This window comes from Anopheles marshallii, chromosome 2 (assembly GCF_943734725.1).
Source record: "Anopheles marshallii chromosome 2, idAnoMarsDA_429_01, whole genome shotgun sequence".
NCBI lineage: Eukaryota > Metazoa > Arthropoda > Insecta > Diptera > Culicidae > Anopheles > Anopheles marshallii.
Window position 1 is genome coordinate 92,237,953 of NC_071326.1, and position 72,089 is coordinate 92,310,041.

At 37.9% G+C, this 72,089-nt stretch overlaps 1 protein-coding gene across 1 annotated transcript; it reads left to right on the forward strand.

The window, feature by feature from the left end:
* Positions 1-3,976: 3,976 nt before the first annotated feature.
* Positions 3,977-59,873, forward strand: LOC128719567 (fat-like cadherin-related tumor suppressor homolog). Its single transcript, XM_053813193.1, has 21 exons — positions 3,977-4,867; positions 5,886-8,487; positions 21,062-21,168; positions 21,327-21,534; positions 22,702-22,763; positions 24,200-24,355; positions 31,133-31,279; positions 34,123-34,492; positions 34,585-36,020; positions 36,196-37,179; positions 38,742-38,925; positions 41,602-41,625; positions 46,908-47,144; positions 48,543-48,743; positions 49,402-49,802; positions 52,476-52,929; positions 53,117-58,723; positions 58,803-58,988; positions 59,077-59,097; positions 59,232-59,459; positions 59,542-59,873. Exons 1-21 carry the CDS (start codon positions 3,977-3,979, stop codon positions 59,871-59,873), a joined length of 14,838 nt encoding a protein of 4,945 aa, XP_053669168.1.
* The last annotated feature ends 12,216 nt before the right edge of the window (positions 59,874-72,089 follow it).

Below are 72,089 nucleotides of genomic sequence, written 5' to 3' on the forward strand. Positions count from 1 at the left end.
ATACAAATCTATGATAATCTCGCACTTTTGGCTTAAAGTGAGAATATGTATCGAAATTCCTCGAATTGTTTCAATCCGTATTCTCACCCACTTTAGTAGGGTTTATTTTTGCGAGCTGGAGTTCAGAAAGAATGTACATGTAATCAGTCAGAAAAATATATGTTAAAACGGTATCCAAATAGATGAAATAGATGAGTAACGGGGCGGAGGAGAGAACAGGGCGGAAGTAGATACGCGAGATGAATTCACGGATGCAATGATAGAAAATGCATTAGCATGTTTCCGGTTGCTGGTGACTGCTTTTCTCCTTCACTTAAAAATATCTTTGTACATACAAAGCTATTCTGTTGATTTTTGATTATTTTAGTTTCAATGTTGCAAAAGACTCCATTGTTTTATTCCGTTACTCGCGTCACTGTCACTGGCTATAAAAGATTTTTCAATCCCTTTTTATCCTGGTGATCAGTTGCGAATCCCCGGTTTCTATGGATGAAGTGTATGTCAGCACATTTTAGAAAGGCGCGTGCGATCAAAGCATGTAGAATGGAAATGTTTTATTTAAAATGTGCATGTGATTTGCAACGATTATGGTTTTGGTTTCGGTGCTGGAATTGAATTCATGTTCGAAGAGCATTCGATGGATGGTTAAGGCGATCACAGACAGAAGACACTTAGAGTTTCATAGATAAGCGGTTAGAACAATGTTAGCCAGCTATCCAATGCTTCAAAATCTAATCACCGTTCAGTTAAATCAAAATATATCTTAATTGTTTGGTTTTGTATAAAGAACGAAACATGAAATTGGTGTCCTGTCAGGATTATCGTTTTACTGATTTATGTATATATTAAAATATGTGTTGTAGAATGTACAGTTTTCGTCAGTGTACTACAATAGTTAATTTTTTTTAAACGTTAAGAAAAGGCAGTCGTACGATATAAACGAGCACTGGAAATGAGTAAAGACAGATTTTCTGATCAGTACATACTAAGGTTAATCCCTTTGTACAAATCCCTACCATACCTACCCAATCCCCAATAGTTCCCAATCAAGTTTTTTTTGTCTAAAGTGCCTAATACAGAAAAACAATACCTTAAGACCTTTACCTCCTTGCCTCCTCCTCTTTACCTTCTTTCGAGATAAAGTTACTCATTAACCTTATGTTTTCGTTTACTTTTCAATTAGGCTTATTCTTGAACGGTCTGTGATGAATCTGTATGAAAATATCCGACGTTACTTCTACGTATAGGAACATCGAAAGCATCGTAGCTTATCTTATCTTATTCTTGAACGGTCTGTGATGAATCTGTATGAAAATATCCGACGTTACTTCTACGTATAGGAACATCGAAAGCATCGTAGCTTATCTTATCTTATGGAAGGGCACTACAGCGTGTTTTTTGTTCGTTCATTTTCCTTTATAACCCAAAGTTATTGATGATGTTCTATACAAATTGTTGACCGGGCCGATATGAGAAGTTTCCATTATTTTCATTTATTTAAGCAAACGCAAGAAAAATAATGTTAGATGTACCTAATATGCCCATGAACAAAATATTAGGAAATTCCCTACGCCCTATTTCTCCTAATTCCCTTCTATAGAAGCTATCATCGTACAATAGTAGTGCTATGATTTCGCCTGTCCTTCCAAACGTTATTTAAATCAATAAAAGTGTGTGCGAGAAAAATGAGTGCAGTTAAGACATAGGGCCTGGTCGCTCGAACGTGAATATCAGAAAGTAAAAATACTTCAAGAAAAAAAGAAACAAAACAGAAACAAAGTGAAACATATTGCCTATGTTACCATTCATAAAGAAACTACTCACTCATACAAACCACCTCTATACCATGTATACACACACACAACAATGAAACTGTTCTTTAAAAGCCCCGCTCACCAACACTATCAAAACGGCGCACGGGGCTCTGTGCGTGTCCCGTTCCTGCACGTAACATTAGTTTGCTGCTCGCGGTCGCTTATGACGAGAGTTTTTGCGGTGCTATCGCATTCTTCTATTGTTTCCCCTCGCGATATTGGGCTGGTGGGTTAGTTTTTTTTGTTGCTGTTGCTGTTTTAAATATGTTTTTCCTGAAGATTATGGAAGATCTTTTTAAGGATAAATTTGTTACAGTTGCTTTCATGTGAATGATGCTTACAGAAGAGGCAAGTTATTAGAAGTGTGAAAAAAAGAACAGTGTTAATACAAAGGCAGAGCGTGAAGCCGTGTGTATTTGCTTACAACAGATTGTTTTTGAAGGGGTATGCAACCTGCCGGCGCATCCATAGCGCATTCAGTTAAGATGTTCATATATTTGTTAACGTAGAATTACTCTGTGCTTGATGTGTCTCTTTTTGGAATTCAACCAAGAACAGCAGTCAGCAGCAGCAGCTGCATTGCTGGCAAAATTGATGCTGTTCATCGCCCTCACCCTCTGATCGTTCAGCTTCCATCAAGCGTGTGTTTATTACCCCCAAATTGAAGACTTGAAGATCGAAAGGGTGTATCGCTTGTATGTGTGTGTTTGTGAATGGTCGGCACAGCCGCATTCAGAGTGTTGGTGTAACGCGTGCCCATGCATTTTACTTTAAAAGCCAAACCGAAATATGCTGCACAGCACCAGTGTTTTTTGTGTTGATGTGTTAGTAACGTGGACTGCATTTATGGATTTGTCGCTCATGGGGTGGGTTTTTGTTTACCGAAATTTAATCATGCAGCGAAACAGATGTTCAAGACTGTCCGTCTTAACGAAACCCATTTAAAGTTGAGATGAGATGTTGAATGTATGTAAAGAAGTGTTTTAGTGTTCATAGGTGCTCATGAAATGCAGTCACGTTTTGTTTTTTTACAGCCTAACGGAAGAAAAGTGAGAAAAAGTAATATAAATTATACCCCTGAATACCCTTCTATGATTGTGTTTTTGTGTATTTCATTTTTAGTCAGATTTAACAACAAAAAAACCATTCACAGCCCGTTTTCCAATCACACAAATGTGTATACAAGTTTGATGTGTATGCATGTGAGCATATGAATGCATCTGCCTCTCTAAATAGTTTTGGTTTATGTTGTTTTTATCCTGTGTATCTGACAGCGTTGGGCTATTGAATTAGTCCGTCTATTTCCGGGAGCTTAGGAGGTAACGTATGAAAACAAGGACGGGAAGTATATGTATATTTCTTTAAGCGACTTGGATGTTTATGAATTGTTCATACTCTGAGGCTTTCTGGAAATCTTCAATAGCATAGTACACAGCATCTGTAAAATCCCTCTTTGTCGCGTGTAAGGAAAGTTAGACATGCGCTTGTTTTCTCGTGAGTGGCGGAACAAGCCCCTTGGAGGTTTTGGACGGAATGGCACTCCTAAGTTCAAAATTGTTGATCTGTGCTCGATGAGAGGAGGAGGTGCTTTCAGAACAAATTTCTTAAGGGTTGAATCGAAAGGTGGGGGGGGGGGGGGGGGGGTGAGTTAAAGGTTAATGAAAGAATTGTACAAACTTAATAGTCAATTGGGTTATTTATTAAAATTTACATCATTATTCACACAAAAATCATGGAATGAAAGGATACTCGATGGAATTTCTAAAAATGAAGCATAAAAAAGATACATGAAGCGTGTAAAAGTTTAAAAAAAAATTAATAACGTTCGAAAACTTTAACACAAACTTGATCCATGAATACGCCGTTCAGAGTAGTGAGAAAAAATAATCCGTCATATGTAAGAACACTTCATTCAAAAGTTGAGTTCTTCCATGGTAGTGTCTAATGGTCCAATATGTCTAATTAAATGTTTTTTTTTGGTACTTAAACTCACCAGTTCCTCAAGTTTAGCTTTTATAGTAAAAATGAAATAATTCTTTTTTATCGTTCGTTTTTGGTGTCGATGCGTCATGCCTTACTAATAGTTCCGTATCTTCCTCTTTTTTGTTTCTCCTCATAGATGTTCTTCTGATGTTTGACGATGAGTTAACAGCTAGCTAAACATGATCCCAGGTTTGGGCCGATTGCCGCGGGCGCGTTTATTTGCACTTCTCCTCCTGGCGTTGGTGGAAGTAATAGCGCGTGCTCCAGGCAATCACGCTTCCTGCAGCAGCAGTGGTGGCGATGTTTATGGTACTAGTGCTAGCAATGACATTAAAAGGATACCTCCTGAACTGGTTCGCTACGAGCGTTCTATTTTTCCTCCCACACCATCGTACAGTTTTCGCTTTATCCACCCGGTTTACAATGTGTCAATACCAGAAAATAGCGTCATCAAAACGTACGCTGTTCAGCCACCAAATGAATCGCGTATGGGATTGCACGTGATGCCTGATATAGAGGTCCGATACAAGATCGTGGCAGGCGATAAGGATCGGTTTTTCAAGGCCGAAGAGCGCCTAGTTGGTGATTTCGTCTTCCTCGCAATCCGGCTGCGAACAAACAACATCGTGTTAAATCGAGAAAAAGGGGATAGTTATCGGTTGGAGGTAAAAGCGACAGGTGTGCGCCGTGAGGGTAAGAGTCGTACAACATTGGAAGCAGACACAGTAATCGATGTACGAGTTCTGGATGCGAACGATCTCAGCCCACTGTTCTATCCGACCGAATATTCGGCAGCGATTACGGAGGATACTCCACTGCACAAGAGCATTTTGCATGTAGTGGCGGAGGATGCAGATCTTGGGCTGAATGGTGAGATATACTATAGCATCCAGGATGAGACAGAACAGTTTGCAATACATCCAACGACAGGTGTGATTACGTTAACCCGTCCACTAAGATTCGCCGAACGGGCGTTACACGAGCTGACGGTAGTTGCAAATGATCGTGGCATTGGATCTACCAGTCGCAATCAAGCGAGCAAAGCACGCGTCAAAATAAAAGTTCTACAGGTAAGTCTGCCAGCTGCTATGTATATAGTGTTCACGCTACTAGCGTTAAAAACAACAAAAAAAATGAAAACGGATCAAGACGGGTAGTAGAATACAGCTCGCTTGAGCACCAAAAAATTGTATAAAATGACCAAAATATTTAAATTTAAGATCAGAAGGTTTTGGCAAGTCTAGCGGTACGAATCTCCAAACCGAACACAATAAAAGAAGTAACCCCCCTTAAATTAAAAACAAAGGTAGCGTTAACATGTTAACACCCCATCCGGACCAATCCCCCGTATGCAGGACGGGTAAATAAAGTCTCAGAAAGCCTGAAATGGCAGGCTTGGACCTCTTGAGGTTGTTGTGCCGATAAAGAAAAAGAAGAAAGCCAGAAATGGCAGGCCTAATTCTCTTGAGGTTGTTGTGACGATAAAGAAAAAGAAGACGTCAACATGTTCGGCAGAAATATTGAAGAATCGTCTATTATATTAAGTAGAATATTGAGCAATGGATATTGCTGGCAATATTGCTTTGCGACACTGCTGTTAACGGCAGTATTTGACATTGCCGAATGGAAGCATTTTTTAAGGTTCACTTCGCTAGGCTTTTCAAGTATCGTGTTTTGCGAGGCGTGCAAAGAACGTTGTTCATTTTCTTTCTTGTAAAAAGTGTAGTTTTTGAGGCTGAATAGTTGTTGAAAATAAAAAAAAATTGTTGTTTATTTTAGAGAAACAAGTCATATTTTTTGTCTTAAGATAAATTATTCTAAAATTTTCATTATCATTGTAAGATACTTAAGCAACTGCTTAACAATGCATCGAAATTAAAAAATCACAATTTTTGTCTTGTTTTTCCTGTACTTTATTGAATGAATCTAAATCGGTTCGGTTAATAATCATAATCATACATAATCAGCAGCCCTCGATGTCCCTGAACATGTATAAGTTAAATTATTATGTTTTCCACTCCCAACAGCAAGTTGAGTTAGAATAATGTTATGTGTTAAAACGTAATTTTTCGTTTTCCCATGTTTTAGGTGAACCTCTTCGCACCGGATATTTATGTTCAAGCATTACCAGATATATTGGAGAATTCCAACACAAATATTTTTGGTATTGTGCGAGTAACAGACAAGGATAAGGGTTTACATGGGCAGGTCAAGAGTCTGGACATCGTCGACGGTGATCCCGATGGACACTTCCGTATCAAACCAACTGATCGTCCAGGAGAATTCGTGATCGAGGTACACAGACTACTGGACCGCGAAACAGCGCCTTCGGGTTACAATTTAACGCTTCGTGCTATTGATCGTGGTGTACCACCGAAACAGAGCTACATCGTAACACCGGTCAGGTTGGCAGATATCAACGACAATGCGCCCGTATTTAACAGAGAAATATATGAGGTATCCGTTCCGGAAACGTCGCCTCCGAATACGCCCGTCATACGATTGAAAGTGACAGATCGTGACGAAGGAAAGAACGCGAAGGTGTTTCTTGAGATCGTTGGTGGTAATGAGGGTGGTGAGTTTCGAGTAAACCCTGAAACGGGTATGCTTTACACTGCTGTTCATCTAGATGCGGAATTGAAAGCATTTTATACGCTTACTGTGTCTGCAATCGATCAGGGAAATCCAGGCACCCGTAAACAATCATCAGCAAAGGTGAAAATCAATGTACAGGACACAAACGATAACGATCCCATCTTCGAAACAACAAACCTGACTATCTATGTTGATGAAAACGAACCGGCAGGCACGTCAGTAACGAAGGTCACTGCAAGAGATAAGGACCTTGGCGAGAATGCATATATTTCGTATAGTATAGCGAACCTGAATGATGTCCCATTTGATATAGATCATTTCTCCGGTACAGTGCGAACAGCTAAATTGCTCGACTTTGAAAGTATGCGCCGAGAGTACGTGCTTCGAGTGAGAGCATCGGACTGGGGATTACCTTACCGAAGACAGACTGAGATGCAGCTAGTAATCAAACTGCGGGATGTGAACGACAATAGACCACAGTTCGAAAAAATCGATTGTCTAGGAAGGATACCACGGTACACGCCAATCGGAACAGAGATCTTCACGTTATCAGCGCTTGACTTTGACTATGGTAGTGTGGTCACGTACCGGTTACTGTCTGGGTTTGAGGATGGTTGCTTCAACCTTGACTCAGTAACTGGCACTATTTCAGTCGGATGCGATCTTAACGATGTGGGCATGGAGCAGCGGGAGCTAAACGTTACCGCAACGGATGGGACTCACTTCGCGGACACTTCCCGCATTCAGATCAGTTTGGTGCGGAATAGGAAAAACCTGGGTGCAAATCTGAAAGCAGAAGATGGTGCTACATTTGAGTGTCGGGAAACAGGAGTAGCCCAACGGTTGACTGAAATAATGGCAGCGGCCGAACGTAACAATATGCCCGGTCGGGAAGCAGGTGTAAGTGGCGCTATGGATGATTTCGCCATGATGCCAAGTAGATACGGCGAGAACGTACATGCACCCGAGTTCGTTGATTTGCCGCTCGAGGCGAAGATTAACGAATCGGTTCCACTCGGCACAACTATCACTTGGATCAAGGCACGTGATCGGGATCTAGGGTACAATGGCAAGCTTGTATTTGGTATATCTGGAGGAGATGATGATTCCGTATTTCGACTTGATCCGGACAACGGCGAGTTGAAGATCATCGGTTATCTAGATCGTGAACGACAAGATGAGTATTTCCTAAATATCACTGTGTATGATTTAGGAAAACCACAAAAATCCATTTCTAAAATTCTTCCTATCACAATTATGGACGAAAACGATAATGTACCCAGGTTTGAGAAGTCATTGGCGAGTTTCCGTGTAACGGAAAACGCAATCAACGGTACGATTATCTTTCGCGTTAATGCAACGGATGCTGATCTCGGTCGGAATGCAAAAATAACGTATAGTCTTGTGACGGACACGAAAGATTTCCTGGTAGATTCGGAGACTGGAATACTAATCGTCATTGCTCCACTCGATCGTGAACGTCAAGAGGTGTACGAGTTAAAGCTCCGTGCTACCGATGGTGGTGGTGATCAAAACACTCCCGCTCTATACTCTGATGCACTAGTGCGCGTTACCGTAGATGACATCAATGATAATGCACCGGAATTTTCGGTGCCTGACCTTACCGTGCGCATTCGAGAAGATGTTCCACGTGGTACTTTAGTAACAGTAGTGTCCGCTGTTGATCTTGACAGCGGCATGAACAGCGAAATAGTATATACTTTCGGTGAGAATGGTGACGGTGAGGGTACGTTCCGTATTGATAAGCAATCGGGAACGATACGAACGGCACGGACGCTTGACTTCGAGGAACGGCAGGTGCACAGCTTGATCGTGAAGGCGATTGATCGCGGAACCCCGTCCTTGTCGTCAGAAACGTCGGTAATTATAGAGGTGATTGATGTAAATGAGAATAGGTTCGCACCACAGTTTGAGGATTATGTGTTGTTGGGTGCAGTTGCGGAAAACAAACCTCCCGGTGCACATGTGATGCAGGTGCTGGCAAAAGATGCTGATCTGCCTGGCCCGGATTCTCGTGTTACGTACTCTATCAAAGGCGGCGATGGACTCGGTATCTTTACAATCGATAACGAAGGTAAGTAAATTTAGTTTATGTTCGAAGAGTAAATTTAATTTTAAATGTTTTTATTATTTGTTTTTTTTTTATATTAGCTCAAACATTTGTTACCATATTACCTTTTATCTACACGTTAGGTCGACAGTCGACTAAAATGATTCAATAAGAGTTTATATTAATGGGTTTTCGTTGAAAGTTTACCGGACAATTAATAAGAAAAACATAGTTACTCCTTTTTCATTTCATTCCGTATGATATAAACATCAAGCTACCTGGTATATATATGCTGGTAGTAGATACATTTTCACCAAAATTCTATCAAAAGTTTTGTTTTATTCTCTCTAAAAGTTAAATTTTGTTAGCCGAGAAAGCTGATGAAAATAATTAAAACAATCCTAATGTATCTACGTTTTTCCGAACATTGAGACACATAAATAACGCACTTGAATCATTAAGTGCATTTTTCAGTGATAAATTTGTCTGTTTCTGTTCGTTTTTACTTTGCTCCAATGCGGAAAAAGAATCGAAACAAAAGGGTAAACCAGATTTGCAATAGCGATTGTTTCATCGCTATTATTTTCGTTCATTATTTATGGTGCAGGATCGACGTAGCATTAGACAGTCAAAACTATGAAGAGACATTCCTGAACCAAACTCTCGCTTTCATCGCCATCTCCATATCGCTCCATCGCTCGCTATCATATAATATCTGGAAAAAAGAAAAGAAGGAGCATTTATTTACTAATTTTTATTATTTATTTACTCCATAATTACGGCATTTGCCATATTATCAATATAGTGTTGAGTTAAAGGAGCATTTCATAAGATATTTTTTCCGAATTTATTACTATTCTCATTTATTTGTTGTTTTAATAGCTCATGCTATGATATTGCTAATATTTTGCCTGTTCGCGTCATTATGTTCATCAGGTATTGTTGATGCATGTTTTCCGGTGTTTAAACACGCATGACTTAGAACCTTAGTTATTTACGAAACTAGGGGTGATAAATCACTACCCGGGGGCCATAGGCGATTCATTTCTATCATGGTCCCACGCGTTTGGTGTCATGGTGAATTACTATACCCCACTTGCCCAGATATCTTCAAATGTGGAATAAATTTCCTATCGTATGCACGAATATGCGGTATTTCAAAGCCTTAACTGCCAGACTTCATCAAACTATTCGTCTTGTTTGTCAATTTTGAAGACTGGTTTTACATTACAGCCTTACCCTAGGAGTCGATTACAACACCGAGTAAGCGATTGTTTTGCTTGTTTCCGGTACAATTTATTGCTTCATTCACAAGGGCGTACATAGTGTATGTTGTAGGTCATTGCAATGAAAGTTTCGATTCGACATTTCACGCCGGTTTGTGAATCCGCATCAATCCCAACAGCTGTTCATAACTGGTGTTGACATTAATTATTGCTCATAACTTACAACGCTATAGAGATATACAAATTTGGTGGTTTAGGGTACCCTACAATTTACATATGTTTCAAACTATTGGTTGAACTACATTTATGACCATTATTTTCGCATATTGTAAATGACTAACTACAGTCAGACAAGCGTATTTTTACTGAGGTACTTTTTTTATTTCGTTCTTTTGAGATTATTCAGCAGTGTTGTATGGATGTACATTGTTGTATTGTTTTGAAAAGATGTCGGAAATGCTGCACGAATCATTCTGTCATGTGCGTGGATATCAGTATGACCTTTTTTTACTATTCCTATTTAATTTATTACTATTTAATTAATCTAGAATATGTTTCACGTTGGATGACATACATTTTATTTTGTGAACCGTGAAACAGTACCTTTCGCTAGGTATACTTCCGCTTCGGCTGGATAAAATTAAATGGCGGTCCAGATTTTCCTCCAGTCGATCCTTGCTCTCAAGTGTTTCTGGTTATAGACCAATATTTAGTTCTGAAACAATAACGCGTTCTTCATCTGCAATCGCCAGTTCTATACTTATCTTCTTTTCTATCTACGAATTATTGCTCTTTCTAATCGTTTACGATCCAAGGAATTCCAGTTTTTATTCTTGAAATAAAAAGGTAAAACATGATTCTTCTTTAGTATTTGTTTTTACACAAATTACAACAACACTTTTATCAATAGTACTATTTTTATATATAGTAACATGAGAAAAACATGACCTGCCTTTATTGAATCGATTACATCTCTATAAAATAGTCCATATTCGATATCGATTTTTAAAGGCACTCGCTTAGGTTGCAAAGGTGCTCGAATGTTGGTCCCTAATGGTTACAAATTTCAATATTTCTCACCAATACAGTCATTCTTTCTTCAAGCGTATGCATAAAATGCAAATTTTTATTGCTTGCTACTTCGTCCCGAGGCAACTACGTACGTAGTCTGAATGAATAATTTATTTTCCTTCACATTTACCACTCCGAAATTGGTCAAGGTATTGCAAGTTTGTAAAGAAAAGAAAGTTTTTGTACATGTTTCTGAATTGATGACTTTGCTTTTATTTAAGGTAGCATTTTGATTTTAGCGACTACCGCAAACAATATAGGATTAGTATTTTGATCAACATTTTAATTAAAGAAATAACAACTTATACAGCATACAAAATGTACCTGAGTAATGATTGTTATGAACGGTTAATATAATAGGGTATCAACAAAATTGCATTATTATCTTAATAATCATGGAAATCTTAAGCTTCTAAAAATTCGTAACTTTATCGCATATCAAATGCGTAACATCATCAAATACACCATTCTAATTAATGTGATGGAATTTTATGACGTTGACTGTTCTGTTTAGTGAGAGTTGTTGTTGTTCTTGATTGTTTATAGAGGTTTTGGACCTCCTAGGTCACTTTCACCTCTAATTTAGTGAGGGTTGGTATTTTAATCCCAACTAGCACCAACAGTTTATTGTTCGAACAAAAGAAAATTCCTCATACAATAATTAGCCGTACAGTACAAATTCCATTTTTCTTTTCGTTGCATAAATATTTATATTTTTTTAAGTACAAAAGTTCCAATAATACTTACAGAGGAGGAAGATGATGCCACTTTATTTATTTTACTTTAATGCAAAATAAATATAATAATAAAAAATTTAGGCGCAGAAAGTGTAGGTTTAGTTTAGTTTACCGGATTCCACCACTGATACACATGGATACAAATTGATAAAATATGCTGTAGTCGTTCGAAAACAGTTTTGTGGACTGCTAATGACTTACTAAGAAAGTGGTATCTCGAATGAAATGTTAAGAAATGATTACAAAAAAATGTCTTTCGTTATAACAAAAACATATTTTTTTATTTTGTATCCGTGTGTGCTAGTGGTTGAATCCCGTAAACTAAGCTTTTGATGCCACGATATCTTTTATCTTTTATTGCTTTATAGTGATTACTGTAATTATATTGTTGTTTATTTACTTTTTACACAATTTTTCGCCTTCGTATTCTCCTTCTAATTGGTGTAAATTTAACGGTTAGCAATGTGTTGGTTCCATTGCTAACCGTTAAATTTACACCAATGAGAAGGAGAATACGAAGGCGTAAGCTACGAGACCGTATAAAAACGGACGACAACATATTTATAGAAAAGCCTGGTTAGCCTGTGCATACTTTCCAGTTCCTTGTATTCTTCATGCTTTTGGTGGTATTGGTGGTTGTATAGATTGCACTTTTCCAAAATCTTTTGTTTTTTTTGGCTCATATATTCCCCGAGTTTTTGCCACGTTTTTAATATATGAGTGTGAGAACAATGACGAATATACCAGATGTAACAGAACAATGATTAGTTGTACAATCACTGACTTACAGTTATGTTTTTTTTTACTTAACGCAGAAATGACTAAATAGGTCGTTGACTGCTTCCGGTCGTTGCCAATGATTGGTATCACTAAAATAATTGTAACGTTACTAGGAGAACGAAATTTTAGCACAGCAATTTAAACTTGTGTTTTCCGTTCATAAGCTTTCAGTATCCGTTGCCTCAAACTACCAATAAAACAAAAGGGATGGCACCTTCATGCCATTCAAGCCAAGTTTGAGCAATAGGCCACCTGATAAAGGTAAATCAAAGCTATCTTGTTACATTTTAGGCTGCGGAGGATTATTTCTACAAATAACTTGTACAAAGCAAAACGTCGCCGTTACTTGCGACACCTGTTTTCGTTTCGGCGTTCAGCGTACGAGCGACTAGACTGGTGTTGCGTGCTTGATATTGTTACCGAAGAGTTTATTCCATGACCAACACACCTTACCGGTACGGTATTAATATAAATGTGATCGAATCAAATTACAACAACAGGTAAAAGCCCCTTAATTCTACTGCTAATACTACGGCTAACGACGTACCTTCTATCGTTCGAAGGATATCGTTTGTTGTTTTGCTTATGCTGCTGCGTGCACAGGATTCCTTTTTACTTTCCTATTGCCAGAGATATATCTCCGACGGAAATAATCGTAATTTGTTTGTGGATTGGACAAATAAGCCTGCTAGTACAATTCCACGTAGTCGGTTGACCTCGACTTGTTGTGTCGGTGTGGGCAATAAGGAGACAAAACTGAGGGTAATGTTGATGTGCATTCAGCACGAAAAGAAATAGATGTTTATTTTCTGTATTTCTGCACACCCGCTGGAAATCGTCGAATTGTTGGTCCATTGGTGGAATCGGATTGGAAGATGTGATGGCATATTTACAGTTGTTTGAGATAGAACTTATTTGTACATCTAGTAGTTTGAACATAACTTTCTAAAGAATTGAGGCATAGAATTTACTATACATTGGCTATAAGAGACGTTTGTACGTACACAAACGTACGTCAAATCAATTCTGTGTGCGGTAACAGTAATTAATTCTTTTAAATAACTTCATGGTGCTTTTTATCAGCATTCTTGAATGAAGGTAACGTGCAAAGCAATTATTTCTTATAATTGCTAATATTATTGTAACTATGGCATTTAATTAAGCTTCCTTATGAGCATATGCATATCTTTGGCGCTTGATGAACTGGCGCATATACCGAAGACAACAAGTTGTTCAATCGTTCAAGATGATGATTATGTTATTTGCAATTTATAATCAAATGTGGGTTTTTTGATGTTGAGACTGTGCAGCTTAGCTTAAAGTGAAAAAATAAATTCCGTTCACAGAATCGAATACTTCCGCTGAACATGTCAACGGCGTCTTTTTTACAAATCAATAATTTACTGAACGAGTCAATTATATGCCCGAACAAAACACATCATGTCGCTGAATATTTTAAAATAATACTCGAAAACCCTGTAAATACAATGTTGATTCAACTCGTCAAATGTAGCGTGAGGCGAGACATTTACTGCCTGATTTACAATCACACAGTGTGTGATTCGCATTACACAACTGCCTTGTTCGTAGAGACCGTTTCGTCTGATTTATGATGTGCACCGATCATTGTGATCTAGCAGTTCAGTAGAACGAATTTACCAACGTGATTTGATTGTAAACGAAGTTCATCACCGAATTGAATATGTCTATTACGCTCTATACTCTACTGAATAGTTACCAGCATTTGAGTGACAATCATTATTATTTAGCGCGCGGGACTCACCGATCAGTCCTACTCTAGGAGAGTGATTTGTGTTGCGCCCTCGGTTTGACCAAAGGCTTCAACCGACTAATGTCACAACTGGCGCAATGAAAACAAAGTAGATAATACTAGTTAAGTGATATGGTTAAATTACATATCTGAGGGTTAATCTGATTTTTGAAGTGGAGAGAAATGGTATTTCATAAAGCAAGGATACCATACACTATTTTCTTTCAAGTAGTATTATAAATATGTGTTTATATTTTTAAGTTCATATAAGGTTAGTAATTTTAAAGTAAAAACATACTATTCTGTTTGGATTTATGTTCTCTAGGTTGTTTCTTTGGAAATATGTCTATCTTAAAGTTATTGCTAGAGATCTGTAAAAACTAGTTGATTCTATAATCTGACCTATTGCAGATTGCAGAGTACACGTGCAGAAAACTTTTAAAAATATATATTTTTTTTAATCAAAGTTCTTTTTAGAATAAATTAAATTTATTCTCTTAATCACTCTTATTTCACTTAGCATTAATCGCTCGTATGTTGTGGAGGCAGTGTGATGTCGTCTAAAAATGCATTAAATAAATCATCAATAAATCAATAAACTTTTTATCCTATTCATGCATTCTAGTCACAAAATACCATAGCAAAATAGTGCCCTGAAGTTTGGGGCGAGAAAATGCAATAAAGACAGGTGCAGTTTTACGTCGGGCGAACCGCAACGCCTGTGAAAAAATACTAGTAAATACATGTTTTTTGTGATACTGTTGCAGTTTCAGCTGGCATCTTTGCAACATTAAATTATGTTATCTTTCTTGGTTTTGTATAAGACGACAAATTGTTCCTCTTGATGATATTGTGACCTGAGCATTTTTGACACTTTTTCTTTATTTTCTGCGAATGGGCAGATAATCTTCTTCTTTATAGGCACAACAACCACAAGAACCTGCCATTCCTGGCTTTCTGTGACTTAATTTTCCCGTAACTGGATAGTCAGTCCTGCGTACGGGAGATTAGTTCGGATTTTGGTACGGTTCATACGTGTGAAGATCGGCGCCGCTACCGTCATACCACCAGCGCGCTTCTATTATAACTTTTATTATCTGAAAACTAATAATAATAATAATAATAATAATAATAACTAAAATAAATGTTTACAGTAGCGTTCTTGTGCATTACATGTTTCGTGTTGGTACATCTCCTGCACGTTTTTGTATCCTATAAAATGATTCAATAATAAGTCTATATGGCCTGACTGTTCTAATGGAAACAAAAATTAATCATGAAGGTTTTTTTTTGTTGGAAAATGGCCTAGCCGACCGTAAAGATGTATGAACGATCCCATCCTGAATGAAACAAAAGTGTCTATTTACTAATAAACTTACCCATGATGTTGTGGGTATAATGTGTACGATGGTAGAATCGGTAAAATCTAAAACTTCATAGGATAAATAATTACTCAACATCTAAAATATACATCACAACAATCGTCTCTTAAATTTCATTATAAATTACCTCTCGTCTTGATGGAAACCTAAATTTCAATTAGCATTTCGTTCGTTGCGTAAGCCTACGGTAAGCTAACTTTTATTAAAATTTTGAATCACCCTGAGTTACAATTTGGAAATTTGTGCTTCTTGTCTGACACCCGGAACAACATCTTCAACAAATAACAGAGTCTGTGTTATCAACCTCACGGAAGTGACTTGAATGATAAGAAAAATGCGGATTGCGGTACAACCGGAATGAGGCGATTTTAACCAGTTCCTCTGGTTAATGCCTTCATATTTGGGTTGAAAAATTATTGCAAAGGTTTAATCTGTAATATCACGTATTACATTGGCGTCGTAATACTTTGTGTGATGTAGCATAATGACAGCTTAGCTTGGCTACGGCCTTCACTTTAAACAGTCTTCCTCTTACACATATTCACATTTTCATTTTCGGTGGCTAAGTTCGGGAGATACATCGTATTGATAGACGACACGTGTTATCGTTCGAGGCTTGACAAGGGCGCACATGCCTTGTCGTGCATATTTATCTTTGTTTAATGAAATAAGCTTCGTATGTGTCCGTGTTATCTAGCGAACGTAGTGAATGATCGCACCGTGTCTGGTTTTCCAGAACGCATTCAAACGAACGTATGAATGCTATGACCTATGCGTAAGCGTAGTGCAGCTACTTCAGTCTAATACACACCGCGACGATAACGAAATGTATGCAAATCCACCTGAGGAAGGATTATTCCCTTATGATGAAGACACTAACTCTGTTGGAAGCTTAGAGGTTGGAGAGATGGCAACACCATTAGCTCTCACCAATCCATCACACCCACTCTTAGTGGCACCATCCTGTACAAATGGCTGAACATGGGTTTTTGGACCCCATTTACAAATTTGGCGAAATATTATTCCATATACATCCGGATAAGGAAAGAAAGCTTTGTTTCACACCCGCTAGGAGATTTACACAATAAATAATATTGTTAGCTGTCCATCCGTTTAAAAAATCGCCTTTTCGCCCGATTCTGAAATTCGCCGTTGGGGATAAAATTGGTCAAAAGTGGCTAAAGTAGAATCGTGTAGTATGAAGAAACCCGTCTGGTCATAAACCACAAACGAATCGAAAATAATTGCTGAGTGAAAATTTGCTACGGTGTTGATTTAAAAACTGAAGACTTAAACAGCTGATTAAGTCTTGAAGTGACTGTGTAATGGGAATTAGCTACATGTTTTATAATCCTATTTCTAATTAATAGTGTAGAGGGAAAATGTAAAGTAGGGAAAACCCGGAATAAATTTTGAATGAATATGATCCACTTTAAAAGAGTCAATCATAACTACCATTTCATGATGGTTAGGAAGGATTCATAATGATCCTTTCTTTCTAGTTTTGGCGAAAATTTGGCGAAATATTATTCCATATACATCCGGATAAGGAAAGAAAGCTTTGTTTCACACCCGCTAGGAGATTTACACAATAAATAATATTGTTAGCTGTCCATCCGTTTAAAAAATCGCCTTTTCGCCCGATTCTGAAATTCGCCGTTGGGGATAAAATTGGTCAAAAGTGGCTAAAGTAGAATCGTGTAGTATGAAGAAACCCGTCTGGTCATAAACCACAAACGAATCGAAAATAATTGCTGAGTGAAAATTTGCTACGGTGTTGATTTAAAAACTGAAGACTTAAACAGCTGATTAAGTCTTGAAGTGACTGTGTAATGGGAATTAGCTACATGTTTTATAATCCTATTTCTAATTAATAGTGTAGAGGGAAAATGTAAAGTAGGGAAAACCCGGAATAAATTTTGAATGAATATGATCCACTTTAAAAGAGTCAATCATAACTACCATTTCATGATGGTTAGGAAGGATTCATAATGATCCTTTCTTTCTAGTTTTGTTTAGTTCTAGGTATAAAGTTAGTTTTGTTAAATCCTGTGGGTGAACAGATAACAATGATAATAATTTCGGAGTGTATTACTATTCCAGATAATTAATTTCGCTTTACGAATACATTTAGGTTTACTTACACGACAAAATTTGCGACTAGAGCAGATGTATATGACAATCAAAATATGCTCACATTCCCACAGTCACATTCATTCTTAGAGGCAACGAGCTTGAAATCCACTACAGCGTTTCCCTCATTATGCAAAAAAAACTCGTTTAAACAATGTATATTTATTGTAAAAAATTGTTAAAAAACCCAAAAATGCTCATTTAGAATAATTCAGCCTAGTAATTTGTATGCTAATTTGCTTCTATTTTCTGGCAAATATATTACAAATATTGTATACATGTAAGAATATTATGAAGTTTAAAAATAAGGGTCACTCTGTGCGAACAAGTAAGATTATTATAGAGACGTCACGAAGACGAGAGAGGTAGTGATTCGCCAACCGACAAGAAGTGAAGATCGAATAAACTAACTAAACTAAAGGGATTTTTATTATATTAATACATTACCACGGCGTTTGTCGTATTTAAAACACCGCTTTTGACTGACTTCCCAAACAATCGCTTCCTTGCCACAGATGCGCTTGTGAATAAAAGGAATAAAAGTACTAAACCTAAGATATTGAAGGAATGCTTGAAATTTCATCTAATTTCTGCATGACAAGCATAGCATCACATCATCATCCAATCTAACTGCTAAATGGGTAAACATTGTTGCATATATGTTCCCAGTATATTTGCTTACGGCATTCGCTGTTCCGCATGACAAAGTTACATTTGCATTCGGGAATGGGTTTTCTTAACATTCAAACTACTGCTGGAGCCACCATGTATTACCAACTGGAAGTAAAACCATTCGTATCTTAATGTCGTACGATACACAAGACAAGTCAATTGACCTAAGGCCATTTACATTCGAGTTCTGTACAATAAGATGCTCGATGAGCAGTAAAGTGTAAATAATATTGACTACATTGCACTCTAAATCTGCTGATGCTAGGTAAAATTTGACTGATGGTCACTGGTGTTCGCAGCAAATGATAATATCAAATGATAATGATATTCAGGCAAAAGTTAAATAAAATTTACCACATTCTACTCACTTGAGTTTGGTGGTTTGGATTTCTTTGACATTGTCTTGAAAATGTTATGTTTTCCAGCTTTAGCTGAACATGCTGTCGATCGCAAGACAGGCATAATAAGTTAATGGTCGCTGTCCACGGAAACCAAATGCCAAACACCAAATAAAGTTCCAGCGCGTTTTCATCCGTCTGTACGTGCACAAGAGAAGGATTATAAATTGTTCAGAACCAGGAAACGAAATCCGGCATCTTGCATACGGACGGAAATCTTCCAGTCAATCCATGGAAAACATCCTTACACACATTGTGGTCGACCGACTTGCTTCCGGTTTGCCAACGGGAAATCCTTTTGCTTGCTGTTTGGCCTTTGGGGAATTTGTTGGCCAAGGAAATGTGCTCAAGCATGAGAATATAGCAACGTTCGATAGTGGCTTAATTTAGTCATTGGAATGATTAAGTTAATTCACGTTCACTTTTGTGTTGTCTTGAAAAGGTTACTTCTTGTGATATATTTTTCAGTCATTTTTTATCTGAAATGTATGTTCTTTTCATATCGAGTTCTAAATACACATACCATTGCAAACGGTTGCAGATTACACCAAGATTATGCACCATAATAATCATTATAGGGTAGCTATCATAATTGATTTTGACATTAGCGTGAAATCTTTCGGTAGAAAATCACGTGTAATCGCTGGTTAGACAGAAAAAGTACGCATAATTGCTAAGATTATACAGCGTCTGAATACACGGTAAAATAATCGGTCCCTTTAGTTTGCATGTTAGAGGTACTTCACTGTATTCTATTAGTTTAAATGCAACATATTGGCAAAAGCAATGCATAAAACAGTTATATAGAACTTCAGTACCAAAACTTAGAACGATCATAGGTTTCTCCGGTCTATTTTTACTCCCGTTTTACATTTACCCTTAACAATAAATTTAACGGTTGATAGCAGTTCATGTTGTTGAGTGTTTTTTTCTGTTCTGATTTATCAAACATCGGGAGTCAAACTGATGAAAAAGTTATTATCGGGAGTATCAAATTTTTATCATCGTAAAGATTTCGAAGGAGCTTCTCATTACTATGGATCTCCCGTGCTGTTAGACTGTTTTTTTTCTTAATGATTCGTACCGAACTCACGACCCGGTAGTTTATTTGCTAGCGGCACCGGTCGCACACGACAGGACCGAGACAAAATCCCACCAAAATCGTTACCTCATAGCAAGGACTATTCCTATTCGGTAACGTGGTAAAATTAGTCGCTACCTGTCCTTGTCGTTCTAATGAAAAAAATAAGAAAACGAACCAATTGTACCGCATTTTTGGCTATTTTTTGTTCCATATCGGCAAGATGTCCAGTGAAACGTCACATTATTCACCGTACTCTCGTCATTCTACGAAACCGTCACCGACTTTTATGTATTATCATTTTCTTTGTTGTCTTGCTGGCTCAGTCGATTCTTTGCATGTCTGATCCAGCCTGGGGCTTTTCCCAGGCAATGGAAAAGTTGTCGCATGCTTGGCGTAGTGTTATAATACTAATCCATATAAATACTATTCTGGCCAGTAAAGACGATGGTTGTACGCTCATTCGTCACGCTATCCAAACGTTCCTTGTTCCGGCGGGGGATCATTGTCAACAGAATGACATTCATCTAAGAAGCGAAGTGTGTTCCGATGATAAACGTGTTCTGCTTGGCCTGATTGTTAAGGCAATCAATAACCGGCAAATAGACTCAACTATTTTAGCTAGTCAGATGGGCAAAAGCAAAAATGTAAGCGTTTGTGTCTTTTGTATTTGTATTATGTTTATATTCAACGCTTCAATTGCGGCCAATGCGTATCTCAAAATATAAAATTTCAAAATTTCAGGTGGTGTGGTATTTTTGATTTGAAGAAGCCCCATCCCGTGGACACCGGGGGAACAGCGAAGAGTACAAGGTGTCATATGAAATAGTTAGGACGTATTACAAAAAGTGCAACAAATTTTTTGCACTCTCATCGGATATGGAACCGATGGAAAGACGCAACAAAACGACCTTAAATGACAAAGGAGATGAATTTCCATCCATGCGCCGTTTTGTTTTTTCCCAGCATACATAGCATAGCATAGCATAGCAACAAGACATTTAATAAGCATTTAACAACTTCATTTGAAAGCTTTGATCACACAAAAGTGGTCGATAGGGGCGGTAGCCGTAAAGCAGACGTTTTCGCAACGACACGTCGCAAAGTTTCAGAAGTCGTTTATACAACATTCGTGAAGTTCACGTTAATTACAACATTCTTACATTGCGTTATTTTAAATAAATTATGTCAGTCTTAGCGTTTAAAACATTGTTTTTCGGTCCTGTTAGAAAGGGAAACAGATTTATATACAAATCGGAGTAATCAATTAGATATGGTGATGTACTGTAAGTTTTACTGATGTATTGCTCATTAAGGTTTCCTTTCTCACTATTTTCATTTCATTAGGAATAATTCGCACTCTTGCTTTATTGGATTTGGAAACGAAGCCGAACTACTGGTTAACAGTATGCGCACAGGACCAGGCAGTCGTTCCACTGCATTCCTGCGTACAGGTAAGTTGTACATTATCGTACTCTGGTTAAAATCCTAATTGCGTGACTATTCCCTGGTGGAAACCTTCTCTATGCCATTAAAAATTGTTTTCTGTACCAAAGATTTTAAAAATCCGTCCCTTATATACACTACTATACTACTATACCACTTTTTTCAGGTGTACATCGAGGTACAGAACGAAAACGATAATGTGCCACTCACCGAGGATGCCGTATACTATCCTTCGGTACCAGAAAGCAGTCCTCCGAACGTGAAGGTCCTACAACTAGTGGCTGAAGATCGAGACATAGATTCAATGCAGCAGATTTCTTATCGTATTACTTCCGGGAATCCGGAGGGTTACTTCGCCATCAACAGCACCAGCGGTAAGCAATTAGCTAACGAGCACACACATCTATAGGGTGTTATGTATCGATTTATGACTGTATATTTAAATTCATTCATATTTTCGCCGAAGGGTTAGGACCAAAACAGAAAGATGTTGTAAGAAAATGCTTTTTTTTAATCAATTTTATTTTCCCATGTATAGTTTAATTGACACCAGCCCCTAAGTGCATGCATATCTATAAAATACGAAGCATAAATATATAATATCTCCTGCCAGTTTTTCTGAATGCATTTTGAAGTTCTGTGCTTAGCTGCCCAGAGCTTTCCAAACAAATTGTAAATTCAATTTAATATTTCAATTGGATTGTTACATCCAAACTGGAAGAAATATCTCAAAAAATTGAGCTGTCACGAAAATTAACTGATGAAAAAGTTTTTCTTAACTCATGTTGTCTCGATGGCGCTGCGAAGTATAATTAAAAACTACGATTGCGAAAGTATGATAAATACAGGTGAAACAGGAAGCATTTCAAATACTTGAACTAGAACATGCATTCAAGAGCATTTCTATCAAGAAGCAGTTCGAGTCATGTGATGGTCGGATCGTCGATCCTCGTATCATTAATTTTGTATATTTTGTATATACTGTTCAATTCCTGTTAAACTAAAGATTCAAACAAACTATTTAATTATGTTGGTTATAATAGCAAAAGAAACAAAAGTATATCTTCGGTTACGGTTTAGCTGTAAACATATATCAAAGATAGGGTGAAAAAAGAACTAAAATTCAAAGGAAAAACTCCAACGATTCGTTGGCGTACATTGCATCGTCTTCAAAAAGGGATTACATTTCAAACTTTGATAGAAACAAATATCAGTACACCTTGCATTGCCAATCGGAAGGATAAAACGGTGCTGAAATAATTATTTGCCATTTGGCGTTTAAGATAGTTTTAAAGGTGATCCAGGTGATTAAGGTGATTAAGTTTAAGATTAAAGGTGTGTTGTCTTCTTCTAGCTACAAATGGTCTTTGCAAGGTTTTTCTCAAAATACTTGTGATTAAACCATTCTATTGCGTTTGTTTGGCATATTAAATAGATGTAACCATAGACTTAGGACAGGTTATTTTCATATCTTTGTTGGTTGTATGAAGTTATGAACCGTTTTTGTCAATTAATTTTCATAATGCATATCTTTTGTTCAGGGCTTATAACTACTACGGCTCGAAAGTTGGATCGCGAAAATCAACCGGAACACATACTAGAGGTAAGTTTAAGGACATGAACTGCATATAAGAGATAAAGTAAATTTGTGTTTAGTTTCTAAAATCGATAGCATTGAATTGCATGACTGTTAGGGAGAAGAAAACACAACAAGACGTGTCATTAATTCGATGTAATGTATTTAACAAGTTGCAATAATATAAAATTACTATCTAAAACAAGGCTATTCACTCTTCTTAATCTTGCGCGTTGTGATTGGAGTTTGTACCGGTCCTGTCGTATGGAACCTGTGCCTAATATCAGCCTAATACACTTATATTTATCACATTGAAGGATAAAAAAAACTCTTAATAAAAAATAAATAATAAAAATAAAAAAAAACCCTTTGCACATGCTTCAAAATATGCTAATTTTTTTAGTTTTCTCCGAATCTAATATACGTTACCTGTATGTTCAAACATGTGTTTACCTTACAACATACCTATAGTGCAATTTGAATTATACAATCGTTATAAAATTTAGGACTAAAATGGCTTTTCAACACACTGACACTGATTAGGTCACTTCTCTTAGATTATTTTTCAAACCCACTGTTGATGGTAAAACTCCGGCCAGGCCACGCGAAGGAATGTCCTTCAAGTCCTTAGCTTTACCGCAAACAGATAGGATTTGGATTCCTGCCTGAAAGGGGTTATTGTGCCAAATTGATAAAACTTCCCGGTATTGTTTTTGGTACGTGGGAACCCATGCCGCAAAAGTGTATCCATGGGAAACTCTAACAGTTCGAATGAGGGCAGAAGACCCGGATGAGATTTCAAGCAAATTCTAAGAGAGGCCAAGTAAAATCAAACGAAAGACGTGACGTTCTCCGTTAAAGTTCTGAATTAAATCTAACTTAATTAAATAAAATGTCGCTATTTATATACTAACAATGTTTCGATGTGTTGGTTAGAATCACGACACGACGACGAGTTTACATGAGTTGGGTAATATGCTATGCGTGGGATAAATTGATTATTTGTGCTTTGGTCCTTACCAAACAAAAAAATCCGTTTCCTGCAGTGTCGGCTTGTGGTCTCATCAGCCCTATGCTTAATGCATTTTTGTGCACGCATGTGCATCCTAGATGCCAACACCGTGTAAATAAGTTGGACTTCGTGCGCAGATCAGTGTTACTCGCTTATGTCCCTCAAAGAGTGCCGCTTACACTTGCCTCACATGTGAAGACTAACGTTTGTCTCGATCGTGCTGTGGGTCTGTTTATTTTCAGAATTTTATGATCTACGCTTATCTCTGGTTTCAAGCATCGGGCCTTTCTCAAATACTTTCTTTATTTCAGCCAGCGAAGTCGATTCTAGATAATAAGTTACAATTTGACACAAACTTAACCGTTATGTACCCAAGATGTTTGTTGTCTTTCTGTTGTTAGCTCGCACCATAGCTAATGTTAAATTTTCCTTTATATTATTTTAATTATAGGTTCTGGTTATGGACAACGGAGATCCGCAGTTATCGTCGACTACACGCGTAGTCGTGCAGGTTGAGGACGTTAACGACCATGCGCCAGAGTTTGATCAAAAAATGTACAAAGTGCAAATACCAGCGAATGCCAAAATCGATCAGCCATTGTTTCAGGTAGGTTCGGTTTCGACTTCTTTGTAATGTTTCGTAATTTTGTTAAATTGTTGTTTTACGATCCATCCCTTTACCATCCATGACAACATGTGACGCACACATACAATCACACCGAAATATTTTATATTATAAAAGGGATGCGTGTGATTGTGAACCGATTGTCGTCGATAAAGTGCATCTTTTATTCTAGGTGTTTTTTCTGCTTTCACTGTACATTAACCCACTACATATATACCACTTTCAAAGCAGTGGGAACATGAAACTCTACATCACTGGATCAATTTAACACCCCTTAATTCACATTCTCATAGCTCATTTGTTTTTTGCATGCCCTAGTTCTCTCGCTTAATCGGGACGACCTCTATCTATTAATCATTCCTGACATTCTGACACGGATGCGCATTTTCGAATCGTCTTTTTCATCCATCGATCGTAGCTTATCGATAGAGAATTCTTGTTGCAACGTTAATAAATGGTGGTATCGCTATCTGTTACCGTTAGTGGTTAAGCGTTAAGCGGTGCGAGTATTGTTATCGTAGGCACAATATATTTGGTTCTTTGTTTTTGCTTCTTCACGATTCAACAATATTTTCCCTCTTGATGCTGTTCATAACGATTTCGGAATGTGTGGGATACAGTCCACACCTCTAAAATGTGCAGAGTAAAACAGTTTCTCACTTGATAATTTACCCAGATATCTAGATCCAGATTTATCCTGATTATAGAGAATTTCCAGCACCGCGTTTCGGAGCACTTATTCAGTTTTACTGTCACTGGTGGTAGAAGATATGACGCGTCGAGTTGGATCGTAAAAATTTATCCATGGCCATATGTATACGGTGTGCACTATCCATTTCCACCGTTTACATCCAGCCAATAACAAGCTCCGGCACAAAAGCGGTTTTTTGCCATGCGAATGTGGGATTAGTTTCATGAAGCATGAATCCTTTTTGAAGAGCATAGGCAAAAAGTTTCAAAAATCCACACCTGTTATGCGGTAAAAATTGTGTACAGCTCCTGTTGTTTTCTCGAAATCAAATAATAAATTTCAAAAGATTTTTTTGGTTGTTTTTTTTTCTAATCGCTGTGCCATTACTATCACTCCTATGCTCTAAGAAAATCTTCAGAAGAGCATATTCTTCTTGTTAAATAAGCTAATTTCGTGGAATTTTTAGCACATTAGTCCGGAACAACTTCGTGTCATTTTTAGTGGTTTTATTCAATTGATATCACATTCCCATTTGTGATTTGATATTTAATTTGTTCATAGGTTTGTATGGCTGTAAGACCTCTTCCACCATTTAGTTTGAGGTAAAAGTTACCTAACGAATGCCATCGTCTGACTTGAAAACCAGCTAGACGGGAATCGTCCCTTGTCAGCTAGACGGGTATCGTTGCTTCACTCATTAAAATCTCATTTAGCAGAATATAATAACATCCGAGTCTAATGAGCGACGATCATCGCAAGAGTTCCTGTTCTAGCGGAACTCGGAACACTAGATGCACTGATCGAGGCAAATAAACAGAAGCCAATCCGTATCATGATATCTGTGGTGCTGTGCAGTGCACAGTGTGCACGCACACATCTCACTCATAACCTGTGTCATTGAAAATTCCAAGCATCCAGTTTTAGCTCGTTGCAAAAGTTTCATCATCTAATTTGTTTAGCGATAAGGTATCATACGATGCTCCGGTTTGTGTCATTTCCGATTCTGCTTGGTTCGTTCGAGTAATCGTATACATTCTTAGGTTATTCTCTGCCAGCTGTAACGCCGTTTTTGATGTGAATGAATTGTGATGTTTACGATACGGATACTTACGATACGGATACTTAGATACGGAAAAATCAGTATAACTAACCATTAGTGTAGGATAATATTTGTTGATATAATTAAAAGTAGATTTTTTGGGCTCGCGGTTCGCGATCTGCGAGATAATCTCTGGTACAACTTTCCTGGGTATTCTTTTCTTACTCCGCGGGTGTGAATACTCAGGTACTAGGAGTGCTCAATTACTTCTATTTATTGTAAGGCCGGTAGCTAGGAATAATTTGTCCTAGAGTCTTGGTTATCTAAGATAGCGAAAGATTCTGTAAATAATACCTTATGCTATAATATTGAAATTTGTTAATTATATTAGTTGTAAAAAAAGTCTCAAAAACAGCATTGAATTATAATTTTTAATCAGAGCAAAAATATAACACACGTTGTATGATTTCAGTGTTTTCGTGAAAAAGGCCCTGACGAAATGCCAATTACATGAATATGTAAAATTGTTAATACATGTGTTCTTCCGTTCAAAATTTAAATGCAAAATACTTCACTGGTGTATACTTCCATGTATCAGTGATGAATAATTCAATCAACTTCAGGTAATTAATTCCTTTACCACAAAAGCCCACTCATTAACGTTACCTACGAAGGCATGCTCGACACGCATTAAGTAATGAGCTAAATAAAACGATGTGTAACAAACAAACGACACAAGAAAAAATGGGGAAACACGGGATAAACATCCGTTCCTACACAGCAAATGATTTATCGTTTGATGTTATTGATGTTCCTCCACTCGGAAAAATTTGCTTGTTTTCTTCGTCCATTTTCCATCCAATACGGTGCTTCTATTTTCGCATACACTATCTCCGTGTTGACATTTTTATTCATTTTCCGTCCGGTTTTTACTGTCGATGAAGGCCTAGTTTAGCCTCTATCACACCGATAATAACGTTGCCATTTCAACAAAGTGTGAAGAAGATTAAATGATCGAGAAGGGGCCGTACGAATAGAACTCCTTTGGTTTGATTAATTGGATGATAAATTGCAGCATCTTTCCTCATGGACTACATCCGTTGAATTTGAATTAGAAGCAAGGAAAAAACTTTTCAAACCAGACTACAAAAAACACAATAATCTACCTCATAATTTAGCTGGGACGTATGGTTTTAATCACTCGGATCATGTTGTTCCTATTTCATTTTTATTTGTTTATAAGATCTACTAGGCGCCTCCATTATGCATAATCAAATCGAAGATTGATGCGTTCGGGTATGGGTTGTGCATCTCGTGATGATTGTAATTATGATAAGAAAAGTTATTTTCCGGATCGCCGCATTGTGAGACTTCTGAGGATTGATACCACACTCATACTCACACTGTTAAACTGTTTTTTTGCAAAATCTAGCAAAACAATCTAGCAAAAGCAACGCACGCTCGTACTAAACATCAATAATGCATGTTTAACGGTACTTTCGCAGCTTCCAAAATCTGTTCGCTCTTTAAAAGCGGTGAAGCATAATGTTATCATAAATCCAAACAAATTAAATAAACGCTTGGATCTTTTCTTCTTTCCTGCCATCTCTTGGCAAAACTTTTTGCCGTGTCCGTAGCGTACTCTGATTACTTGACGTTTCTGCACCCGCGAGTTATTCCAGAGTTGTTTCTAGGTGCGGTGGCCTTTTTTTGTTTTACCGTCTGAGCTGTGTGTATTCCTCTGCTCATGCCCGTGTTCTATGCTGCTGCTACATTGCTCGGTATACACAGTTCTTTCGTTCGGTCACTTGTCTACTTTCTTCGTCGAACCAGCCAGATCTGGTGTTGCTCCGATGTGGTGGGGTAGTGGCATTGATACATTTGATAATATTCATTTTTATAGCGTTCCACCTTTCGCTTGTAGTTGTGTGTTCATTTTCTGACAGTAGATCGTCACCTTTGACGGTTGCGAATGCCTGTTACACCCTGTTAGATTCGCCACTGACGGCAGGGTACTTGAGGCAGGGTGACTGGCCTATGCGCAAACCTCCAAGTACCTCTGTGGGCCCTCGTTACAGCATAGTATATCGTGCCCCCCACGTAAAGGTAGCCCAGAGACACGAATTGCCCGAATTACGTAAAGGTAGCCCAGAGACCCGGGAGAAAGGTTTTGCATCCACCCAAGGGGTAGCCTGTGTACCCAAGTTTGGATACGCGATGACACATGTTATTACTCTACACAGCGAGAATGGGACGCAATGGCAGCTGAGTAGGAGAGCCTGTAGAACCTTCAAGAGGCTTCGGATCCTACCCCATTACCAAAACCAGAAATATATTTCGAATATAATATAGAAATGTATTCCCTCGTTATGAACAGCATTCGTTGGAGTAAATATTTTCTTTATTTCTTACGGTTTATTAAAAGTTTATTAAAATGGCAATGATAAATCTGCCGATTACAATATGCTTTATCTCTCACTCAAGTTGCCAACCTTCAGCATTTTCCCCAATTTTTCGGTGTACACTGGTTGTTAATTACGAAATGGTGCTAAATTATGCAAAATGGCTACACAAGCGTATGTAGGTTTGTTACATTCTCCGTGGACAATATTTGTTTCTGCTGCTGCTGCTATGTTGCTGATTGCCTGCTTTGTATGTTCTTTGGTTATAGAAATTCATTGCAACGAAGTTAATATAACAAAGTAGGCGAGGGAAAGGTTTTGCAGTTTTGCATAATATATAAGTATCCCCTGACCGAAAAATCGTTTGTAAGCGTATAGTAATATATTCCCATTTATTGGTCCGGAAATGGTAAGTGAATGTTATTCTTGAGACCAAACCAAAAGTTTTACACGTAAACAATTACGACGGGTTGTATACATAGTCAAAAATATCAGCCCTACGCTTCGCTCAACGTTTGCCCTACTAAGAAACATGGAACATCATGTAGAATCCTTGCTTTTATTCCATTATTCAATCCTAAATTATGCGTTATAAATTCTTGATTTATTTAATACTTTTGTTTGCTTAAGCTGTCTAGCAAAATGTTGTGATTAGTGAAATTGATTTATTTATAAATATCAGTTTCGTTAATAAGCTTTCGTGCGCTGCCGATTATATACCACCTACTCGATTTACAATACATTTAGATGTATGTTACATTATTCAAGATTTCATTCAATTCTTGCAAATAAGCTCTTGGGCAAAATCACAAATGGTACTTAATGAATGTTATAAACAGGGGGCTACGAAATGATCTTGGTTTATTAGACCATTGCGTGGCTGTGGAGGATTTTATTACAGTTTGAAGTACAGCTGAATTGATTATTAGTTAGCTAGATAGTTTTTTGCACACGTTGCACTCGCGTTCAGTATTGTGAAATTGTATTGTTTGTCTGCACCGTTTCTGCCGATTTGTATACAAGTTGTGTTGGATAGTTTAAGTGTATAGTAAAGTGTACTACATTAAAGAGTAAAGAGTACATACATTGGCATGGAACTAAATCATAAAACGTGTAGATTCATTCAACATTCGCTCACATTCGCATTCACTGATCAACATTCACATGTTGTTAACATTCAACATATGTTTCTAAACGCGAGAGCAAGGACTTTCATTTTATTTTTTGAAGTTAGAAATAATAAGTGCTTATTTTATTTATTTGCTGATACAAGCAAAATTTAGATAAAAGACTCTTTTTATTATTTTTTCTGTTAGTTCGTGCAACACCAACGCAATGCTAAACAAAACCGAATCTAAATGACCGATTGATATCTATGTTACGGTTCGAAATTCAGATTTGGCTTTTGGTTCTTTCGATCCGTTTTCTACAGTACATTTGGTGCTGCCGGTGATCATAAAGGTGATAATCATGGTTACAACGATACTGCAGAAAGCATGTCTATTATTTTCATCCTTGTCATTATTGTCACCGGTCGCATCGCCTAAGGAATGCTTTATGACGATGATTATGATCTGCGCATAATAGCTTCTTGATGATGTCGACCAGCTGTGAACAACAAAGGTAACCAATCGTTGTTGAATTCAAGCGATTGCGAAGTCTATGCAGCCACGACGTTCCAGTCCATCACATGCATATGACAGTAGTCTTGTGCTATTGATGATATTCACAAGGAAAGTTAATTACTATTATCGCCAGACACTGCTATCAGAATAGGATTAGAATATCAACTAACGAGGGGCTCGTGTGTGTATTCATAAAGCGCACTTAAATCACTTCACATTAATTGCATTGTTCGAAACAAAACAGTTGAATGCAAGGACAATATTGATCCTTGGTGGTTATCAGAGGCTGGAAGCTAATAGAAATAGGCATTTAATGTTTATGATTGCTCATTTGGTACATTCATTATTGATGAGTATAGTAGCGTAGTCGTTGGTAATCGTATGTGTTTATTTACCTTTTATCATGTTTAGAAATACCTACACCAAATAGCATGCTGGGAATGAAAATATTAAATATTTGCGGGTGTAAGTTTCAACGAGAAACTCAAAAAATGCTTCAATGCAAGCGAAAAGTTTCATCATACTCGAACAATCCATTTTTCTGCATGTTACTGCATTGCCTTGCTCCGTCAGCGTTGTTATTTATGTTTACTTTAATTAAGATTAATGATACTATATATTTCTTACATACCGTATGTCTGTATTACGATATCCTTTTCTCTATTTTTATTCGACCATTCGTAACATGTACTTGTCGTGAAACCACTGCTGCAATGATATCAACAAACAAACCTGCCCTAAACGCTGTTGCACAACCACATCGATACTACATCGACACGATAAAACATCCTCCAAATTGTATGTGGTATTTTTGGCAACCTTGGTATGCCTAATGTCGTTAATTCTTCTCCTGCGCTTTATTGGTCACAATTATGAACATATTTTTTGCAATTACTTAATTATTATAATTATTAACATCTCGTGGCTTAATATAACGAAATTACTTTTGGTTGCTACATTCCTACGACACGGATTTTGTTTTCGCGCTTTCGTGTTACATAGAATGATTTTGCTAGCAGTGGGTATGAACCGCCGGAGCTGGAACTGACCGAACCGATGCTATCTGATCCGGATATAGGGCTGGATGATGCGACCACGTGGGATTCATTTCCGGAGAAAAACTTCAACGACCTGCAAGTTATTTTTCGGGTAATAACGGTCTTGAATCTGTTGCTTCTTTTGTTTTTCGTTTTCTCGTTTTATGGGCTTTTCTTGTTGGCTATTATGCGTTGTTTTTTTTCCAATATAGCTAATTTCAGAGAGCTGCTTTATATTTGTTTTCCAAATTATTATGTAGGTTGCAATATCTATAAATTTCTCCTTAGACGAAGGGTTTATTGTAAGGCAATGTTTGTAGTTTGTAACACTTACGTAATCTTATGTTTTTAGTATCGATGTTCCTTCGAAGAATTGTCGGAACACGTAAACACATAGTGTCATAAGTGTTGTTTGTCATAAGTGTTGGATTTTAAAATGGAAAAATGTGCTTTCTTACACGATTTTGTAAGAGCTATTAATTGTAATACGCTTTGACTGGTCGATACGCCTTTCGCAGAAAGTGCTCTTTCGCTTCTCATATCTTAAGTAGCACACGAGATAAAAAACTAATCAAAGCTATCTACTGACAGTTTTAGGCCGTTACTGTTACTGCGTTATATATGTGGTCTGCAACAGGAATAGTCTCCAAGCAGTGAAAGGTCACCTTATCCCGGGTGTACTCGGTCGAGTGTGCGGTTGTAACATAACATTCATAAAAAACGGAAAAAGACTCCCAACTATAATTTAATAATTTTCCAATCGATTTTTCTAAGGTTGTCCTACGTGATTACAAAAACCATATATATTGTGTTTATTTTATTCGATTCTCTCACACACAATAATTAATTTCATTTATTTCTACCGTAAGCCTTTCGCAACAGATCTGAGCCTTATATTTGTTTACATTTAACTTTTCGAACGAATCTTTCAAATCGAACAAAGTGCATTTACTATCAAAATATCCTAAGGCAGGCCTACACACATGGGTATACATGGGTTGTCACATCGCGACATTTCGCATTTTTTTTGTATAAAGTTTGACAAAGTCGCAGTCGCAATTGCGACAATCGCCAACTGTGTAGAGAAAGTCTAACATATAAAAAGACAATATGCGGAATAGCGTCCCAGACAACATAATTTTAAAGGAAAGAAGAATGCTTTTTACAACTCCTTAAACGATTGAGGATTGAAATGTGCAAATTCGCAAATTTTTTTGGTTGGCCAATATGGAAGACTAAACTCTTTCTTTAGGGCTGAATACGTGAAAAGCGGTGTATTTCATTCGTGTATTTGTTTTTACCACCACAATCGCCAAATTTTTTTGGTTGGCCAATATGGAAGACTAAACTCTTTCTTTAGGGCTGAATACGTGAAAAGCGGTGTATTTCATTCGTGTATTTGTTTTTACCACCACAATCGCGAGAATTTATGCTGGGAAATAATGTCACTTATGATTTCATGTTTGTCTTATGACAGGAGAGCATTTTACTCAATCTCCCCTTAGATGGTGCCGAAATGCCATAGTGATACTCCACCAAAATGCCTGTAAGGGTTTCGCACACATCGTCAGTGAAAAATAAGAAAAGGTAAACAGGGCCGGAAGAGCTTGATGTTCCTCCACCACCACCGCAAAGAGCAGAGGCGAAGATTTTTTTTATTACAACAGCTCATAACGCTGATTTGCCACTAGGCGTGTGCAAAAATCAAAAAAAGAAAAATACCTTGGTCGTAACGGAATGTTTCCCCTTTTGTGAACAACACTTAGACACGCCTTGAGGAACCTTGTATTTTCACAGGGAAGCATGATATAAACACGCGTAAATAGCATTTTACTGGATACTAGATGCAAACGCGAAGAACAAGTGAAGTATCTGATAGTGTGTAAGAGTTATAGGAAAGTAAAGTCAACTTAATCCTGAAGGATGGCGTCGAATGTCATAACACACCGGTTGTACCACGTAACACCGTATGTGTAGAACCGGTAACGACGATGATGACGAATGACTAGCGGTTGGTTCGTTATCCGTTTCCATCCGGTGGCTGTCGGTTAGAGAACAGAAACATCATCAACGGGAATAGAACCACATGCATATACGTACAAGACTACAGGACGATAACAATGGGTGGAGAGCGTGAAAAGCAAATATCCTTTGCAAATGCACAAATACTAGTTGGACGTGTTAAAACATCGTCGGGAAAGATTTTTGTTTTTCAGTTATTGTCTACAATGACAATGTCATGTGGTAGAAGGCTCTTAAAATAAAACAAGGGAAAAAGAATTTACTCGACTTATGCATGCAAGAGAAACCGGTGACTTGTTGGATGAATTCTATTACGTTGAAATGTTTTCTATTTGTTTGCGAATAAAATACATTTTCCAATATGAAGCGCACTGCACATCCCCTTTGGGGTTTCCGAACCCATAAGTAACGGAGTACACTGTCTCTACTTGGAGTGGAGATTCCAACCTCCACTTACTTTTGTAAAAACAAACAGGATATGACATAGAAATGTAAGGCTAAAGGAAATGTAAACTGCTTTACGATTCTGTATCAAAATGCAGCTTTCTGAATTATTGTAACTAAAATATAAAATGTAGAACAACACAAGAATGTGTAGCAAACTGAAAGCTACCATTGAGTATCTATTTACAAAACTATGTAATCATTGTAACTTATATTATTGACGTATTAATGTCATGAACTGTTTAAGCCGGCCTATTGGTGTATTGGTAGCGGCACCGGTCTTTTCGCAGAACGGTCCAAAATCCCATCCGGACCAATCCTCCGTCACAGAAAGCCAGAAATGGCAGGCCTAGGCCTCTTGAGGTTGTTGTGCACATAAAGAAGAATGTAATGAGCATCTATTTTCAAAATATATGATGCTAAAAATTTAATTTAAAAAAAATGTATGACATAACTAATATTTAATGTTTGTTCTTACGTCATCACCAGGTACTTGCCACAGATCAAGACGTTGGTGAGAATGGTCGAGTATCCTACTCGATCAAACCGGGACGAGGGAAAGCTAAAAAATTTCGTATCGATCCAGACACCGGCGTTATTTATGCGGCACGATCATTTGAGGTGGACACTGAATATGATCTGTTGGTACGGGCTGAGGATCATGGAGTACCTAAACGATCACAGCAAGCACGTGTTGTCGTTGCTGTTGTCGGTGTACCTTTGCAGTCGGACAATGCACCGGTAGTGAAAACAGGTGATCAACACGTCGAATTAACAGAAAGCGACGTACCCGGATTTCTGGTGACACTGATACAAGCTACCGATGTAGATGGAGAGCAGCTTTGGTACGATATTGTTGGTAAGTTTTCAACGATTTTTTTTGTTTATTTTCAAGGATGATATAAAAAATATCGAGCAATGATTGTTTTGAATTGGTACATTGTTTTGCAGGTGGTGATGAACGTAACGAGTTTTATATTGGTCGTGATAATGGTAACGTTTTATTAGCAAAGTATCTAGATTGGGAGCGACAGCGTGAATATAACATCACTATCAGCATTTCCGATGGAGTATACACGATGTACACACAACTATACGTCTCCGTGATTGACATAAACGATCATCGACCGGAGTTCACTGAATCGGTATATCGTGTAGATATCTCCGAGAGCATCGAGGAAGGCATGGACGTATTGCAACTACACGCTACCGATGAGGATGAGGACAAGAAGCTTTTCTACAGTCTACATGCTGCACGAGATCCAGTTTCGTTGAAACTATTCCGAGTTGACTCCGTCACCGGTAGTATCGTGATGGCACATAGCCTCGATCGGGAGACGCTCTCTGAACATGTGTTGATTGTAATAGTCAAAGATCAAGGAACACCTGCCAAACGCAACTACGCTACCGTCATCATCACCGTGCACGATCACAATGATAATACGCCAGAATTTACCACCAAAATTGTTCAAGGTAAGGTTTATGAAACGGCTGCGGTTGGCACACAAGTCGCACAAGTGTATGCTATTGATCGTGACGTCGGCGATAACGCACGGATCAGCTACGCAATTGTCAGCGGTAATATTGGAAATGTGTTCGGTATTGACCCAAACATGGGTGTGATTAGTGTGATAAAACAACTCGACATCAGCACACTTTCCGAGTATATGTTGCAAGTGAAAGCTACCGATGGTGGTAAGCCAGCACTCTCTTCACAAATCCCAGTACACATCATGATCAGTATGGCAGATAACGCACCACCACGCTTTATATTGGACGATCCAGCTGCAGAAATTTTCGAAAATCTTCCTATTGGAACGTTTGTGATTCATTTGGAAGCACGAAGTACCTCATCGCTGCTGTTCCAAATCATCGAAGGTAATGTTGGTGATATGTTCTTCATTAATCCTTCAACCGGTGTCATCACAACGAAGAATTTGCTCGACTACGAACTCAAAAGGTTTTATAATCTGACTGTGCGAACAACAAACATGGCGTCTGCGTCGGCTTCTTGTTCAGTGACTGTAAATGTACTCGATAAGAATGACAATGTGCCGTACTTCGAACAACAAGTTTACCTAGGTGAGGTGTCGGAAGCTGCTCCAATAGGATCGTTAGTGTTAACACTCTCGGAAACTTTGGTCCAAAATTTGAACGGTAGTGCGGAAAGTACAATTATAGGCAATCACAATCATCTGGCGAACGCTTCCTTACCCTTGGTGATTAGAGCTAAAGATGATGATTCAGGACTGAATGCACTGCTGCACTATGATATCCTGGATATGCTTCCGCGAAGATATTTTCATATCGATTCAAGCACAGGCGCCATCAAGACGATTATGTTCTTGGATCATGAAAAGATACCTTTCTTCAGCTTTCACGTAAAGGTGAGCATATAATATATAAAGTTTATCATTTCTGGTTTTCGTTGACTGTTCCTATTCCTATTATTTGTGTCGATTGTAGTCAGCAGATAGAAAGTTGTGTATTCTTAAAGCAGTCATGTTTAAGTTAACTTATAATAACAATAATAATAATCATGCATTGTTATATTTTTCGTAGGTAACTGATCTCGGACAGCCCCGGCTCACATCAGAACTAACAGCGGAAGTTCGTATCAACATTATGGATGTTAACGATTGTGCACCTACCTTCACACAGAATGAGTACAACGCAACGCTTTTGCTACCAACGCATACAAACGTAGCCGTACTGCAAGTCAATGCAGTCGACGAAGACAGCTCCGAGAATTCCACCCTTCGCTACGACATCATAGAGGGCAATCGAGACGGTGTATTTGCTATCGACGCTACAACTGGTCTCGTTACAACGCGTGATGTTGAAAATGTCGGTACATCTTATAGGTTAGCCGTTCGCGTCTCTGACGGCAAGTTTGCTAAAGTGGCGCAAATAAACGTAATTGTAGAGTCGTCAGAAAACTCCGGACTTATCTTCCAAAGGCCAACATACGAAGGTTCAATCATGGAGAACAGTACAAAAATCAGTACCGTAGCCGTGGTAAACGTGCTTGGGTCCACTTTGAACGAACACATCGAATTTAGCGTCCTCAATCCAACGGACATGTTCCAGATCGGTTTAACTTCCGGTGCGATTCAAACCACCGGTCGTAAGTTTGACCGGGAGGTGCGCGATAACTACGAACTAATTGTGGAGGCACGCTCACAGCAACCGGACCGTGAAAAACCACGAGTTGCGCACGTCATCGTAAACGTCACAATATTGGACATCAACGATAACTGTCCGATGTTTGTAAACCTGCCGTACTACGCCGTTGTCTCAGTTGATGACCCACGGGGATCGGTCATCACGAAGGTGCATGCACTCGATCTCGATAGCTTCGAAAATGGTGAGGTTCGTTACGAGATGAAGCGTGGTCACGGGGAACTATTTAAGGTAGACCGTAAGACCGGCGAGGTGACCCTCAAGCAAACGCTTGAGGGGCATAATCGCGACTACGAGCTCCTAATATCAGCGTTCGATGGCGGAATCACTCCTTGTTCGACTGATGTTACCGTACATGTTAAGGTAAGGTTTCCTGTTTTTCAGCGAAATTTATTTGTTCAAGCTAATTGAGTTGGTTCAATCAGTTCGCTTAGGCGTTTGCTTCATCCTCAAGTTGTTGATGATACGGTGGAAGAGGTAGAACGTAATGATACACCCTAATAAATCAAGAAAACAACAGGGACGTATTACAGTTCTATTGTCGGAACGGGTTTACCAAAACGCTTACTGCCGTTATGTTTTATTCGTCTTTTTTCCATCCATCGCGTTTTTCAACCTGTTAAACGGGGTTTCTCGGTTAGAATTACATTTTGTAGCATAACCTGAATGCTTTTTTCCTTTTGCAAACTCTACGGAAGTTACGAATGCTTCGTGAATCAGTCAGTTGGTTACGGATGGACAAGAATCCTTTTTGTGTACAGCTTCAACAAAGTAGTATGGACTTTTATTCACGATAGCACAGTTATGCCTCCATCGGCGTAAAATAATACTTGACCAACAAAACAGGGTTAAGGCTAACAGGAATGGATTAAAACGAATCACCCTGAAAGGTGATCTTTTTGGTTTCCAATAACACCTGAACGAAAATTTGGTAAAATGTCGTACGCTTTGATTGAATGTAACCATTAATCAAGGTCGGCTATGCTGTTGTTGCATAAAGGAACTTATGAATAACTATCAACCATTTCCTGCTTTTTGCCTGGGTGACCTGGTTCAAGTGCCTTTGCTCTATTTGTGTTGTAGCTTATCCCAGGATTTCACGCAGTACAGCAAACAGTAACATCCATTTTTCCACATTCATTTTTGAAACATCCGCAAAATGTGCTTCCATTATTTTTTTGTGTGCTTCATTGTTTATATTACATAGTTTATGATTTTATATGACACGACGAAGCTTTTTCCTGAATCGATTCAAACAGATTTGTCATTGGTTCAGATAAATTCTGAATTATTTGCATCGTTTCACTGCAGCTCAAATAATAGTTGATTTTGTTCATACAATATTAGCTGCGAGTTGGTCCGTAGCTGGTCTGGGTACTGGTCCGGTAGCTCTAGCTAAAATGGTTATCACAATGGTTTAGCCCGTTGTCGATATGCTCGCCATGCAGCGTTGCAAAAGTTTTTAGTCAATATTGCGAAACCAACATCAGCTTCTATTTCAGTTGGTTTTAAATGATGCGAATGATTCACGGTTATAGAAAAGATCACAAACCCTGTAAACATGATTCGAACAATATTACGTCTATTACTTACATTTGGTTGAATAATATCATCTGTTTCCTCAAAATTGTACCTCATCCATTTTTTGCATTTGATTTGCATTTGACCGATGTCAAACAGTGAACCATATGCAGATATATAAACTAGTCGCCACCTCAATTTTATTTTTAGTTTCAGGTTGAACCTGAAATACACAAACCTCCTTTTTTGCTAACGACTGACCCAGCTTACGGTTTCGATCATTGAATTCAACTTAAGCATGCTCTAGATATTTTGTTTCGTCAGTCGTCACTGGGCATACACCTCTACTAATACCATCTCGGTTATTCTCGTGTTTTTGCTCTACTTGCATACTACACATACAGGTGATAGACAAATCGATGCCGGTGTTCAGCAAGCAATTCTATTCAGACATGGTTGCGGAAAATATAGAGCTACACTCACCGCTATCAGTTGCAATCCAGGCGGAGAGTCCGTTAGGCCGGAAGCTGATCTACAGCATCGTGAAGGGAAATGAGATGGAGGAGTTTGCTGTCGATTTCAACACAGGTAAGTCACACAGTATACGGTACAGACCGAGATATTTGTATTTTCTAGGTCGTCTTGACAAAACCGGTAAAAATTTTAAGAAGAACAGGTTGGTGTTGGTGAGGAAAAAATTCGCACTCCGTTCCATACCGGCAAAGGATAAATTGATATTAAACTATCGGATGGTCAGTCTTTTCTCATTTAATTTTGTTATTTGCCTCCATGTATGTCAGTGTAGGAAGATAGACGTTTCACTTACTCTTTCGTTTCCTACACACTGACAGAATCTAATACACTATGCAATGGGTAGCACAATTCCAGGGAAATAATTTCCTAGAAACACCACATCTCTACTTTCTGAAACCTCTTTTTCCACGATCTTGTCGTGTATTTCGTCTCACAGCAACGGATTTTTGCTCAATCCACAATTAATCTAATAGCTAAACATCTTTGTTCGATATTTGTTTTCGTCATTTCGGAAAATGTTGAATTGGCAGAATATCATCAACAAAAGCAAATATTATAGCGTAGCGTATAGCGCTTGAAAGTAATATGTCATAAAGGAACACTTGAATGTTATGCGAAACTGTGTTGGTACTCTTTTGTACTTTTTTTGTAGCTGATTGCTTCGAGGAATCATCAACATTTGAACATTCTGTTGCAAAGCTTTAATATGTGGAATTTCATTAACTCTTTTCATCGAATAGCAGTTATATTTTTGATCGAACTACCTGTCATCTTCCATTGGTCGGAACACTCAATTAATTTTACACCAAGACTAATGAAATTGTCGGAATACTATTGCTATAGCTGTTATTGCTACGTTCCTTTAGTCTATTATAATACTTCCAAAACACTTAAGCAGAATGGGATAAATGTTTTGTGATCGAGCTTTAAATGGAATGATATATTCTTTCATTTTGTTTAGTCTTAAGTCAAAAAAGCACTATATGTAATACTTATAGTTATTCAACATGAAACTGTCAGTTTCAATACTGTTAATAGTTAATTCCGTTTTCAATATGCGCCTACATTGAAATCACGTATATGTTAAAAAATTCAAAAATAAACATATCCATTGCATATTTCCGCACTTCAGAGTGCTCACGATTTTTTTGCTTAGAGTCAAACAAAGTTGTTCATAAGTTTTCTATTCCACTTGCTTTTGATGTTAGAGACTATGTTTTCCCCCTTTCAATAAATTCTAGCCCGAAACAACGAACAAGACAATCATGGCTTTGTATAGACAACCGTCCGTACACAACAGAGTAGTGGCCTTTGTTCGTGATTCCGTAACAATGTCTTATTTTCCGGTTAAGTTGCTTCACTCAGTTGTACGGAACCGGGTCAATACACAACCACCCCGGCTTTATATCTCTTTGGCTTTAAATTGTTTATGGCTTGTTTGTACAAACCTACTCCAATGATGTGGCTTAAGAATATAATTCCTGACTACTTCTTGTCTAAGAAGTCTACTTGAGAATAAGTACAAAAAATATATATTGGCAAAAGGTTCTGGAGACCAAACGACACTTGAATGCGTGTAGTAGTTCGATAAGAGCAAAGAAAATCGTTTCCACCACACTACGGATATTCAAGATCAGTGTAGAATCGCGTTTGAATGCGGAATTTGAGTGCAGAATCAATAAAAACAGATTCGCTTGTGTTTCGTTTTAAAACGATACAAATCTTTTTTGAGTATGTTTAGCTTTTTTGGCTACTTAAATCACACATCGTACCTTCAGAATGGCTGAAATTCCAAGCGGTTGTCAAAAGATTGCTAGCAAAAGATTTGTGTTGTACACCAAAGTTGGCCATTCTTTTTGCTCAAAAAGTTTTGCTATTTCTGCTCGAATACATGCAAAATAAGATTTGCAGAGGGTGAAAAATCGAGCATGAATTGTATCGTGTTAACATACCAATAAAATTAAACTTTGTTTATGCTTGAAAAATATATACAGCAACTCCCCACTTTACGCTAATAAGTGGGACCGAACGCTTTAGCGTATATCGAATTTTTGCGTATATCGTATATCCTTAGCCTTAAACTTATCCTTATCCTTATACTTCATGTTGAAAACTTGAAATATAGACATGTACAAGGGGTCCCAGAAAATTTCGCAAAAAGATTGCGTAGCACTAAAAAGAATTCGCATGTTTATCATATTTTTTACAAAAATAACTTGTAAACTTTCCATTTGTTCTATTTTTACATTGCGTATCCAAGATTCTAAAACTGCCGTTTGCAGAATTCCTTTGATTATCTTTGAGCTGTCACTTTTCCAAAACATCGCGTATTGCGAAATCGCGTTCAACGAGTATGGCGTACTGCGGGGATTTGCTGAATAATGTATAATGAGAAGGGCTTTTAGGTGTATAACTTATTTTACCTGTGTGCTTTATTGTTGCAAAACAAACTGGAGTTGTGTTTTTTTTTATTACGAGTTTTTTTTATGTTTATCAAAATTGGGTCTTCCATTTCTCCTGGCAATGATGGTGCATGGAATATGTCAAATTTCCTTAGGAAGTGTCATTTCTGAGCTGCATGGATAATCAGACACTCGGGTAAATGGATCATGGATATTCGGCGCTCCACTGTACTTTTCTTGGTATTCATTAAAGTGGAAATTCTGTTTTTTATTTTGTTTTTCTTATTCTTTTGTCATTTTCCCTCCCACCATCATGTCCGTGATAAAGCTCCGGACAGTACCAACGGACCATGTGAGTATCTTCAAAAAGGAACAAGAAATGAACACTTCAGCAGCATCAAATCACATTACTCGTATTATGCTCGTATCTTTTTTATTTGTCGTTTTGTTCTGTTTTCACAAGCTTCATGTATCATTCACACATGTGTGTCGTTTTCTTTTATTCACCTTGCTCTATTAATTGCTCACGGTGAACTAACTCCTTAAAATTGTTGCAAAATGTTCGTACACAAAAAGTTACACGAATCGTCGTGATGCCGACGTGTGATACAAAAGTTTCTCAGTGGTTCACCTGTCTTAATTTAACTTACGTTACTTATAAGATATTTTAAGTAAAAGCATATTATTATGCTACTTTTTGTGAATGTGTTACAGGATTTACGAAATTACTTGACGATGGCGGAGCTTTTTCCTGAATCAATTCAAACATAACTAGCAACGGACCACATACAACCTGAATCATTAACACCATTTAGTACCAGAAGCTGACTCTTTTCCCGCAAATCTAACTGTCACATTTGCAACGCTTCATCATCGCAAGCGTTAAACCCGTATTACACCAGGGCTTTATGGCTGGCTAATTTCTGTCAAAATCCGTACTTTAACGCAAAGATCCACATGGACCGTGTAATACATTGAAACTAGACGGAAGGTTTTTTTCTGTCATTAATTTATTTCTAGAACAAAAAGTATGGTTTATTCACGTCTAATTGAAGGAAACATCACTGTTGAGTTGATCGGTCAGAGGACGACAATGGTTCACTCATCAAACGGTATATATTTACACACAATTTGCCGTTGACAGAAAAAACCACCCGATGGCAAAAAAGAATTGGTCATGTCGAATGGACCACATACAACCTGAATCATTAGCACCATTTAGTACCAGCACAAATAGAAGCTGACTCTTTTCCCGTAAACCTAACTGTCACATTTGCAAAGCTTCATCATCGCAAGCGTTAAACCCGTATTACATTTTTTTCGGGTTGGCTAAAATCTGTAAAACGCGATTTGACAGAAAATTATCAGCCAAAAAGCCATCGTGTAATACGGCCATTACACAATGGTTTTGCCCACTCTTGAAACGCTTGTAATGAAGTGTTGCAAAAGTGTCAGTCAGCTTTGCGGGAAAAGAGTCAGCTTCTATTTGAGCTGGTTCCAAATTATGCGAACGATTCAGGGTCTATCTATTTCAATGCCAGTTCTGTTTGAATCGATTCAGTAAACAGGTCCTACGTATTCGCCAAATAATCTCGTAAATAATTAATCCCTGTATAAATTTAATAGTAATAAATTAATAATATTTTTTATTGTTATAAATTGTTGTTGATTGTTAATATAAAATCCAATTTTCCTATGATATGCCTTTTACCACGATGTACATTAATTTCTTGGAGGGAAGCAAACCTTTGAGATCAATAATTCGGATTGTGGTAACAACTAGCCTGCGTTGTATTTTGTTTGTACTAATCTCATTTTTTTAAGTAATCTGCATGTTTATTAGGAATATATCGATAATAATGCTAGATTATACAATTATATATAGTGGTATAACAATTTTCTTACACCTGTTTCCAGCTACGTTTGAATTCTCATGCCACTTGCTTCGATTCGCATGCTATCTCGTTCGGATGCAGCCACTACGATTGGATTTTTCACAACTACTGCCTGGAGCATTTGACAGCTAGAAATTTTCATAGTTCCATTCAAATTTCTTATCAAATACATAACAACTTTAGAATAGGTTGTAATTTGCTTGAAAATTACTATGTTTGTACCTTTTAAACGGTTTTCAACTGGCAACAGCGTAAAAAAAATGTATGGAAACAACCAGGGATGTCAAAAATCCAACCGTAGCGGCACGCATTGGAACGAGATAGAATGTGAATCGCAGTAAGAGCCATGCGATTCGAAGAAAGTGGTATGACATTTGAACGTAGGTGGATCAGGTATAAGCTTAGACTGTGCAAATTGTTATATTGCTCCGTTGTATTGATCTTTTGGCCACTTTAAACAAATAAATAGAAGTGTCATAAATTAACGACCTTACAGCACACCAAAAACTGGATTCAAATTTTAACTGAACTGTGCCTTCCGTACGTAGGATCGACTTTTTGATTATGAATAATTTTGGCATAATAGGAAAATTAAAAGAAGAACGACTGATAACATATTTACTGATTAACTTTAGTTGCATATTTATCCCTTTCTATTTATAATTCTTGAAGCTCGCAGTATCTCTTCATGTTATTGTATTGATTACCAAAAAATGAAACTCAGTTTATTTTCAATTTTAGTTTTAGCAATCTATAACAGATCTCAAATAGGTAGCATTTTCAAACTGCCGTATTTTGTTCATAAAAGTTACGGATGGTCCTAATGCAATTTGGTGTATCAGTATACCAGCTTAGCGTATTAATGATTACGTTGTTTCATAAACACAGCTATGTTTACAATATTTCAAATGATATATGTTATGAATGAATGTATGAATATGATATGAATATGTTTATAAACCTATTTCGTATAAAAGTGTTTCGAAAGCCTCAACCTATTTCATGTCTTGTTAATCAGTTAGTGAACTGATCGAATTTTCTCGGTACGATGCAATATTCCTTCACTGTTGCTACAAGCATCAAAAAGATGTATTTATTTTCGGGTTGCCTAACATTTTATTTCCTGCTTATTGGTTAACCGTTCGACCATTTCATTGGTTCTATAGGAGAGTAGAGCATGTTTATTTCTAGGTTCATTCCGTGCCTTGGTCACGTACATGTTTTTGAACGTATTAACTGAAACCTTCACCAAGGGCTAGGTAAAAGTTATATAATTTACAAACCCGATATACCCAATTTTTCAAATTTCAATCCGTGAAACATTTCTGGAGCATATGGTTTTCGTTTCTCCACTGGATATGCATATAAACTAGACAGTGACATTTACTCGCATTTATTTGTTGAGTTTTTAAAGGAACCCTGTTATCACAATATTTATTTTGGGATGGCGCTAATTTTCGGTGGGTTTATGCATATATTGAGCTTTACGCTTTCACATAGATAATTTAGAGAAAAAGAAAATTTATGAAGAATTTTTTACCGGTGTGGTGAACCTTTATTGGAAAAATTAGGTGATTAATTTTATTCATACTAATTTTAAAACAGAAATTTTTCATTTACTTTTTTCTCAATAATTCGTTTTGCAAATATATGAACCGAGCATGCCTGGGATAAACTAAAGAACAAGGAGGATATACCTTGAGAAAGAAATAGTCTCCTTAGTAAATATGTGGCTGATAATAAGGCAAAGAGTCGTTAAAAATGTAACAACAAAATGAAATAAAAATAATTCGTTTTGCAAGTATCAAGTATTTTCAACATGTTTCTCTAGTAATGTTTCGAAGATGATATCTCTTCTATGAAATATCATGTCATAGCTTAGAAAAAGCGCGAAAACGTATACTGGTTGAATATACTAGGCATTTTATCAGGTGTATTTGATTTAATTTACAAACACTTTAAAAAAACATTTCAAAATTTACTTCAAGTCCTTATAAACTCCTAAACACTCTCCACACTCTCCACTATTCATACTATGAGCACAATTACAACTAAATTGAATAGTACGCTGTTGATAGGCTAACAGGGTTTCCAAAACCAATTGTTGAATAAAAAGAAGATGCAATACAAAGATATTTAAAGAAGATCTAATACGCCTTCAATTCGAAGGTCGTCCAAACCTCTTAACGGTGTAATATGGGATAAGCAATGAAAAATAATTAGAAACTCAAAGCCTGTATAAATAAACGAAAAAACACTCTTTGCAGTACCCACCCAGTGACAGAAGAATCTCTATCCACCACTGCCATTGTTCGCTTTCGTTCGCGCATCGGGATTTCACCGTAATTGAATGACAGTATACGCAATCGTCGTACCTATATTTCACAAATGCTTCATTGTAGATGGCGGTCTATATACGTAATGTAAAATCTTTTTCATAGAAGCTTTGGTTTTTTGGATGACCTACACCACTTTAATGTATGATCTGCATAGGGTTAAATAATTTAGATAAAAATTTGTTGTTAATTATTTTGTCGAAATATTCTGAAATATTGTCAATTAAACGAATCATAAACTAATGCATCCGCGCAAATTCTAATTTGATTGTAATTAGTTATATTCAACTTTCATTCGTTGGGTATTGTTATTTGTATTCATCGAATCAAATTCATTACATTCAATTTAATGTTTTTCACCCATTGCTTAGGACCGATTTATCAGCCACTTATGTCACTTATGTAACATCTTTACTTTTCCTCATACCCGCCGCTCTACCTCATTTTTGGTTGCGTAAGAGATCGTTATCGTCGAAATATAATTTAATCTGCCTTAGCGATCGATAATTCAAAAAATATATACAGGCAGGCTCCGAGATATGCTATTATAGCGGACCGCTATATCCTGGGAAAAATCCGTATATCTAAAATTTCCGCGTAAGTCGATTCCGGGAGTAAAATCGTTTATACTGCAAGATTAGATAGTTAACTTCCTTCTCTGCACTTATTTTATTCAGCAAACCAGGCTACTTTTTGATAGAAACATTAAAATAAACTAAGAACAAATGATTTACATAGCAAAAGAAGCTATTTTAAACCAATTCTACACCTTTTTGCTTAGATTTTGTGCTATAAACTAACTCAGCTGTCAAATTTCCAAAAACTGCGTATCTCCGAATCCGCATGTCTCGGGGACTGCCTGTAATTACCTTTTGTAAGGGAGAGAGGTATCATTGTAGCAAAAACGATTCTCTGTTTATGTTTGGTTCTATTCATAGCCAACTTTTTGGTTTTATTTCTTACTGTTATTTTTATGCACTACTTCTCACATAACACGCAAACCAACGCTGACAAATTTGACCTACACTCATAAACCTTCTGACCAGATCCAGCATGTTACGAAATGGTTGTTCTATATAATGGCTTACAAAGTGGCATGAAAACGTAATGCAAATTGCTTCACACTACGAGCATCTTGAAATTGCCTGCCAAAATTCTGACTGCGAATAATCATCCTTCCATAAATTGTGTTTTAAAAAATTGCCAAAAATAATACTCATTCCATTAAATGTGTTTTCGTTTCGTCTTTTCTCATTCCATTCCTGTTGGTGAATCGTATTCTTCAACATTCACGATAATCATGGCAATGATTACGATGGCGATGATATCTTCTTTACTACCGCGAATCGACATTCTTCGGGATGTAATAAAAAATCCCATACTGCGGCATGTAACATCCCCAGGTGCAATTTACGTCGTGGATGAACTGGACTACGAGCGGCGTCAGAGCTATGAACTTTTAATTAGAGCCACAGACAGTGTATCTGGCGTTTCGGCTGAGGTACCTGTGTCAGTTCTGGTGCAGGACGTAAACGACTGTCCGCCCGAAATCGAACAAGACAGCTACAACATCACCGTTTCTGAACGAGCCCCTTTTGGAACGGCTATCCTGAAAGTACAAGCAAAGGATAACGATACCGGTAAGTTCAAATAGATGTAGAAGATGTCCTTGGCAGGTGGTTTAGATGACATGTATCCTAGCGATCACCCTATTCACTCTATTTATGACATACAATCAATCGAAATTGATGTATCGATATATTGAAACACGATTATCTTTTGCACACATTTTCCGTTCATCATACAGTTCTTTTGGCTCCTTAAACAACTAAACCCATGTACTTCGCGTATCAAACGTGATTTCTTAAGCTAAGACTAGAAGGTACCGTCATTGTTCATCAAACAAACAAAAAACATCTGGCAGAAATGTTGTCTACAAATACAGCCGACCAGCTTGTATACCTGACTTTTTTTCTCGCGAAGATTGATGAGTCTCATCGTTCAAAATGACCGGATAAAATGGTCTGCTTAGTGATGGGCTGTTTTCCGTGTATTTTATAATGCACTTCGGTGCATCTGTAAAAATGGTGTAGACTGCTATCGCAACGTTTCCAACGATTTCGCAGGATTTATCATTTACAACGTTTTCACAAGAGTTTAGGTTGTAGAATTGATTTTGTTTTAATTATTCCTTTAAGTTTAACAATAGGAAGAAGTATATTATTAGAACACTCAAAATAGGTCCTACGGCTTCAAGCTTGAACTGACCCTATTGAGGTTCAGTTTCCAACTAAATCTGAAATCATCCCCGAGGTTTTTAAATTTGCGAACACACACACGTTTGCAAAATTTTTAGCATGTCAGTCGAGAAAGCTTGGAGCATTATCGCATCACATCCTTAGTTTTATTCAATTTGCTAAGTCGAAAGTCTAAGTAAATCATTCATTCATATTAGCTGCCAAATTTCGTTTAGGTTTTTAAAATGTCCTGAAGCCCTTGCGTTTCCTATGCCTTTGTGATGGTTCCCGAGAATTTTTTTTTCGATGTACAATCCTCATTACTGCTCGCATAGCAGGAACATCATTGACATGTCGGTATACTTCTGATGTTACGGGTACTTATCTAATGAGAACTAGCACCACCGTTACTCTCGAACGTGTAATGCCACATCCAAAAGAGTGGGATACAGAAACGAAGAAAGTCACACTCGACCACGCGCCGCCATTACGTGGGAGAACGTCTTTCAAGGAAGTACTTGAGTATCAGTATGCTTACGGAATGGGAGCAACCATTCCAATATTATGACCGTTGGTGGTTGTTGAAATAGAGGTTTCATCCGCTCTAGGCGACATTGTGTTCGTATAGCACAAAAGAGAAAAAGAAAAATGCACAAGAGTTTAACAATCATTTTATTTGACACAGACCTGCAAACCATTCTATGTTATTTACATGTGTAACCTATAAATTAAGCATGTCGGCAGAGGTTATAAATTACTAACTCATTACCATTACTCATTTTTACACCTTCTCACAAGCAGGCATGAACCAGGTAATCAACTATGCACTCCAGACAGATTCCAAAAACACTTCAGAGCACTTTCACATGGATCCGGCTGATGGAGTGATCTATCTGAAAAAATCTCTCGACCACGAAACGCTTAGCCATCATCATTTTACCGTCGTCGCATCGGACAAGGGTGTACCAAATCTAAGTTCGACGGCACATGTTTGGGTTTCGGGTAAGGTGACATAATTTGTTATGATTTAATACAGCTTTTGGACAATTTAAAACTTACAGCTTAAATACGAATCAGCGATTTTCTTACTCGGGAAACATTACATTTTATTAAACAAATTCGAAGGTAGTTTATCGTCAAACAGAATAAACAACTTACAAGTTCAGATCTCTTATATGCCATTTGTCGCTCGGTTATCAAAATTCCCCTTAAGATCTTCAGTTCAATACTAAGCATGCCAAGCAGCTATCACAATGTGAAACTCGCAATGCTTCAATTGAAGGTTTTCAAATCATATCATAGTATCTTTTTTCAACGAATTGTTTTTCATGGAAAACGATATATACCATATACCTTTCACTCCATGTACATTAACATTAATCTCTCTATATTGTTTTGTCTGATGATAAAGCAATGATAACAAACCACACTAAAATAAAAAAGCATAACGAAACAGCAAAACAAATTAGATATTTGTACAACAAATCGTTAATATAATTTTAATAGTTGAAAATATGTGAACGCAACAGTTAAAGTGTAAATTTCAATATATTTCAGGTTACGTTTGAAACACATGTCGTAGCCAGTACGTTTATGAAACTATGAAAAAAATGTAATTTAATATTTTATTTTTTTTTCTTTTTACCTTATGACAAACTAGTAATGGATGTGAACGATAACCCACCGAAATTCGAACAACCTTCCTATTCTTGCGTTCTATCGGAGCACGCCTCCCGTGGTCAGTTTGTAACCGTGGTCTCGGCCTCCGATCCAGATTACATTGATCATGATCGGTTAGTGTACACAATTGCTCAGGGCAACGAGCAACAGACGTACGGCATCGATCCGGTCAGCGGTATCATCACGCTGGTCAACATGCAGAATTTTGCCGAGAAGCATGTTTCTATCTTGAACGTATCGGTAACCGATGGCGTATACACAAGCTTCACACGTGTTAAAATCACAATCCTACCGGCCAATCTGCACAATCCTGTGTTCGAGCACATGTTCTACGAAGCAAAGGTAGACGAAAATCAGCTAGCAGGGCGGCTTGTGACGACGGTAAGCATCCATCACTACGTACACACATCGGGGACGCGTTTACTAAAAACATACTACCCGGTGTGTTTCTCATTTTCGACTACCGTACCCTAATTTATCGCCACTTGTGTTGAATGAAATACCATGTGTGCTTTAAATTATCACTCAAAAGTTACCTACTTACATTAAAACATCGTAACGTCATGTATTCTGTTGCTAAAATTTTAACCCCCTCTGCTCATCAAATAAGAGAGAGTTTTCGATAAAAGATAAAAATATCAATAAAACCTATAGGACAGACCCTGCTGTGTGTGTGAAGAATTTACAGCACACAGTAAGTAGGTCAGGTGTTATAAGTGGTAGTGGCGTCAGTTTCACACGACAGACTCGCTATAAAATTTCATTCTGTCAGTGCTCCCGTTGATGACGTGATGAAAATAATTTATATTTGATTTTTTTATATTTATTAAATTGTTACGGTAGCAAAAAGATGTTTTTCTGGAGAGCTTTCATTTTTTCCCAAATAATTTATGATTAACCTTTCGCATTTAACGATCGATTTGGTTTTTGAAGGTGAATAAATACGGTGATAAATTACCTATGTATCCAATTATCATTTTTTATGGTAATGCTCTTCGTAATTTTGACAAAATTGATGATTGTGCATTGTACGCGACAATACTTTCAAATCCAATCCGATTTTACTCTAACCCAGTGTTCTACAGGCATTCACCATTGAGCAAAAACTGCAATTTGTATGCAGACTGTTTATTAATCGAAAACATTTTCTATACGATTTGAAAGTTTTTGCTTAATAGTCAATGACTGTAGTCCGGCGGGTAACAAGACAATAACCCATTTTAATTTAGCAAAATTACTGGAGCAAGAAAATGAATCTCAGATTTAGTAACGAAAGTTAAAGCTCGAATTATGTAGGTGTGTGAATGTTGTTTTGTTTTCCTTGAACTACCGACATCAAAATGAAGTGCTGTTGTACAAAAGTTTACCAGCAGAAAATGGGAATGCAAATTGGACGCAAATAAGCCACACGTCGTCGTCGTTGTTGTCGAAGTCATAGTCTTAACCATTCTTCTGCACCAATTGCTTTGCTACAACAGCCATTTCAAACACCTAGCATACATATATATAGGTGTGGTTGTGCTTGACGAGAAAATACTGATTTATGTAAAGGGTTGGAAAAGTAACTACGATAGTATGCTACTACGTTGGTATGAGATGAACTCCGCATCGTATGCAGTTGTTGGATTGTTCGGAAAAACATTCTAATGAATCAAAATGTTACTTGATACCTGCCCATTAGAAAAATAAAAATTTCTTTGCTTGCTGCTTTGTAATGTAGTATATTAATTTTCCTACTTCTGGATCCCAATCAATTGTGTTAAATGGATTCCCTTATATTTTTATATTCCGTGTATAGTACAGCAAATCCCCGCAGTACGCCATACTCGTTATAAGCGATTTCGCAATACGCGATGTTTTGAAAAAATGACAGCTCAAAAAAAATTTTGTTCAGCTCAAACGATTTTAATTAATCCAAACGAGACAAGGATAATTACACTCAAATCATTCGCAGTATAATTTTAATTCCAATGGTCAGACTGCATGCAGCCAAAGATTCGATTTCGTGTAGGATAAATAATGCCAATATTGCATATTGAATGTATTAACCGTTTCCGCAAACTTCTTTAAGCTCATCATTTGCATTCAAGGAAACCAATGGCCACTAGCCGGAATCATACTCTAAGCCAGTTTTTTTGTATGCGTTTTGACGTTTCCAGGCTTATCCGCTTACAGCGCGCCATACAAATGGCAAGCCAAGTTAAGCCTAGGAAAGAAGGATTAGATTGGTTTCCCAATGAACATAGCTAACCCAAGCTCGACAAATGTCATAACAAAGAATTTTGCTAGCTGGTTTGAGCCAGGCTAGGCCATGTTTTCTGTGTGCATAAAATGTCTATGTGCAAACATTGTTTTTTAACGACAACAACTGAAAAGGAATATGTTAATTATCGGACTTATGTGTTGTTTCAAATGATTTAAATTAAAAGTTAAATTTTTATACTTTAATCAATATTTGTCAAATTGTAATTCCGCAAAGATGATCCCTTGTATCATTCTATATGTCAAAATGCCATGTCCTTCACGAATCTGTTCATAATGATACAGCCCGGTACATGGATTATTTGACAGGTACAGGCCAAAAGCTTAAGCTTTCTAACTTTCGGTATGATTTGCCCCAATGTAACTAAAGAGTACTCTTTAGAACTAAAAAGGAAACAGATAAAATGATTTCACAACCTGTAAAGCAATATTTCATAATACTGGTTTCCTATTTCTCTAATCTCAAAATAATATTGGATGCACATTGTTCCATGTAATATGATACAATATGCATGTGCATATGATATTCTTTTCGTTATCACTATTCGATTATAGATTCTTTATAAACGCTATTGATGTTGATTTTTCTCTATATTTTTATTAATTCTATTCATCTTCCTATTTCCTATAATACTGGTGCAACAAGCAACAGTATCAACGATGGCCTTAAACGTTTTTATTTGAAGGGAGACATATTTTTAAAAGTAATGGCTACTTATAACACTGCGAGAGCCTCTCTCTTGAGTCCATTAAACTGTTTTTAATTTTTTTAAATCTATTTTCATTTTATAGGTGAAGGCAACGGACAAGGATTTTGGAGAGTATGGTCGATTGGCTTACTATATCATATCAGACGACATGCAAGAGTATTTTTCAATCGACAAAGAGAAAGGTGAAATTGTGACGAAAAAAAAACTTGACCGAGAAGAACGGCTGCACTACGAAATTCCGATAATGGCAGTCGATGCTGGTGCTCGTGCCGGATTCAGTACGGTACGGATTCGCATTGGAGACGAGAATGACAATCAGCCGATATTTCAGTATCGGGAGTATAAGACGCTTATCCAGGGTAACTTAACCATTAACACGACGTTCTACCGCGTAAGAGCAGTAGATGCCGACGATAATCAGAATTCGGTTGTGAAGTACTCGATCTTTGACTCGCAGAACAGTGGAATTAAGGAACTGTTCGGGGTGGATGAAAATACGGGAGGACTGTTTTTGCAGAAGAGTGCTGTTCAATGGGGTAAGTAGTTTTTCGTTGCTATACTTTTCTTGTTTTGTATTAATAGAATTGTTATGTTAAAATAGCATAGCGCTGTACAAATTTAATATTGTTCAAAATGAAATTGTAAATTAATGAAAACTTATTCGCGTGGAACATAAAAACATCTATATGTAACGTTCCACGTTATTACTTATCCGATTCGCAGAGAATCAACTGTTCCAGTTCTTCATACGTGCTCACGACGGTGGCACACCGTCACTGTACTCTGACGTCCCAATAGACATTTACATCATGAACTCTGCCGAAAATCCTCCGCTATTTGAAAAGAAAGATCGCAAACTGTTCCTTTTGGAGAGCTCTCTTCCGGGTACAATCATCACGAGGTTGCGACTTTCTGGGAACGTAACTGCCAAATATCGCATCCTGTCAGATGAGCTCGAAGAGCCTCAGTTCTCAATCAACGATGCCGGTCAGCTGAGACTAGCGAAAACACTGGATCGAGAAGTACGAGACACACATCTAATTGCAATTCTTGCTGAGACAGACTCAAGCCCACCACTGACGGCGGTCACGGAAATTATACTACACGTGCAAGATGAGAATGACAATACACCTATTTTTGAAAGCAATCCTTACTCTTTTGCACTTGCAGAAAACATTGAAAAAGGTAGCTCGATCATGAAGCTAACTGCGCGTGATGCAGATAGTGGCTCAAATGGCGATATTCGGTATGCAATATCACCCGACGTTGGTGACATTGTGAATATCTTCGATGTGGATGCATATACCGGTTGGATAACGACGTTAATTCCACTAGACAAGGAAAAGCGAGATGATTACAAGTTTCAGGTACTTGCTACCGATAATGGACTACCAAAACACACTACTCGTTCGACTGTGATAATTCGAATGAAAGATTATAATGATTGTCCACCGGTATTTAAAGAGCTTCACTACAAGGCTAGCGTTAGTGAGGATGCTCTTCCTGGAACTGTGGTGCTACAAATCGCCACTACGGACAAGGACGTTGATTTAAAAACAACTGTTGAATACTATATAATTTCGGGTGATTCATTCTCACAGTTTCAGATCAAGAATAGCGGCGAGGTGTTCGTTGTAAAGGCACTTGATCGTGAGAACCTCGCTGAGTACGAACTGAAGGTAATTGTGACGGATGGCAAGTACACAGCAACTGCTAATATCTCGATTACGGTGTTGGATGCAAACGATAATCCGCCGTACTGCTTGAAGTATCGTTACCGAGAGCAGCTCAATGAAGGGGACCGCCCTGGCACACACGTGTTGCAAGTGTTAGCAAACGATATGGATGAACCAGCCAACAGTCGACTACGTTTTTATCTTACCGGCAATGGAGCAGAAGATTTCAACCTGGACAAAGATAACGGCCACCTGAAGACGACGCGCAAATTAGACAGGGAAGCACAATCGCGGTACAGCCTAGTGGCGCACGTACAAGACCGTGATCATCCGGGATGGGAATGTTCATCACAAATCGAACTGACAATAACCGATCTGAACGACAATCCACCTAATTTCTCTATGAACCCGTACAGTGTAACTTTACCGGAAGACACCGAAGTTGGCACTCTTGTGACAAAGATACACGCGACTGATGCAGACATCGGCATTAATCGGAAGATCAAGTATGCTTTTCTGGACTCGTATCGTGATCATTTTCGCATAGCACCAGAATCTGGCATTATAACACTTGCCAAACCACTTGATCGTGAGCTGAAGGCCGTATATAATCTTTCTGTTAGTGCGAAAGATCTCGGTCTGCCATCTCTTTCAAGCGAAGCTACGCTCATCATCAACGTACAGGACATTAATGATAATCCGCCGGAATTTACGTCTAAACATTACTTCGCTTCGGTTCCAGAGATCAATGCAATCGGATCCGAAATTTTGAAAGTGCTAGCTACTTCCAAAGACACTGGCATTAATGCGGAAATAAGTTACTCGATCATCGGTGGCAATGAACACCGGAAATTTAGTATTAATAACAAGAGCGGTGTACTATCGCTAGCAGACTCGCTAGACTACGAGAGAGCGAGAGATTATTTCCTTACAATCCAGGCTGTGGATGGTGGAACTCCTCCCCTCAGTAATTTAGCCACAGTGAATATTTCGGTCACTGACAGTAACGACAACCATCCACAGTTCACGCAGAACTCATACAACGCACGAATTCGTGAGGACGCTCAGCGTGGCGATCGAATTTTGCAAGTGCTTGCGAATGATCTAGACTCGGATAACAATGGTCGGGTCAGCTATACAATCGAACGAGGTGATCGTATGCAGCAGTTTGCTATCGAAGAAGACACTGGTTATATCTCAGTCTTGGGAACACTAGATCGTGAATCGATATCGAATTATGTCCTGGAAGTTCAGGCACGTGACTATGGCGTACCAACACTAACAGCATATGTACTAGTGAACATTGAGATCTCAGACGCTAACGATAATCCGCCAATGTTCACTCAGCAAAACTACACTGCTGTCGTACAAGAGGACAAACAGATAGGTCACACTCTATTGAAGTTCGATGTAACGGATGTAGATACGGCTCCAAATGCAGCACCGTACACCTTCGACTTTAGGTCAGGTAACGAGGGAGGTTCATTCCGAATCGAACAGGATGGAATTTTACGCACTGCCACACGATTTAACAGTAAGATTCGAGATGCCTATCAGCTTCAGGTCCGTGTGTTTGATAATGGCACTCCACCCCTTTACTCTGATACCTGGGTGCTGGTAAAAGTGATCGAAGAATCACAGTATCCACCCGTGATCACACCGCTCGACATCACGATCAACTCTTTTATGGACGAGTATACAGGTGGTGTGATCGGTAAAGTGTATGCCACGGACCAAGATCAGTACGATACGCTCACGTACGGGCTTGCACCAACGATAGGTGTACTATACTCACCAACGAACCTCTTCAACATATCGAAAAACGATGGTGTGATCACTGCCTTTCCAAGGCTAGATGTAGGTGACTATCGCGTCAATGTCACCGTTACCGATGGGAAGTTTGCCTCCTTCACGATTGTGAAGGTTTCGGTCGAGCTGATCAACGAAGAGATGCTCACGAATGCCATTGTGATACGTTTCCGTAAGGTATCACCGGAGGCATTCGTGCTGAGTCACCGGAAAGGTTTCATCCGCTCGGTGCGGAATGCAATCGGATGTAAAATCAAGGATATCATCATCATTTCAGTTCAACCGCCAAACCTTGACAATTTGAATTTTATGCAGCATCGCGTCCTACGGGAACTGAAGAATGTAACACATTTGATAGGATATGGAATAAGGGAAAAACGAAACGCTAATGGTGATCTTGACGTTCTATTCACTGTACGCAAAAGTCAAACGGGTGGATTTCATACTGCATACGAGATACGGCGAATAATCGATGAAAATCTGGAAGAGATAGAGGATGCAACAAAATTACAGATCGACGAGGTGGTCAAGTCGAAGTGCTTACCTAATTTCTGCATACACGGGGAGTGCGAGGATAAGATTATACTTGATACGAAAATGATACATCCGGTATCGACGGACGTCACTAGCTTTGTTTCTGCGCGTCATTCACATCGTATGGAGTGTGTCTGTCGGGAAGGATATGGAGGTGAAAAGTGTCAGCATGCAATTAATGAGTGTTCAAAAGCTCCTTGCCCAACATACAAAACGTGTATTCCTGATTCGTCTGAACAAGGATATCATTGCACATGCAGAGAAGGGTTCGCAGGACCGAAATGTGATCGAGACATTACTCTGTGCAACGACGAAACGTGTTACGTACCCAGAAATCCTGTATCATTCAGTGGAAAAAGCTATGCGCACTATCGAATCGAAAAAGAGATTGCTAGAAAGAATCTGGAAGATCAACTTGCGTTAAGTCTACGATTAAGAACGGTCCAACCGACCGGCACCGTAATGTACTCGGCTGGTAAGGTGGACTTTAACATCCTGGAGATCATGAACGGTATAATCCAGTATCGCTTTGATCTAGGTTCCGGTGAGGGTCTTGTGCGTGTGTCAAGTATATTTGTCTCGGATGGCTTGTGGCACGAGGTCCGCCTGGACAGAGAAGGGAATAGTGCCAAACTGCTTGTGGATGGAAAACACGTAGCACAAGGGAACGCACCGGGAGTAAACGGTGTATTAAACTTGCAAACTGACGATATCTTTTTCGGTGCAGAAGTAAAGCAACATCCCACCGTACTTGGTTTCCAAGATGTTCAACGAGGATTCGTCGGTTGTATGGATGATATCCGTCTGTCAAAGATACCGGTACCGCTGCACATGAAAGGGGCTAGCTCGATCGCTAGCTTGCGTCAGTTTGCAAACGTTGAGTTCAGTTGTGATGCGACTTCCGTGCTTCTACCGCTTGGTGTTTGTGGAACGCAACCTTGCTGGAACGGAGGCACTTGTAAAGAAATCGGTGGTAGTAACTTTGAATGTTTGTGCCACTCGCGTTTCTCTGGACCCTACTGTAAGGAAGATCAAAACCCTTGTGCTTCATCCCCATGTCTGTACGGTGGTAAATGTTCGAAAATAGGCTTCGGCAACTATACATGTGACTGTCCCGCTCGAATGACAGGTAAACGATGTGATTACGGGAGATTCTGCACTCCGAACCCGTGCCGTAATGGAGGAGTTTGTGAGGAAGGTGATGACGGACCAACTTGTATGTGTCACGGCTATAGCGGAACTTTCTGTGAAACCGATATCGATGAATGTGAACGGCAACCGTGTGGAAATGGGGCTACGTGTATTAACGAATCCGGCAGTTTTCGGTGCATCTGTCCGCCAGAGATGACTGGTGCTAGTTGTGGTGATCCTCTCAATACAAACGCGCTCACCATCGCGCTCAAGAGGGTGACTTCGCAAGCGTTCTTCGTCGCAGTGGGTATAATCGCCGTAGTATTGTTAGGTGTAGTGGTTTGGGGTGTAGCATGTGTATGTCGCAAAAAGCGGCGCTCTAGCCGTCATGAGAAAATTAACAACGAAGGCAATACAGGTATAGTGCTAAATCCAGTATCAGAAACATCTGGTTATAAGCGTAGCTCGAAAATGAGTAACCTAGAGATACAGCGTGAACAGCGACCCGTTTCGTACACACCGAGTAGTAATAATGCAGCAGATCAATTCTATTGTAATGCAATACTTCAATACAACAATTTGGATACTCTGCGAAGCTACGGGTCGGCAGGAGATGAGCTTGAGAATGTACCTCCGGAATATCGGAAAGGTACAGTTTCCTGCACCCAGCAAATGGTCAACTTGAACAGTGGCGGAGGGAATGCCAACTCTTCCGACACTGAGTCCCTTCACAAACAAAAGTGGACTGAACAGATGCAGCTGCAAACGTTCACGGATAAGATCAATAACGACCTTAAGCGGCTTGCTCAAAGTGGTTCACCCGATTCACTCTTGCAACAACAGCATCAACCACAGATCCAACAGCAACCACATCTAGGCGCTCATCTCCGCGTGACGCCAATGCAGCTGAAACCTGCTCAGATGGGCATATTGCCGGGACGGCTACTGCACCAACAAAACTCACCAACTATGCTGATGCCACCGCATAGTTTCGAAGATTCACCGTCACATCACAGTAGCACGGCCGCCTACCATTGGGACTGTTCCGACTGGGTGGGTCGGGGCCATCATCCCTTGCCCAATATAACAGAAGTACCTGGCAGTGAAGTACCGGACTCTTCCAGCTTCCATAGCAACGAAAGCAATGAATCGCATCCGAAAACAAGTCTACTTCCGCCGAGTAAGTATTTGGTAGAGCCTAAGCAAGTGCTCGAATAGAATGGGTTAATACAGTATCTTACGTGCATCTATTTGCTCAGTTCTAGGCCCGATTGATTCGACGCGAGACATAGAAACATTAAACGAAGATAATGAATCGGAGTACGTGGACGACTCGGAGTGTGATCAGAGTGAACAGCCGCTTTCGCTGGGCTTCGAGCAAAACTCCTCCATATCCTGCCTGAACCCACTGGACAGTGGCAGCGAAGATTATAGATTTAACACAGGTAAGCTTCTTTAGTAAATCATAAACTAGATACAATTCTAACTAACAACTAACACTTGATATTAACCCCGCTTCTTGAAATACTGCAGTGCCTTTAATAGTAAAAAAACGTAAGTTTCTATTATGCATTAATCTAATTAAGGCAAAGTTCATTCAGTTGCTTCAAACACATAAACTTTAATGTTGATAACCTTCTTCTCTTTCTGTTATCCTTTCTCCTCCTTTGTATTCCTGTTATCCATAGCTGATAGTTATCTGCGTCATCCGAACAGTTACTTGCCCAAGTATAACATACAGAGCGAAACGGAGGGCGAAAATGTGCCACTGACGGGAAGGAAGTCGTTGAACGACCTGGAGATTGGCCGGCATCAGTTGGTCGAGTCTGACGACGAAGACGTCGAATCGTATGGATTCCCTCAAACGCGACGGAATCGTCGCGAACCCAGTGATATCGATTTAGTTTTAAAAACTGGTAAGCAACTATTCATCATGAACAAATAACTTTTATTATTTATTTCCATTTCTTCACGATTGTTTTTCTCTTCAATGCGAAGACGAAGGAAGCTCTCTGCTTAGCCATTCCCGCACTCATAACAGCTCGAATCACTCCAACAGTGATCTCTCCACACAACTGTGCGAGATCGATGACTCGGAGTACGAAGAGGGCCATAATCAGCCTATCCACGATCACCATCTCCATCGCCCTCATCTTCATCAGCAGCTTCAGCTCACATCCCAGCCATCGCCATCCACCAATGTGTCCGGTTCCTTCAGTGGGAATGTTGATTCATCAACTGCAATCAATACCACCGGCACCGGTGTCACCACGAAACCGAAGCAACAAAAGGTGAAGTGGAGTAACGTTGTACAACAGACCGAAGTTTGACAGTGGCAGCTAATCGACAGCAACAGCACACACGGACAGATGGCGGTAACAGATAAGACTTATTTTACTACTTCTACTATTGTCATTTTTATTATTAATGATGCTACTGTATGTAGCGGTTATAGACTACTATTCCGCGCAATTTCAGTATCGGTGCAGCTCTTATTACTATTGCTACTTTCGAGGCAAGTGGTGCTAATACTACTACGAATGTCACCACCATTCCAGCGATACTGTTTTTGTTGGTGGTATAATTTATTTATCTTTTAACCTTATAAAGTATCCATTTCTTCTACAAGCAATGATCCAAGCAGTGATGCTGATATTTTTAGTAGCAACAATGCGGTGCCACATTGTTTCGTGCTTGTCACTCCTTAGTTATAAGCACAAGATATGAGTTTTGTTTTTTTCATTCTCTGCTTACAACAAAATGCAGTTGTACGAATGGTTTATTAGTAGTTCGCTATAGTAACTAAACATCTTCCATCAAGCTTATCATGCACATGATGCACAAACTTTCCGTTCATAAACAGACCAGAACAGAAGAAATTGATTTCATTTTTACGATCCAGGATTGAATGATATTTCCTATTTTAGGTTTGTACACATGGCATCCTTTTATGTTCCGAGAGGTTTGAAACCACTCTAAGATGTATGTTAACATTATTTTTTTAAAAGTCCCCTTACATGATCCACAAGATGTAGAGCGATAATAATTCAACAAATAACGTGTGAACATGTGATTATGATGCCCACAATCATGCAACGGGGCGAGTAGCAGATGGTTCCAAAATCACCCGATTTCACACACCTTCCAATATAAAATTTTATAGGAATTACCAGTACAGTATTTGCTTTGTATACTGTATTCATTCTGTCGCTGTTTTGTGTTCTCCGTTTTTATGGTATACTTTCAATTAATCGGTAGTTTTACCCCTCACATGACATTCTCAAATGCTTGTATGTAAAGTGCTTTGGCTAAAAAAATGCCATCGATGGATTTCGTTTTCGAGTGTGTAATTTATCGAAGACATGTCACAGAAATTCCCCACCTTATCGCATAGTTATTCATTGTACGACAGTAACGTTGCACAGCAGTAATACGTTACAACAGTTCGGCAATGATTTATTACATAATGTTTTGAATATTCTCTTTCCTGACTAGTTTTTTTACGAATTTCAAAAATAAAAAAAATGTATATTCCCACTTTTAACCAAACGTTTACTTCATTTTTTATGCAAATTTCAATTCCAATGTAACACAATATTCCGCAATACATGAAGTCCAGTTAAACTCCACCACTTTATGATTTTTTGTTAAATCGAATTTCGGTGCTATCGTAGACAGGAGGAAAATTTTTGGATATAGTTCATGTACTCATACTTGTCTTTTACTTCGAATATATTTGTTTTAGAATCGGCATGATTTCAGCATACTAGCTTGTTGTCCTACACGAAAAAAATATACACATTTCGTGTGATTTCGTAAGCAATGTAATAAAAGCAAATTGCACATTGAAGTTCTTAGCATTCCAACCATTGGAAAAAAATAACAAAAACTAATTAAATGGTCGATTCGTTTCAAAAATAGGAATGAGTGAAGTAGAGACGGTGTGTGAAATCCTAGCGGAGTAGGGTAAATTTTATACGAATCCGTGTTCTTCGTTTTATTTACTTTCGGGAACAAATCGAAATATACGATCGAAAGCTTCAAAACACAAACGTATTATGCAGCGTAAATTTAAATATCTCCAAATCACCCTTTCCCTTCTATAGGTTGGAAAACGGTCGAATATATCAAAAGTATCAACAACAAATGTAGCAAAACCGTAAAACATACCATAAAATAAAAAACTCTCATTCTCACAAAAAAAATGAAAACAAACTGTAGGAAATGAAAAAAGCTAACTAAACAATCAAATGTTACGAAAAGAAATAAACAGGGAGCAGTTTAAACGTGATTATTTTTCCTTTTGCTTCCGTTTGCTTAAACATGTGATGGAAACAAAATATCTTCTTGTCAGAAACTTGCAAACGCTAATTAGAAACTTTTTTATTCGTATTTGTACACGGAACACAATCACACACTAATGATGTAGTAAAATTTACTAACCGAAATAGACTAATTAGTTAAGTATCCAACACGCATTTATATAGAAACGGTAGCGAATCCAAATACTGAAAAAGGGGAAGAAAATTAAAACGCGATATTTTACATGTACGTGTTAACAAGCTCATCCAAATTAAGGATGTGAATAATATCATTTTTTATTTCTTACTATTCTTACTACTTTCCTACCAAACTATGGTAGACATGTTTTATACAATTAAACCATTATTATTTTCTGGAGCAAATAATTCACTTTTTATTTAGGTTATATGAAAAAATCAAAACCAATACACAGTAGGTGGCTGAAACAGAATATTTATTTTAGGTGAAAGAAAGAAAACGTCCAGTGTAATGTAACTATACGATTCCTTGTTTCTTTAATTAACTGTAAAGTTTAAATAGAAATTCTAAAAAAATCACCAAGAATATTATAATTCGTTTATTATCAACAGTTACAGTTTAACACAAATTATGCAACAAATGTATTTGCATCTATTGCAAATGGGTTTGCACGGTACTTTAATTAGTTTCAACAGGATATATATTACAAGGTTTAGACCACCATGGATATTCGAACGAAAGTAGGTGTGTTTAACATGGTCTTCTACGATTTTTATCATGGGTTGCCTTAAGTTTTTAAGAAACTATAATTCTTTTGTTGACATTCTTTCAAAGTGCGATTTTTTCATCGATATTCACAAGTTTGCAACAGTTATTTTCAAACGATTGGCACGGACATTTCAGTAGATATCCACAAAAGTTTCAGTAGTTTGTTAAGGGTTTTCGAAAATCATTTTACAAAGTTTTTAATTTTCAAGCAATTTATCAAAGGGCAATCTGCTAGTCTTTGAAAGAATTTTAGAAAAACTATCGACAAAAAATAATTGTTTCGTTACTGGTTAGATATACTAAATAAAGAAGACACGTTTCACAACCTAATGAAGTCCTTGTTCATTTCATTCGTTTTTTTAGCGTTGGTTTTTTGCTTATTAAACTTTTCGCAACATTACTTGTTTCTATTTTCTGTATTATCCTCAAACAACAAGCGGTCGTATAGTTATGTTACGAAATGCAAACAAGCATTTTTATGCGTTCCATGTGTAAACCCTTCAAGGAGCTCAAAAAAAACCCCTCAAAAACAAAACAACCGGTGAACGTATATACATATGAATAATGCGGTTGCTACCAATACTGATCAAATTGGAAGTAACGATTAAAGCAAATGTGCGGAAGTAAATAAATTTATAAGTATCAATTTTGTATAACTTTGTTTATCAGATAATTATTATAAACATCCGACCGCATTATGATTGAGACTAAAAAGGTATGTATTATAATATACATGTAGGAAAGCAATCAAGTGTAGAGTAAAGAAATAAAGACTTTATTGAATTCCAAAATGCACAACCGTGCTCGGCTACATCTAATTCGCAACTACTCGTTTTTATCCATCCCATAACTCACGAGTGAAATCGTCCTCCCAACTGTCACTTCAGTCAGGGCTACCATCACTCAGCACAGGGTGGTTCAAATTGACACCCATCCTACACGGCCTTTCCTGGCGTTACATCCGGCCCGGATGTACCCATGGTTTCACTGCAGAACAAGCCGTGGATGTCCGCGATGGTCCCTCAGCGTCATCGTCAAGTTTTCGCAAACACAAGCGATCATGTTTCAGAACCTCTTCTACTGCATATGGACCGTAGATACTGCTGCCGCTGCCGATACTTTTTTCCTGGCCCAAACTCCCTCCAACTTTCCTCTCTTTCTTTCACCAAGTATACACTTCACGCAAGAGGAGATACACCTTTCGATTTTTGCATCAATTCCTTGAATATAATAATCACTCACTTGCGTTCCTTGGTTTTCTTGATGCCAAAGTGTCCTTGATCATGTGCGTTTTTTATAATTTCCGCTTCCATCGTAATTGGCACACACAACTTAGATGAAACGACATCACCTTTATATAACACACCGTCTTTAATGAAATAACCATCAACTTTCTCCCCACTGCACAGCTTTTCAAGAATTTCCGCCAACTTCGGATCACGTTGCTGCTCTTTCCTTACACGCTGATATATTCTAGTTGATATTGACATCACTGCATCTTTTCTGCACCTCGGTGCTCCACCTCAAAATCAAACTCTGCTAGGACCACCATCCAACGACTAATCCTCGCATTCGGAATTTTTGTAGCCATAGTTTGCTTAAACGCGAAACAATCAGTCACTACTTTGAATTTTTGCCCCAACATAAAGCAACGAAACTTCTTTAACGATTCTACCACTGCCAATGTCTCTAGTTCGAAAGAATGATTGTTATGTTCCGCTTGGTTGGTCAATCTGCTGTAGTAATAACAGGGATGATACATGCATTGCATCAACACTCCTGCCAATGCATCTTTACTTGCATCCGTATGGATTTCAGTATACACACCAGTTTGAAAGATACGCAAAACCGGATAGTTCACTAGCACTGATTTAATCTCTTCAAACGCAACAATTTCCTTCATACCAAATTGAAATCGATTATCCTTTTTTAACATTACTGTTAAGGGTCTAGCAATCTTAGAGAATCCTGGTATGAATTTTCTAAAATAACTTGCAAGTCCTATGAATCGCTGTAACTGTTTTGCAGTTTTCGGTTCAGTGTAGCGTTTAACCTTTTCGATTTGTCATTCTGCTGGCTCGACACGACCGTAATACACAACATATCCCAAATATTCAACACGTCTTTGTAGAAATACACACTTTTTCCAGTTGAACTTCAACCCAGACTTATCGGCCATCTCAAATACACGTTTCAATGCCACAATGCCTTCATCCTCATTTTTAGTCGGGATAATAATATCGTCCACAAACGTTACAATTATTCCTTCATTGATCAGATCTCTTAACAAGACAGTTTATTAAATCCTTATTAACCGAATTCTCAGATTACTGATTATTCAGTAAAATATTGCACTTTTTTACTGAAGATCTATTCATTTTTTTAACTGAAATAAGAAATTGCAAGAATAAGAACAAAACATAATTTTTTTATTATTTTAATAAATTTTATTAAATAACAATTTGACATTTTTACGAAAATATTTTAGTTGCAATTTTAACAATACGGCCTGGGATTTTCTTAAAAAAAATAGATAGGTATGAACACTAATGCAACCTAATAAACTTTAATCTTGCACCCGAATGGTTCTTTCCATCAGGAATGTAGCTCTATCATAATATTTGTTTGAATGTAGTCCTAACATAACATGTACAGCTTAAAAGAAAGGGTACTATGGGTATAATACAGAAATACAATCTAGTAGTACAGGGTTTTCAAAACCTTCATTGACAAGATCATCGAGATGTTATTTTGTTGAGGGATTTATTTGATACGCTCGGCAAAGTATTGAATTGAACAGAAGATTGCGTTGGTATATTTGGCAGAACTATTGAGCAAACAGCGAATGACAATCATACAAAAATAACATATGCTAAATTTCGTATATGCCTGTTTCGTTCCAGTTTATGTTTTGGGCGACAAATAAAAAACGGTGAATTTCTGTCGTGAGCTTTTACGTACTGATGATCTTTCTTTTACAATTCACCATGTCTGTTTCGATCCAATAATACTTTATCGCTTTTATCGTTTGGATAATTCTCACGTAACAAGTTCGTAGAACCAATTTTATGTACGTCGGGCCTTGTGTGAAGAAACGGTTCGGGTGGGATTTTTCCTCGGCCCTGTCGTGTGAAGACTGGCGCCGCTACCAATAAACCTGGTCTTGGTGAGGCGCGTGCGTGCGAAAATAAGCAACAAGGACCCAAATGCTTTAGTTGTAGTGAATACGGGTGCGAAGGAATGCCCAAATAAAGCACAACGACATTCGTCACCAACATCGAAGAAGAACAAAAGCGATGTGCTTTCTGTGAAAAAGGCTATTACAACGTTGAACAGTACACCGATTGTAAAACGAAGTGGGTTTATAACAAAGAGTGTCAATGTAAATGGTGTAGGGAGTGAGGCTTTTATCGATACAGGTAGTGAAGTATCAATGTTGCGGCAAGATTTCTTCGAAGAGTTACGGTTTTAGGAAATAGTGCCGATTGCATCGAGTTTCACACTTCGAGGATTCGGTGGAAACGTTTGCAAACCTATAGGGAAGACAAAGATCATTTTAGAAATTGATGATCTGAAACGATCGGTAGATGTGTTTGTTGTATCCGTGAATTCGATGAATTCAAAATTGTTACTCGGTATGGATTTCTTGCAAACGATGAAATATGAAATAACGAATAACGGTCTTCAAGTGCAAGAACTGGAAAATGACGAACAATGGATGAATAATATAACGATCACAGACATTAAGGAACTGACGGTTCCCTCGAAGTATCGCGAACAGGTAGAGTGCATGATAAAAAGTTATAACCCTAACGAGCAACCACGATCTGTCGAAACGTTGACAATCAAGTTACAAGATGATAGTGTAGTTCGCGAAAACCCTCGGAGGTTAGCTCCATTAGAAAGGCATGTGGTAAAGGAGCAAATAAAGGAGTGGCTCGAAAAAGGTGTCGTGAGGCCAACATATGGTCCATACGCTAGTGCGGTAGTAGTGGTTCCGAAAAATAACGGTACGCACAGAGTATGTGTCGATTATAGAGAATTAAATAGGAAGATGATCGGAGACAAATATCCGATTCCGAACATAGAGGATCAAATAGAGCAGTTGGCGGAAGCTCGTGTGTTCACCACGTTGGATCTCGAAAATTTCTATTTTCACGTACCGATCGACGAGAACAGTCGAAAATATACCGCGTTCGTTACCCACGAGGGGAAATATGAGTTTTGTCGTGCTCCGTTCGGTTTGTGCACCAGTGGCAATGCATTTTGTAGGTTTATTAATTCCGCGTTAAGAGATCTGACCAATGAAGGAATAATTGTAACGTTTGTGGACGATATTATTATCCCGACTAAAAATGAGGATGAAGGCATTGTGGCATTGAAACGTGTATTTGAGATGGCCGAGAAGTCAGGGTTGAAGTTCAACTGGATGGAATATTTAAGTGCAATATTTTACTGGTGAAGTGCAATATTTTACTGAATAATCAGTAATCTGAGAATTCGGTTACTAAGGATTTAATAAACTGTCTTGTCATTTGCATTGCTGAATGATACAGTAAGCCAATCTTTTACTGAAACGATGACTGAGATTACGGTACAAAAATTGTCACTATAATTTTTGCGGTAAAAAAAATAGTGTGTAGGCTATTATCGATGTTGTAGCTTAAACATCGAATTAAATTTTTATCAAAACAATCATGATCCATTGCCCTTCACTTTGCAATGTTGGCCTGCTGCAGGTGTCCTCTTGCAACCCCGACCTTGCTAATGGACGCATCAATGTCACTACCACGCTTCCTCTGTCCATGTGAAAGACGCTGGAACGAATCGTCCGGTATCATTTTCATGACATTACATGTCCACTAGAACCTGTCGAGTCTAATCCGCTGTACGACAAAAAGTTTGTCGTACAGCTGATAGAGTCTTTCCTCCATTGTCCTTCCGCACATACGAGACCAAAAACATTTATAGTTTTTTTTAATAATGTTACTGATTTTACTGATTGTTAAACAAAGTTTCAACGAAAACGTTGTTTCAACGTTGACATTAAAACATCTATCAAACACTACCGAATGATATATAATCTGAACTGTGGCGCTATACTATGTTTAATTTATTAACCATAAAGGTCAAGGAAATGCCTAAAGTTCGAATCAAGATTAAAACCCCTTAGTTTCCTGTCATACATATACAAATTAGAGGATTTATGATTTTACTTGGCGACATCGGACCTAACTGGAGACGGCGAAGTATCTGTTAATCATACGAATGAATACATTATCAGCAGATCAGTACCATTTGATTGCCGTTCTGTGACTCAACATTTATGTTCACAGAATTAACACTAAAACTACCATGCATTTTTAAAAAAAGTAAGCCAAGCAAGTCTTGAAACTTTTTCGATGTGGTACCACTACTTCAATATTTCTGACTTCCGCTATGTTTTCGCTTTTAAGCCAAGCAACTCTTGAAACTTTTTGGATGTGGTACCACTGCTTCAATATTTCTTACTTCCGCTATATTTTCTTTTTCTCCAATATGATCTATATGTTTCCAGTTCAGTAGGCAACATGATTGAATAAATGGCACCATCTTACTGCACCGTCATTTACGGAACCGAAGCTGGTAGAACATAAAAGGCCAGTATTATGCAATTTTATTTTTCCAACAACAAGTACCATGTAAGCTCTAAAGCTCTAAAGCAAATAAAAAACTCCTGGACAATGTGGCCTGGCCAATAGCGTTCGGCGTGATGTTGGCAGTCTTGTACCGGAACCTTGCGAAATTAAATGAGGTCGACATGTCGTACACGAATAGAGGCTTTGAAAAAAGCTTTCTTCAATTTTTACATTTCTTTATCCTTCTCTTCCTTTTCTTCTTATCCTTCCGTCCACTTTATGGCGGTTATTATGTGGTAATCAACGATGCAGTTAATTTCCACACCACGCGTAACCACACAATACCCGATTGCACTGATTCATATTAATTTATATCTACCGGTTTTCATCTTACTTCTTTCGTTTGCCTTTCTGTTATTATTAGGTTATATTTCATTCTAGACTTCGTTCATTTAAAAATTGAATTAAATTTTCCTTTTATTGCATTCAGCAGCATTCACCCTCGGTCCGAGTCGCATTTTATCACAGCGTGTAGCTTTATACGGCCATGCGAATGATCATCTTTTAGTTACGAGCAGTTGCTTCATCAGAATTTGTTCTTCGTGAGGAACAAAAAGATATAGACCCAATGGGTCGTCCATTAGTTGTCGTGTTTATCATTATCATTATCGACATTGTTATCTGAAGAACAAATTGATTTTTCGTTTTTTTTATTTAGAGTTATTTTACTCTGGAATTCAATGTGGTAAATACAAGAAACAATTTACTCACTAAAAAGGCGTAAAATGAAATGATTCGCTGTTGGTGCTTACATTTATCCTAAGTTAATTTCTATATAAAACATCTATATAAAACAAACATCAAGTAGAAGTAAAATAAGATATCAATGACGTAAAGATATCTTATCCTTTAATTGATTCTCTTTAAGATTTTTTGCTTTTTTTTACATAAACCTACATTTTTTTATAATTTCATTTGTAGTTTTTCCTCTGCTCGAAGAGGAACTCCTTCTAGTCAATGGATATTTTAACAAACATGATGCATCATGCTTAACAATGACTATTTTCACAATAATCTCCCCAAGCGCAGTTTCAATTTTCTCGTCTGCGATCAAACTAACCGGTGACAGGCAATAAAAAAGCTCCCTAACATTCCACTCTTAAAGCATGTCGTACTAGCTAGCGGAGCAAACAATCATGCGGTATGAACCACTATCAGGAATGGTATTTATTGAACAAACAGGAGATAGAAAGCTGTTAGCTAAAAAAGCTAAAACAAATTTCCGTTGGCATCCTTACCATATGCAATTGATAGCCAGGAGCATACGATTCCGATGCAGGAACCGCTACTATCCATACTCCATAGTCGATGTACATAAATAAAAATTGGCAATAAAAATAAAGTCCGGCAAGTATACTGACGCACTCTTGTATACCTGTCCACGTACCAACCAACATATAAACATATAGTCCTACTTCAATTTACGTATGTTTACTTACTCATTGAAGCAAGCCTGGGAGCAATTGTAAAAAAGCTGATCGTTACGATGTTTTTTTCGGCGTTTTTTTCGCTAACCATTCCAGCTGGATGAATCAGATGCTCCAATAGAAGCGCAAAAAGGACCACTTCTCTCCAGGAATAACAACATAAAAGAAGAGAAAATGGCAACTCATTGAAACATATGCTGGGGTAAGGAAAGCAGAATCACGCTTGGAAAGTGAAATGTAAATTCAAATACAAATGCAACAAATCGCTTTCAAATTTTGCGTATGTGATTTATCGCAACGGTAGCTTCGTACATTTGTCTCATAGTATCGCCTAATGGAAACGGGATCGAGCACCGTAGGGAAACATGCCATAAGGGAACGAGGAATATTTTCAAGTACCTTCGTATGAAACAGTGCTGATTCTAGATTGTATGTGAGTAGTATGCACTATGTGTATGTGAGTAGTATGCACAACGTGTCTTAAAGTTATGTATCTTTGCCTGTTTAGACCAAGTTTTGCACTTCTAATGGCAAAACTGTATTCATGATGATGGAACACAACGGTTATACTTCTTGTCAACAGTTAAAAACATATTATTACGTTCCAATGCTTGCCGACAATCATAGCATACATCATACGCAAGCATACGTTGGATAGATTACAGATCAGAAGCATTACTTCAGGGACGCTGAAGTAAACAATACATACATTACACGTTACATAGTATGACTTGTTAGGTTTCAGTTAGGTTTATGGCATTTCGAAAAATACGAATTATTTATCATCTCCCTTAATGGCAACATGATTGTTGAATAAATAATAAGCTGACTTCATAGTTTTAGGTGTAAATAAAGGATTAATGTTGATATTCTAGCATCAATTTACTAGTTTTTTATTTATTTAGTTGTTTGTTTGATTGATTGAAAAATTGATTGATTGATTTGATTAATAATAATGATTGATTATCAACTATATAATAAACTATCCAACCGATTGTTCTCTCCACAATAATCTATTCGAAACAGTACATTTACATCCAACTTTCTGATAAGATTTGTGTTCGTTTAGCAGGGGCTCACTAGAAAATACATTTTTGGTTGGACTCACTTTTGTTGAGTTGCTGCAAATCCAAAAATTTTGGTTGCTTGCTTCCAAATTTTCACATGCTATGATAGTTTTACGATTAGGTTCAGGTTTTCACTGTAAATCATCCAATGCCATCATACTTCTGGAAGGCAAGGTGATCTGAGAACAACACCGAGCAATAAATCAATCTTTTCATGTTTGCCCTTCCCAATGTAACACTTTACGTTTGCGTGCAATTCAAGAAGAACATACGTCAGCAGTAGGTTTGCGGAGATGAAAAAAAATGGAAAACTACATTGTTTAACGTACGGAAACAGTCCTTCTCATTGTCAGTCTGATATGGATAGTAAATTTACTTTTACACTATCTTAACATCTTGGGTGGATACCGTGCAGCATCTAACCGACCATGAAGGAAACAGATTGAATCGTAATAGTAATGCTTTTTTTTACTATCTGTGTATTATGATGAAACATTCTCGGAACTGTATGCATGGTTGAAGCCCGATCTGGAGGCGTTGGAACATCTCAAAGCCCGAACGAATAAGGTCATTTAAGCATACTTGGTTTCGACAATACAACACTTTGTAGTTGCATATTTACTAAATTTGCTATTGGATGAATGGATAACGTTCCATAATGTTCAATGCTGTTATAATGCGGTGTTTGAAATTGAAAAATATTTCAAAACACTCCCACAAACGCATCGCAAAAAGCGTGGAAATATATGTGGTAATGGTAGTTTGAATTTGTATGATTTATTTATTATCCTTTTCCTATAGAATAGCATACAATCTAGAATATTATGCCTGGTAAATATTATTGTTGCTATTGGGGCAGTCCGGTGATGTATTAAGTTGTTAGTTTATAAAGTTATTAGTTATTAAGTTATTAGTTGCGGCACCGATCTTCATACGACAGGACCGCTCTAAAATCCCATAAGAAAAATTCCTTCTTACGCAGGAATGACTACCCGGTTACGGATAAATAAAGAAAAGACCGCCAGAAATGACAGGCCTTAACTTCTTGAGGTTGTTGTGCCGCTAAAGAAGGAATACTATTAAGTTATAATTCAAAGTAAAGGATAAAAATCATTGAGTTGCATAAACGGCTCAATTTTTATATGTTAAGTTTATATAACATGTTTGTCACTTAAATTTCTACAAAAACCAGTAGAATGACGCCCAACTCTAAATTATTCATCTAATGTGTATGATATGAAGTGTTTTTCTTTGCCTACACTGTATCGTTCAATTGGCCAGCGAAGGAGCTACGCTTTATTTCCCGTCTAAACCGGGAAATACTC

Bases quoted from the DNA above. Each gene is read 5' to 3' on its own strand.
- LOC128719567 (XM_053813193.1), top strand. From the start codon at position 3,977: ATGATCCCAGGTTTGGGCCGATTGCCGCGGGCGCGTTTATTTGCACTT. The intron at 41,626-46,907 runs GTGAGTATCTTC...TAACATCCCCAG, and splicing joins GGACAGTACCAACGGACCAT to GTGCAATTTACGTCGTGGAT. The intron at 49,803-52,475 runs GTAAGCATCCAT...TTCATTTTATAG, and splicing joins CAGGGCGGCTTGTGACGACG to GTGAAGGCAACGGACAAGGA.